Raw genomic sequence first — 70,825 nt, forward strand, 5'->3', positions numbered from 1 at the left:
CCACATTATTTATTATTTTATGTATTAAAATTATATCTCACCCTTTCTCCCAATGGAGCCCAATGCATCAACTCCAAATAAGCCACAAGGCAGAACATCTGTAAGAAATATTTGTGGCTATATACTTTCCTTGTCTAAAACAACCAGACTTTTAGAACCAGACTTAAACCAGACTTTTAGAAGACATCTGAAGGCAGCCCTCTTTAGGGAAGCTTTTAATGTTTAACAGACCACTGTATTTTAATACTCTGTTGGAAGCCGCCCAGAGTGGCTGGGGAAACCCAGCCAGATGGGCGGGGTATAAATAAGAAATTCTATTCTATTCTAAAACATACTTGAGACAGATACCTTAACCATTCAAACTGCTTTCATTACCCTCGGCCCTTAAGACAATTATGCCTCAGATTTGTTCTCATTTGTAAAAATGAGTTTTGAATGGAAGGAAGTCAGATTATCCTCAACCAAAGCCAGGGCCTTTTCAACACTGGCCCCGACCTGGTGGAAGAGAAGAAGAGGAGGAGTTTGGATTTGATATCCCGCTCTATCACTACCAGAAGGAGTCTCAAAGCAGCTAACATTCTCCTTTCCCTTCCTCCCCCACAACAAACACTCTGTGAGGTGAGTGGGGCTGAGAGACTTCAGAGAAGTGTGACTAGCCCAAGGTCACCCAGCAGCTGCATTTGGAGGAGCGGAGACGCGAACCCGGTTCCCCAGATTACGAACTCCCGCTCTTAACCACTACACCACGTTGGAACGCTCTGTCTCATGAGACCAGGGCCCTGCAGGATCTGATTTCTTTCCGCAGGGCCGGTAAGACAGAGTTGTTCCGCCTGGCATTTGGCTTGGAATTAACTTGATCCCCTCCCCCTCTTTCTTTTTCCTTTTTCCTTCTGTGATGGAACTCCTATTTGGGGACTTCCCTGGCTTTTTTCTGACCCACGTAGGACCAGTCTGGATAGCTAGCCTTGGTGAAGACTTGATGTTTTCATCCCCAAAAAAGTTTTTGAGTTTCTGCTGAAATGAAGCTACATTTTAATGTTGTATTTTAATCTTGTTTTTTAAGTTGTATTTCAATCGATCGTTTTATATCTGGTGTTAGCCGCTCTGAGCCCGGTCTTGGCTGGGGAGGGCAGGGTATAAATAATTTTTTTATTTATTTGTTTGTTTGTTTGTTTATTACTACTACTGTGGCTTGCCATTGTTTTATTGATTATAGTTTAGAAATTATTTATTGTAACTGCTGAGTGGATTTCTGTTTAACTTTTTTATGTTGATATTATTATTTTATATTATCCTAATGATTGTTGAATGTTACTTTTTTGATGTAGGTTGCTTATTTTAAAGTTTTGTTTTGTCATCACATTTTTGTATTGCATTAGATTGTTATAAGATGTGCGTTTTTTGTTTCTTCAGCTTGCAAACCGCCTTGAGTATTTTAAGATAGAAAGATGGTATACAAATACAAAATGATGGTGATGATGGCACAACTAGACCAATTCTCCATCAGTTTGTCCAACCACATTTAAAGTCACCTAACAGTGCAGTCCTAACCATGTGAGTCCTGTTTAATTCAGTAAACCTTGCATGTTTTCTTTTATGCACCCTGGATCAGTGTGGTGAGTTAGCTTTGCTGTGGGACCCAGAATTCTAATATACGGAGTGAACTCAAGGTCAGTGCCTAAATTTACAGACAAAATCCTTCCCAAGCTTAAGACAGCAGCTACTTCAAGTGTCTGCTTGTGATAGTATCTCAGGAGCCAAGGAAGCCAGTCAGACTGCTTTACATTTCATGATGTTTTTAATTGTCTTGCATTCTGCATTGCATTGTCCCTTGAGCACCAGAGAGAGGAGGCAGAGGACGCAAACCTTTTTGCTGTTTTCTCTTTGTTGTCCAGGTGACTCATCTCAGCAAGTCCTGGTTCACTGTGCAGAAAGAGAATTCCAAACTGGTCTCTTGTCTGTATCATAATGCTGATACACATTTCCAAAGGAAATTTTCTCATCTGAGGGAAATCCACACTGCAGTATCAACAAGGCACTTAACCATTCTCCAGCTGCTGTGAACAGGTGCTTTTACTGGACAAGTTCTAACAATCTGTACCCAACATGCCAGGGATTAAACCTCAAAGCCTCCGCTGTTAAAAAGGCTAATTGCAAAATTAGCTTTCACTGTCTGCTTTCCTTTCTGCAAATGCAAATTTTGAAACAGCTAAGAATGTAAAAGCCCTGGTGGATCAGGCTCAAGGACCACCATGTGCTCCATCCTATTCCCACAGCGGCCAACAAGATGCCCATGAGAAACCCCTCAAGCAGAACCCAAACGCAACAGTGATTCTTGTGCCCTTTAAATACTCTGGCATCCAATTCATTGTATTTGTAACAGACTGGTTTCGTGCCAAGTAGGCAGTCCATAGTTTTAGCACTTCAGGAGAGATCATGGGTTAACATCCCCTCCTCCTTGAACCTCACTACAAGATACAATGGACCTGCTTCCCGTATTTTCAACTAAGCACAGAATGTTATGGTAAGGGAGAAAAGTTGCTAGGTTTAGCTATGGTTTCCCTGAGCAAACTGCAAACTGTTGTTTATGATGCTTGCTTGTTAAAACTAACCATAGTTTGTCTATGTTCTGCTAACCACTAGGACAGATTACAGCAACAATTTAAACTTAAGGCTGCCTCTGAAGATGGTTCAGAAGCTTCAGCCGGTGCAGAATTCAGCAGCCAGGTTGCTCACCGGGGCAAGATGGTTTGAGCATATTTCTTCTTCTTCTTTTGAGCATATTACACCTATGCTGGCCCAACTGCACTGGCTAGCAATTAAGTTTCAGGGCCCAATTCAAAGTGTTGGCATTGACCTAAAAGGTAAAGGGACCCCTGACTATTAGGTCCAGTCGTGGCCGACTCTGGGGTTGCGGTGCTCATCTCGCTTTATTGGCCAAGGGAGCCGGCATACAGCTTCCGGGTCACGTGGCCAGCATGACTAAGCTGCTTCTGGCAAACCAGAGCAGCGCATGGAAACGCCGTTTACCTTCCCGCTGGAGCAGTACCTATTTATCTACTTGCAGTTTGACGTGCTTTCAAACTGCTAGGTTGGCAAGAGCAGGGACCGAGCAACGGGAGCTCACCCTGTCGCGGGGATTTGAACCACCAACCTTCTGATCGGCAAGTCCTGGGCTCTGTGGTTTAACCCACAGGGTCACCAGCCTTAAACAGCTCAGGACCACAAAACCTCAAGGACCGCCTCTCCCCATATGAACTGACCCAGACCCTGTGATCACCATCTGAGGCCCTTCTTCTTGTGCCTCCTCCACAAGAGGTCCAGTGGGTGGCAACAAGAGAACGGTCCTTTTCTACAGTTGCTAATTTGTATGCCTGGCACCTTTGTTACGTATCTTTAGACACCAGAGAAAAACATTCCTCTTCTCCCAGACACTTGGCTAATTAAAAAATCTACGGCCTTTTAAACTATGCGGGGGGGGGGAGGGTTTTGTTCTTGTGTTATGGTATGCATTTTTGTGTTTTTATATTGTAAACCAGCCTGTGATCTTTGGGTGAAGTGTGGTATAGAAATTCAACGCATAAAGAGTTATCCTCAGTTGGCAGATTGTATTACACAAATACCTTCATCTTTGAAGGGTGGGCAGCAGGGGCAGGAGGACAAATAGGAGAGGCAGTATACACAGGTGAGTCAGAAAGCTATGAAATGCAAAAGGTACAGATGGTTTGCAACAGGCCTTCTGTGCAAACATCAGGTGTAAATATGGTTGCCGTTTCTCATTGCTACAGCATTGTTCTGATCGTCCAACATGAAATGGTCAAATGCATGTAAGTGGCCTCTAGCTAATACTGTTTAAAGACCAAGAGATTTGACTGTTTTTCCCTTAGAGAAGACGCTTGTGTGCTCATCTCCCCGCTGGTTCCCAACAGCGTTGTACAGGGACTGGGAACCTGTGGCCCACGGGGGTCATTTTACTGGCCCCCAAGCCAGCCCTGAACCAAGCCACCCACTTGGCGAGTCCCCACGCACTGTGCTAAACCAGCACAGTGCGGCACGGGGACTCGTTTCCGCGGTGCCAGAAATTGTGCCTGTGCATGCGCAGATGCCGGAAATCGCATCTGCGCAGATGCAGTCGCCAGAAATCGCGTCTGCGCAGACACCGAAAATTGCGGTCACGTGCACTCATGCGCACCTGCGATCTGGCCCGCGGAGGGGGCTCCACGGCAGTAAACCGGCCCAGGCAAGGTAAGCCTTGCTGACCTCTGACATTGTATACGGCCACAGAGACTTGTGAAACCACTTCCTCTCCCCGCCTCCCCCCGCTCACTTTCCAAAGCCTTTCCCAAACCATCTGAATCACCCCTTCATTGTCGGACGACTCTCCTCTAGCCCACCTCCACTCATCAGCCAACCCCTGACTGCCTTCATATTTCATCCGCTGCAGACAAAGCCTCCCGCACCCTGGGCTGCCATCAGTTCAGTTCAGCACCGCTGGCACAAATAAGTTGCAGTGAACAAGGACAATCACATCAGGAGCAACCTACCGTGTCATCCATTTAGAAATATCTGAACTCCGTTTCTGTAGTGCAAGGAGGGTCACCCTAAAGCCAAGGTCAAAACCACAGGGCGCTTGGGCAGGTTTGCACCTGGTACACAAGCCCAAAGATGAAGACAGCCATTTTGCTTTTCAAAAAAGAATATTTTATTGACAAAGTTCCCCCCCCGTAGTCACCTGTACAGGAGAAACAGTTCAGTCTGTGTTCTAACAGCTCCCCGGTCCCAGTGGCACCGCTTTCCCCACCCAACACGGGTGCCTACTTTACCCTAGAACGAACTCCAGCAAATGCTACCCCCACACCCTGCAGATTCTCTCATCCGTTGTGCCAGGTCGACACGGCGTGGTCACAGTCCATAGGCAACACAGGACACAGGGAGAGTTCTACAATCAGCACATTAAGTGTTGAAACTTGCTTCTCGGGGGGCGGGGGGGGCTGGGCAGGAGGGGTCAGATAAGAGCTTGAAGCCTTCTGGGGGGCACCAAGGCCTTGAAGCAAAACAGCTTTATTGATATGTACTTAGGGCACTGCTGAAGTCCCACTGAGCCTCTAAGGCACAGAAAGGTTTGGATAATTTAAGAGGCACCTCTGCCTTAGAACTAAGGGGTCAGGACAGTGGAAGGTTTGCAGCCTTTTTCGGAAGGAGGAGCAGACACACCACATACTAGTGCTCCTAGCATTGAGTGAAAACAGAGCCAGGAACCGGTGGCAAGTGCTGCAAACAAAAAGAGATCAGAGGTGGAGCTCTTTGTTGCCACATAAAGTGTACAAAGTATTTTAAGGAGGTTCCTGGTAGGAGAACCAAACCGAGAGAGAGAGAAGGAGCCCTCCACGATAGCTCTCTTGTGCTGCGATCAGCATGTCCTTCCTTAATCTGATTAAATGGGTGGACTAAGAAAACAGAGGCATAAACCCAGAGGCAGAGAAGCAAGTTCCACGCACTCAGAAGAGAGAGAGAGCAAAAGCAGGCATGTGCACCGTCACGCACCGATGAAATGAACACAAGACCAGCACATCCGCATGCGATTACTATGGTAGGATGCAGAACTCCAGTGCTTCACCCCTTCCCTCCCACCCCCCTCAAAAAAGAATTCTTTGCGCTTTTGAGATATAAAAAAGGTTATAAACCAGTAAAGCAGGTGGTGATGTAAGGCTTGTGTTTCAGCTTCCGCATTCAAAGGTAGATTGCCCCTAAATGTCGATGCTAAAAGCTGGTATGTTCTGAAGTCCACTGCATTCCAAAAAAATAAAGGTTCTGAGATTCATTAAAGCTAGAGAATCAGTGTAGCAAAGGTAGGCAGTCGCTAAATAGAGGCTCTAAATATCTTCTATCACCCCCCCTCCCCTGCTTCCCGGAAGAAACCCCCCCAAACCTGGTTATATATCTTAAGTGGAAATTGCAGGCTTCTCAAGCTTTCCCGGTGCTTCCAATCGCAGAGAAAGCCACAATAGCAGAAAGCTGGCTAGCTATATGCAGAGGAGAAGATGGAGCAGGAATTGAGAGAAACTCCCTGTGCAGCTAGCGGCATCTGAGAACTATTCTTTCTACATGACATACAGAATTTTTTTGCCCGCACATTAGAGGGGGTAGGAGTGGGAGGAAAGAGTGCAGGACTCTGGTGCCAAAAAAAAAAGGGACTGTTTTGGGCCAGGGTTGCAGAATCCTCATTGCTGGCGCTCTTCCAAAAAAGGCAGCGCAGCAATGCGTTCCATCTAGAAACCTTTTTAGTGTAAAATATATAAGTGTACAAAACACTGTGTGTTCACTTTATTGGACCTGAAGAATCCAGCAGCAAAAGAACGTCTACATATATGATGTATGGATCTCTCTCGTCAGAGTGGGACCTGCGGCCCAGGAACCTTTTCCTTTCGTCTTGCATGTTGGGAAGAACAAGGGGCGAGGCTCTGGCAGTCATGCACCACGGATGTAGACTTAGAAAGGCGCGTTGTCTTGGGAGGGCTTGTCGCCAGATGCTGATGGGGAGTGGAGCTCATCGGTGCCGTTGTCTTTGCCGCCCACAACTTTGGACTGGACGAAAAAGAAGGAATGGGAACAGGTGAGAGCAGGAAGCAGTGGGCGGGGCTCGCATGAAGAACCCCATCTGCAGAGGTTCTGTGCAACAGCTTCCAGTTGCGCAAGGGAGCTTCCCCTCCCTTCTGCTTCCCCCGAAATCGGATTGGGGTGAGGTGTGCCCCCAGAACACAGCACGGGGAGAGGAGAGGGAGGACCATTGCAGCTGGCAAGTGGAACTGCTTGCATAATCAGAACATTTGTAATAGCGCATTGAATTCCACCCAGCATCTGAAGGAATGACCGTTAGCACACTTCCACCCACAGACAAGCCATCATGCCCTCTATCTAACCTTTGCTCTCTTAGTGGTCTGCCATGCCCTGTCTGTGACCTTTGTCCCCTTCGTTATACAGTGGTACCTCGGATTAAATACTTAATTCGTTCTGGAGGTCTGTTCTTAGCCTGAAACTGTTCTTAACCTGAAGCACCACTTTAGCTAATGGGACCTCCTGCTGCTGCTGCGCCGCCGGAGCACGATTTCTGTTCTCATCCTGAAACAAAGTTCTTAACCCGAGGTACTATTCTGGCTTAGCAGAGTCTGTAACCTGAAGCGTATGTAACCTGAAGCGTATGTAACCCAAGGTACCGCTGTACACTGTTTAAGGGGAAAATGACGCGGTGGAAACAGGTGCCAAAATAACTTTGTACCCCCCCTCAATCTTGGGATTGGAAGATGTGTAAAGGTCACAGTCCAAAATGCATCTGACTGGTTTTGCATATTGTGCTAATAAAAAAAGCCTCAGCAGAGCTAGCTGGCAGTTTGCTTATGCACAGCTCATCTGCATTACCAACTCGTGCCTCATGTCCTTCACTTCAAGCGTCGTTTGAACCCTTGCCCTCCCCACATTCTATCTTTCCTGTGCACAAACCTTTGTACAGAAGCCAGTTCCCAGTTCCCTCACACTAGAGTGCGATCAAGCAATATAAAAACAGGATGGGACTCAGCGGACAGGAGGACAGGTTCTTAATGACAAAGGTGGCTGCCCCCACCTACACCCCCTTTCTCATCCAAGGAGGCTTTTCATTCACTCGTATGGGTCTCTCTCCCTGGTTTTACAGTATGCAACCTCTCCCGTTGCACACACCCAGCCAGTTATGACAGCAGGCATCTTGCTCGTCTAGCAGAAACGCGCCGATCCTAAACACATCATGGCTTCATGGGAGGGAAATTACCTTTATGGTTCCAACACGGTCTTCAAAAGACTTGAAGGTTGCAGAATTTCTTAAGGGAAAAAGAGGAAGAAGCAAGTGAGAAAATAAAACTGCACAGGCATATTAGAAACTTGCATTCCGTTTTGAGGCAGGCAGCTAGCTTTGCAGGTGGCAAAGCATCTACAGACCCGACCCCCCCAAGCACTCATGGCCCCTGAAAAGGTTGGCTCAACCACAGCTGCTGCAAATTCCTGGTTCTGCTACCAACATTCGCCAACCTGTTTCAGATAAATTAATGTGCACCCAACTGCAGAGGAAGTCAATATCAAAAACTACTTGGCAGCTTTGAATTTAGGGTTCCAACCAGAGAACATCCTAAAGTAGCACACAGACACACACATACACAACGTCCCCTCCTCCCCAAAATTAAAAAGAGAAAAATCAAATATCAAGAGACCCGGGAACACACACAAAAACATTCAGTGGAATTAGTTCAAAAGTATCTCAGTTGCCTCCAGTCGTCTTCATTTAGCTCGGTTTGGAGAACAGGTTACCAAGATAAGCTGCCAAACTTTCATAACTGAAGAGTCCAGTTCCCAAAGTAGGCTGAGATTCAGCATGGTGTAACTGATAGAATATATTTGTTTATTACATTTATATACCACCTCTCTCTTCCAAGGATCTCAAGGTGGTGTACATGGTTCTCTACATTTCATTCCATCCTCACGACAACCCTGTGAGGTAGGTCAGGCTAAGAGATGATGACTGGTCCAAGGTCACCCAGTGAGCTTCATGGCTGAGTGGAGATTCAGACCCTGCTCTCCCAGGTCCCAGTCTAACACTCTGACCATTATGCCACATGGCTATGGGCCCGAGATACTTGCTTCGAATCCCCTGGCCGCAAAGCCCATGGGCAAGTCACAATCTCTCAGCCTATCCTACTTTCGAAGTAGGCTGAGGCACCAGCTATCAAAATAGACTTAGTCATGGTTGAGAAGATGTCCCCGTAGATGTGTTCTTGAGCCATAAGAAAGCTTTGTAATAGCCATTTCGAAAAACTAGAACTGTATAATACAATGTGAACCAGCCATCAAACACAGGAGCTTAAAAGTAGGTTCATCAGCCTTGATGTTAGCACTCACTCGGGTCTGGCGACTTCTGTTTCAGTGTATCTGAAGACGTGTGCATGCACACGAAAGCTCATACCAATAACAAACTTAGTTGGTCTCTAAGGTGCTACTGGAAGGATTTTTTTGTTTTTGTTTCGAGTGGACAGTGATTGATTCTGAAAAAGTAGTTTGCCAGGCCCACCAGTTGAAAGTGATCCATCACACAGAACCACATTTGTGGGTTGATTTTTTAAAAAAATTGTCTACATAAAGCTGATTTGGGGAACTGCCTTAGTTAATATCTATAGACTGAAGATACATTCCTATTAATATCCACTGACCAGCCACCCCACTGTTCTTTTGCAGCAGGCAAGAGAGAATGAAATATTTTAAAAGCAAAACAATCTAACTGGATCCTGAGGGTGGTAAGTGGCTGTTTGGGGATGGGGGGGGGGAGGAGAGGGGCTTTTCAGTGGTGATGCCAGGACTTCGCAACACCCTCCCCAGAGCACCTTTTCTTCAATGTATTTTAAGCACCAGTCAGATACCTTCGTTTTCTTGCTGTCATTTTTTGTCTCTGTGCCACAGGATTTGCAGCCGCTCACATTTTTATGGATTTGCACTTTTACCCGGTATTTTATATTTTGCAATGTTTGTAACTGCATGTTTGTTAGCCGCCGTGAAAACCTTGACGACGGGCAGGACATAAATATCCAAATTATTAACAATTCACAATACACAATCTTTTTCCCTCTGAGGGGTCACATTGCTGTGCCGCCACCCCCCCACATTTAGCAGAGACAGAGTCACCCGTAGGCAAATATGGACTTGCAAAAGAGACGGGGCTTTTGCTACTTTACCTCATAGCTGGCATACTTATCGAGTGACGAATGGAGTAGCTGCTACTCGGAAGCATTAAGGGGAAAGGAGGAACATATTAGAAGCAGTTAAAACCCTGGAAGCCGCCACACCCAGAAGCGCCCATCCACATAGTGCCATGACAAAACCGCAAAGCATTTTGGGAGACCTCCTTTGTGCAGAACTGTGTTTCGGGGGCGCAAATTGCATAGCTCCTCTGTTCCTTCCTCGATAGGCCACCACAGCTGAAAATGCAATCTTTTACAAGCAGGTTCTCCGAGGTTCTGAAACCCCCACCCACCCTAGAAAGAAACGCCCCCTCCAAAGTGTGCCAGAGGTCTATAACTAAAAGCAAAGGAACCTACAGCTCTGCCCAAATAGCCAGGCTGCCTGTCGACTAGTAAATAGATACAAAACGCCACTGCTGATCTCGATTCAAATCAGCCTGGGAAGAGGAGTATCTAAAGCTGGGGTCCCCCAATATGGTACCTTTGGGCACTAAAACTTCCAGGGAGAGGTCTTGGTGGGGTTCTTTGCTTCTTGGAGGGTGGTCTGCTTTTTGGGCTATGTAGGGGTTTAAAGATAAAGGGACCCCTGACCATTAGGTCAAGTCATGGACGACTCTGGGGTTGCAGCGCTCATTTCGCTTTATTGGCCGAGGGAGCTGGCGTACAGCTTCCGGGTCATGTGGCCAGCATGACTAAGCCGCTTCTGGCGAACCAGAGAAGCGCACGGAAACGCCGTTTACCTTCCCGCCGGAGCGGTACCTATTTATCTTTTTTTTTTAATGATATTTATTAAAGTTTCAGAAAAGGTTACAAAAATAAGAAAAAGAAAGAAAAAAGAAGGAAAAAAATACAAAATACAGAAAAATAAAAACAATTAAAAACAAATCAATCTTTCCATATCTTGTCTTTCATTTACTTGTTTCCCTGACCTCCTCACACCTCCCTTTTTTGTATTCCAGTTCAGTTAGTTAATTCAGCAAATCCTTTCCCTCTTTGTTTTTATCTTAATCCTTTATCTTAATATATTATAACTTTACATTCTCACCTGTTAACAATCCATTTTTACATACTCCTTTGCGGTACCTATTTATCTACTTGCACTTTGAGGTGCTTTCAAACTGCTAGGTTGGCAGGAGCTGGGACTGAGCAATGGGAGCTCACCCCATCGCGGGGATTCGAACCACCAACCTTCTGATCGGCAAGCCCTGGGCTCTGTGGTTTAACCCACAGCGCCACCTGCATCCCATATAGGGGTTTAGCCTGGGTCTTTTGGGGAGTGAAAGGCTCTGAGCACTGCCAGTTTTTCTCCTGCGAAATGGGTATTTTGTGGCACCCGCAGCTGTTTTTGATTCCCAAATGCGCTCCTGGGCTTAAATGGGTTGAGGACCCCAGACTCAAAAGCATCCACTGGTGTTGCTGCACCTTAGAGAGCAAGCGTGACGAACACACAGCCCTCCAGTCTACAACTCCAATTCAGACCTATCCAAATGGATGGGTTGTAGGATCTGTAGGCACCAGGTTCCCCTCTTCTGTTGAAGGGCAACATGAACAGGACATGTCACCACCCAGAGGAGCTTAAAGTCCAGCATCCCACATTACAGGAGCAGGCTGGATGTTGCACTGCAGCAATACTGCCTCTGGTCAAAAAGCCAATGCCGCTCACACAAGCACCAATTCATTTTAATTCAAGGGAAAGCCTTTTAATACTGTGCTCTGCCCAAGAGACGCATCTGGCCCGCAACCAAGCCCTGGAGTGGCCTCTGTTTAAAAAAAGGGGAGGGGGAGAGGCAGGGCAGCACACAATACTGTCGACACAGCAAAGTGGGAAGGAGGCATTCAGATGGCTTTTGCAGCACTAGGTTTCCGAACACCCCAACTTGCCTTCAGTCTAAAGCCATCGGTGGAAAAGGAGAGCAGCTAAAAGCTCCCGCCAAGCATGTAATGAACCCGCATAGTTGTGACACTTTGGTGTAAAAAAGCTGCCTTTGTCTGGGGAGGAGCAAAGGTCCGGTTTGCCCAGCACCGTCTATTGTAGGCCAACTGGCTGTTGTTCTCAAGTGTCTTATCCGGCCCCCATCTGAGCCAAGTTGTGGAACGAAGCCAAAGGAAAGCTGTTCAGGCTCTTCTGTTGTGTCAAACCAGTTCTTGCGTTTAACATGACCACCCCAAAAAGGCATTTGGGAGCATGTATGCATGAGAGATTAAGCAGCCAATAACCTCTCCTTTTTTAAGAGGGAAAACCAGAAGCTTTTGGCTTTGAGCTTATTGGAAAGATACTGGTAGCATCTATAAATGGCTCTGGAGGGCAGGAGTGTTATGTGGCCATTAGTGGTTCCCGATCCCTTTCCTTTCAACTGAAAGTGAGGCTCATGTGTATGCCTGGAAAACAACCTTGTTTAACCAGATTCCTTGCAGATATCCCTTTTGAACAGAGTCTTACCTAAAGGAATGTGAGAAGGGATGGGCCCTGGAGGAATCCAATGGCAGCAGGAAAGGAAAGCAGTGAAAGAGGCGATTAGTTGCAAATTCCCACACCAACCAGTACAACACAACACTTAAGAGATCCCAAAGGAACCCATCTAAAGACTAACAGATAGAGAGCAAGCAGTGATTTCAGGAGAGGTTAGGAACATAGGAAGCTGTCTTATACAGAGTCAGGCCATTGGTACACCAAGTCCAGCACTGTCTTCACAGACTGGCCGCAGCTCTCCAAGATTTCGGGTGGGGTACATTCCCAGCCCTACATGGAGATGCTCAGGATTGAACCTCGTAGCTAATGCATGCAAAGCAGATTACTTGCCACTCCAAGCTCCAGCCCTGCTATATTCCTGGCACTGGGCACTGACCATGTGAGCATTAAGCCACACTAAATTAACTTGCCGTTTATTATATCATTAAGCATGTGGCAAACCCTCATAGGTAAACAGATACACTTGTCAACTTTTTATCCAGAGGCACTGCTAACTGGTTAAACCTGACTCCTTTAATCCACCTGTATTTACTATGTGGCCAGTGGGTCAATTTTACCAGACCCACAGATCACACACCAGGGAGCTGCTCCCAGAAAAGAGAGAAAAAGCATCTCAGACGCAAGTGTGCCCGGGAGGAAAACAACCACAATGAACTACTGTGTAAATCCTGCCTGGAGAGTGAAAACCTTCACCTCCCTAAGAGGCTAGAGAGAAAGGGGGGGGGTTTCATTTTAACACGCTATGGAGAGTTCTGTATCTAGCCCTTCAGGGTAGAATCTACAACCAGATAACGATTTTCAACTTTGTAGAGGGGCTTTGCATTTTGAGGGCTGCATGCCCTCCAGCCACAAATGCATAACACAGTATCTGGGTTCAATTGACTTTTACTTAGTACACCACCAAAAATTAATCTCCAGCTTTGGCAATACAGTGGTACCTCGGGTTACCAACAGTCCTGCGTATGAACGCTTCGGGTTACGAACTCCACAAACTCGGAAGTAGGTGTCCTGGGATACGAACGCAATCCGCTTCCGGGGCTGCGGGAGGCCTTTGTAGGGAATGCGCACCTCTGGTTAAGAACGCTTCTGGTTAAGAACGGACTTCCGGAACAAATTAAGTTCGTAACCCAAGGTACCACTGTATGTAAAGGTAAAGGGACCCCTGACCATTAGGTCCAGTCGTGGCCGACTCTAGGGTTGCGGCGCTCATCTCGCTTTATTGGCCGAGGGAGCCGGCGTACAGCTTCTGGGTCATGTGGCCAGCATGACTAAGCCGCTTCTGGTGAACCAGAGCAGTGCACGGAAACGCCATTTACCTTCCCGCCAGAGTACCTATTTATCTACTTGCACTTTGACGTGCTTTCGAACTGCTAGGTTGGCAGGAGCAGGGACCGAGCAACGGGAGCTCACCCCGTCGCGGGGATTCGAACCGCCGACCTTCTGATTGGCAAGTCCTAGGCTCTATGGTTTAACCCACAGCGCCAACCGCGTCCCTACCACTGTATGTAAGGGCTGCTATATTTCTTTTTACACTTCCTTTCAAGCCAGGAATGTGTGTGTATTTTTGCTTAAGGCACGAAACAGATATTGGTAACAGCCGGGCTCTGTCTTTCATGACCGGGAACCAGCATTTGCTTCTTCATCCCAGAATCCTACAGGCAACCTGATACCCGAGTCCATCTGCATCTTCAGATTAGTGTCTACATGCAGACCTCAAGGCTTCAAAATGCAGAGTTATTACTATTATTGTTTCTTCATGTTTCCCCTCATTCTCCCAACCCCTAAGATTTTGTGCACAATTTTGAGAAATTTCAGTTGGCTTTAATAAGACACACTGCCCAAGTATGGATTTTGGAAGGGGCTGACACCATTGTACCAAGAGGTTCAAGGACACCCTAACGAAACAGAAGAGTTTAGATCAGGGGTAGGCAACCTAAGGTCTGGGGGCCGGATGCGGCCCAATTGCCTTCTCAATCCGGCCAGTGGACGGTCCGGGAATCAGCGTGTTTTTACATGAGTAGAATGTGTCCTTTTATTTAAAATGCATCTCTGGGTTATTTGTGGGGCATGGGAATTTGTTCATTTCCCCCCAAAATATATAGTCCGGCCGCCCCACAAGGTCTGAGGGACAATGGACCGGCCCACAGCTGAAAAAGATTGCTGATCCCTGGTTTAGATCCTTAACCGCTTCTCTTAAGTCATGTGAGTGGGATTTGGCAGCATGCTCAAAGCATCTTTTTCTGCCCCCAATTTCTCACAAGCTGTAGAGCAGCAAGGAGAAAATGCAAGCCAAGGTCCGGTAGCCAGAAATCGAGTGCAGCAGTGTCAGAGTTAAGAGGACTGAGAGTCCAAAGGACTCTGTTCCAAAGGAATATTGGGAGAACAGCTGTTATGAAATCTCGCATCCCAAAATGTCCAGTACGATTTGGCCCAATTTGCATTGTACATAAAAGTTTGATGATAGTGGCCCCTTGTTTTCAAGAGGGATCATGAAAACCATGCCATTTGCCAATGCTGCAAGGCCGTTAATTCCATTCATTAAAAAAAAAAATTAGCAGAGGCGTCTCTACTGGGGCTTTTCACAACAGTTAGCTAGCTAAGATGGGTTGGATCCAGAGGAAGTTATGTCACAGTTTGGTTCCATTTATTTCAGTGGAACTGAAATGTGACTAAACTTATCAAGTTGGACTCTGAGGAAGCTTAATCAGATTAGATACTATAGAAAATATACAGGCAATGCATCAAGGTTGAAGGCTTATCCAGCAGGTGTCTGCGAGGTTCAAGGAGATTATTGTTGCTTAGATATGACCAAGACCTTGTCCCTTCATCAATTACCTTTCCCCTTACTTGGAGCAGCCAAGGTGGAAAGTTTCATCCATGAACACACTTCAAAGCACACCAGCAAAACAAAGGAATGCAGTTTGCTTCTTAAGAGAATAGTATAAAAAGAGCAGAATCTCTAAGGCACATGACAAAGATGAATGAGGCTGAACAGAGAGGGAGAAACCTCTTCTGCCCAAAGGAAAGAGGTTCACTGCAAAACACCAGTTTCACTCCTTTTAGTCTCTGATCACATAAGTCAAGCTTTGTGGCACAAGTCTGCCTTTCATTTGAGGGAATTGGTTCGGTAAGGACTAGGAAAAGAGTCTCTATGGACATCAGGATGAGACCTTGCAGAAGGAGGCAGCTTCTCTCTCCCACTTGTTTGATTGCTGCTATCCGGGGCAGAGAAAATCACACGCAGCAGTACTTTATTGACATTTAACTAGACATTACCAGGGTGTGGGAAAGAGGAGACCACAAATTATCTGTCCTAACTAAGTTTCAACCACACCTTTGTTATGATGTGGATTGAAAGTTTGTTCTCTTTGAGGATAAACCACCAAAGTCTCCATTTATCACATTACGCTAAGCGGCTCAGAGCATTGCTCTGCTTTCTTCATTAGTCTAGCTACGAGTTCTATTCCTACTTTCTTTCAGATCCTGTGTGATTTGGCCACAATGACTCCGTACCATGATGACAAATATGTTACTTTTTAAAGGACCACTGCTTTGTGGTTCAAAGGTTTGACAACCTGCATGAACATTTAAATGCTTCTTTAAAACACACACACAGAGAGATCTAATCAATGTCTTTGCTATTCATACTGTAGATGCCACATTGCAATTTGTGAACTTCAGGAAGTCGACCATGCAAAACTAAAATAGCAAACTAGGTTCTTAATAACCTTGGATAGGGGGTGGAAAGGCATGGGTCTTGTTTGCAAGCTGTATTAGTTTCCAGGAAAATGTTATCAAGACCAACGCATTTATGAAATAATTCTCTGGGACATTTAAAGCAAGCATGTTGCTTTTGGTAAGAAAACGGTGCTATCTGCTAACTTGAAGAACAACACACACACAAATACACACATAACCACAATGTACTAGAGGTGACAATAGTCCTGAAAGTGCTATTATGTGATCAGAGTTTATATCAAGCGCTTACCACCCAGATATTCCCAGCCAGAGAGGGAATGGAGAATGTCTGAGAAGAATCAATGTTGCAGTGAATACAAGGGCTCAATTCTACGTTAAGTACTATTAACACATTAAGCAGTTGATGTATACAATATAGTGTAGCACAACACAGCTTGCATTTATAAAAATTCTCAAGAGTAAGGATTGAAGGGGAATCATTTGCTGTCCTGCATTTCACAAATAAGTGTGAACCTACCCTGTGAACCTTGGATAACTTCCTTCCATATTCTCTTGACCAAACTAAAGTGGCAACTTCACTTGCTGTAAGTTAATGCTAGTGGTGCATTAAATGGGGATACAGCATTTAAATAAGACTTTATGTGTCTTCATGGGGAAATGTAGCGTTAGGCTTCTAGTCGGCTTTTAGCCCTGTAGTCTAAAGACTACCACCAGTTCAGTTTAAGATGAAGGCTGAATGAGTTTCCAAACCAGAAACTGCATCCTTCAACAAACCCTAGACAACTATCACCTGATTGCAGGCTACCAAAGTTTGGAGCACATAGACAATTTGCAACGGAGCTGAACTCTAGTGAAAGTCTAAACATTTAGGGGATGTTTTAATCGTTTACTTATATGCCGCTTTTCCATAATGAGATTGCCCAAACTGGCTTACAAATATAGAGCCTTTGAAATACAAATATACAAAATATAGAACATGTCAGTAAATAAATAAAAAAGCCTAAACCAATTTGGCAAACAGAGAATAAATTCAATATTACACACACACACGAAAATTCTAGGCTTAAGTACATAAATACAACACTAAACAAGAATTAACCAGCAATGAAGTTTTTGGTACTGGTCTTGCTGCACTCCCAAGAGGGGAGGGGTAAGTCCACAACCCAAGTTCTCACTGAACCCATGAACAAACAGGATTAGACCATCTAATGGGTTAAATGGGTCGTCCCCCCAACTGACCATTTAAATAATCAAGCTTATAAAACATTAGGTGTGTGACAAGCAGAGAAATCTATGCCAAACAAATGTTATTAAGTTCTGGTCACAAGTTCTAAACTTAGTTGCTTATACTGCAGTAGTATTACACAAGCACATGTGTAGGCAAAGCACATTATAGAAATAAAAAAAAATCCTCTGTAGTTTTTCATCTCAGAAAAACAGTGAAGCAAAAAAGAAAAGAAATCAAAGAATTTATTTAAAAGATCAGTTTATGTTACATTATAGCGTCTGGCGGTGGGGAACCTGCTTCTAAAATCAGCATAAACTAACTGCAAATTCCTCAGAACTAAGGGGAACACTGCTTTTATCAGATATCAATAGGGCATTATTATTTTATTTTTTTAAGGAGAGGCCACCAAGGAAAGGCCATTCTTGGCTTCAGAGAAAATGTAAGTGAAATAGAAAGTCAAACATTCGGCACCTCTCGCCCCTGTAACTGGAACCAGTTAATAACACCAGGGCTGTTAGATACTGATTGCTACTGTTGCACTGGGAGCATGCTCAACTTCCTCTCCCTTTGAAGCAAATATAGCGCAAAAATTACCTCATGTCTCCAAGCTTCCGGCTGATCACAGAGCCCACGTTGGAAAGGGCAGCCGAAGTCTTCTGCCCTGCCTGCGAGAGAGTTTCCTGCGTCTTCTTGTAGCTAGGCAAGAAAAACAAGGCTTGTTAGCAGCTGAAGACAGCAATTAAGGAGGAAGGACGAGGCGGCGCTAGGGGAAAAGGCAGCTGGTGTCTGGCAAACAGGGCTCTTGTGGATAAGGGAGACAGGGTCTCCCTTCTGACCAGGGTCTCATTGTGCGCAAACATCACTTGAGGGTCGTCGATGGCTCTTCATTCCTAAACACCATGCAGCTGTGGTTAAAACAGGGCATACACAGCTGTAAGCGACACTGGCACACATCCTCAGAGGCATTTACTGAAACTAAAAGACTTCAATGAATAAGTGAGAATGGCTGGAAAGTTGTCCAGCTGGTTCCCAGTGCAATGATGGATTTAAAGCCTTTTTGCACAGAAGCAGCAAAGTTGTTTCTTTAACGTATGCCTTTACTACCAGTGCTGATTTTTAAAATAAAAAAATCTCATTGCAAAGGCTAGAAGAGTTTTCTCACTGCAAGTCGGTCAAATTGCATTTGGGGCATTCGTTCTCCTTACAACCCCATGCTTTTCCTTTGCACCCATATTAAAAAAGAGGATTTCTCATCTACCCAGGAATTACAAAGCGCCCCCCAACCCTGCAAAAAAAGCTTTCAGCTGGCGACAGCATTAGAAATTTAGAAGGAACAGTTAACAGTGACAAGTTAATTCAGAAAAGAATCAGCCTTGCTTCTGCTATGTAAGGAAAATGTTTCCCATCAGTTACCATTAACATTGCTATTTTAAAGCAGGGACAATAGCAACACACTCCAAAGAACCGAAGTACCCATTTCTGGGACAGTTTTCTGCCATCAATCCCAAGACTCAGATGGCACAGTCTTTATGTTTTAGTTCTAAACACAGTATTTCAGTCCCTACTGAGCAAGCCACTAACATCCCCAGAAAAAATCAGTGCATAGAGGGAACAGATTAAAGATAGGATTACAGCCAAGCACCTTTTAAACTCTTCCCCTGAGCGTTAAAGCTGGAATTCTGCATGCACTAACAAACTAAACTCAGTGGGACTTGTCCCTCATCAGACACGTACAAGATAAGACTATTCGCATTGCCATTAATTAGGATAGCATCTTTTGTATACAAACAGCCATCGCTGGTGGCGAGTATATTCCATATCCTAATGAGACTTATTATAGGCTTATTATACTTCTATGGACTTTCAAAGATTGACGGACGTGTGTTCATTTGACTTCAAATATATTAGAGTATTTACAAGTGTGCACATTTTGTTTTTGTTGTACTAAATTATGTATATTATGCAATAAGAACTGCAGTTCTATCTAGTATACTGGTCTTCGTGTTGCTTGTATTGTTTGTTATGTTAAGTTTGCAACACAGGGGTTTGTTGTTCTGTATGTGGTCCACGGAGAGGCAAGACTTGTCCTCCTCGCCCATGAACCCAGGCCTCCGGTTCCTTCCTTTGAAAAATTATTAATTATCTAATTATTAAACCTGCACTGCAGCCTTCTTCCTGAAGGTGCCCAGTTCTCATTGAGGCTGGCAATTCTTGTGTGGCACCTGGGCTACTTTAGATTTACAGATGGGTGCTCATTTTGAAGATTAATAGCTAAAAGTAGTGCTCCAGTAGGAACCCACCCGTTGAAAACAAACCTGCCAAGAAGGCTAGAGCCACCCCGATTTTCTATGTAGAGGGTCTGAGATGTGAGCCAAAGCTGCATCCGCAGAGGGCCACTCAAAAGTCAGGCGGGCCATCTCGCTCAAAGGGAGGCCTTGGTCCCAGCAAGAGTTCCTCGACAGCAGTGTTTCTCAAGCTTGGATTACAACTTCCATCATCCCCAACCACAGATCCTGCTAACTAGGGACGATGGGAGTTGTAGTGCAACGACAGCTGCGGACCCAAGCTTGAGAAACACTGCTCTGCAGATATTAAACTTCTTCCATCTGTCAACCTAGGCAAGGTGCGCTTTAGCAGGAACCCTCAGGCTTCTCAACCCTGTCTCGTGCAGAATAAGGGCATTAACAGAGGCAGAAACTTCTCTGCAGGGGAGCCAAATGGGTAAGATCTGTACTACAAATTCAGCATGCATCTTTTGAGTTGCACCTTATTAATGGAACTTGAAGGTCCTTTTCAATTAAACCAAACTGTATCTATCAAAGCAATGGACACACGGAACAGGAACAATGCGGAGGTTCAGCTTAAATGTGGGGGAAAAAAATCCCATCTGTTCAGGGACAGAATCTTGGTAACATGCTGAACTGGAGCCCACGATCTAGCAACCAGGCCATTTTACTTGCTTCCTTGCTTTAAAGTATTGGCAGCTTCATTAAACATGGCTGCGGCTATCCCAGGTGTTGGTCCTCAGTTGTTTAAAAGGGTACGTGAATGGCGTTTGTCTTCCTCAGCATTCTCCTGCCCTGCATTAGTTGTTAAGATACTGCAAGGGTCGGCTGGGGACGACTTAGCAAGACCAGCTGTCATGTAGCTGTACCTATTATTCACCCTGACACCAAAAGCACCCCCTGATTACAGTCCAGCAAGTTCCTAACCATTTGTCCCCCAAAACGTGGGGTATAATCATCTGAAGGGGTAGGCCAGCAGCATCCGGTCTCTGTATTACTCAAACGTCAGGGGTTTTTTTAACGCTAACCCTAAGCCCCAGCACTATTTCAAACACACTCTCTCTCTCTGGCTCAGACATGCAACACAGAAGCTCCTTAAGCACTGTACAAAAGCTGCTTCTACCCTAAGCATCCGAGAAGCCACATTTTGCTTCCTGTGCTGACAGGAAAGCTCGTGTATTTGCTTGTACCGCTCTGGAATAATACTTATTCAGCTGAGGCCTCCCAAAAACCCATCCTGCCTTTGTGCGTTCCCTGCAGCCGCAGCTGTCTTAGCAGAAGCTGACGTTTCCTAGAAATATAGGGAAGAGATCTCTTCAAGGATCTCTTCAGCCTCAGATCTGTGCTAGCTGGGGCTGATGGAAGCTACAGCATTAAATATTTGGAGGGCACTGGGTTGGGGAAGGCTGGTGCAGACCTCCACCCCTCTAGTCATTTGTCACCGAATTCAGTGAAGCATTGGTACTTAACAAAAGCCTGAAAAGGAAGGCTAGCACAGCATGACTTTAAAAAGGTAAAGGGACCCCTGACCATTAGGTCCAGTCATGGCTGACTCTGGGGTTACGGCGCTCATCTCGCTTTATTGGCCGAGGGACCCGGCATTCAGCTTCCGGGTCATGTGGCCAGCATGACTAAGCCACTTCTGGCGAATGAGAGCAGCGCACGGAAATGCCGTTTACCTTCCCACTGGAGCGGTACCTATTTATCTACTTGCACTTTTGGCGTGCTTTCGAACTGCTAGGTTGGCAGGAGCAGGGACTGAGCAATGGGAGCTCACCCTGTTGCGGGGATTCGAACCGCCGATCTTCTGATCGGCAAGCCCTAGGCTCTGTGGTTTAACCCACAGCACCACCCACGTCCTTATAGCATAACTAGAGGTGTTTAAAAATTCAGCTCCGGAAACTTTCCACCGAAGTTGACTTCCTGCTGCAGTTTTCAGGAAGCTGAAGTTTGCAAAACTTCCTGCTTTGCCAGGGGGTGTCCACTCAGATTAAACTCAGGACAAACTCTGATTAAACCCCACCAAAGTAAATTGCTTTCTGTTAACTCAAAGCAACTGCTGGGATATGTCAATGCACAGCAAGGTAACCATACACTTTCGTGGGAGAAAGCAGGTAGCACTTAATCTCAGTTTAATGAAGGTCAAGTTCCTCTCTCAGAATTTCCCCCTAATCAGCCTAAATTGTAACAGGGGAAAAGGGCAGGTAGCACTGAGAGGCAATGAGTTAAACAATAAAATACTCCAAAAGCAGACAAAAGTGTTGTGGGGAGGAAGGGTCAAGCTCCACAAACAAGTCACTAAGGCCAAGTACTATACAGTTGTACCTCCGAAGTTGAACGGAATCCGTTCCAGAAGTCCATTCGACTTCCAAAACGTTTGGAAACCAAGGCATGGCTTCTGATTGGCTGCAGGAAGCACCTGCACTCACTTCTGAGTTTGCGGCGTTCGGGAGCCAAAACGTTCAAGTCGCAAGGCGTTGAACTTCCGAGGTATGACTGTAAATCCAAAGGAGCTTCTCACAGAATAGGCCTTTCCCAGTTCCTTATTTCTGATGCAGTCCTATCCTCCCTGAAAAGCCACCCCAGAGGACTGGGAGATCCTTCAGAGTGGCATTCAATGAATGAAGTGCTGCAGCAGGACTGGAAATCAGTAACCCACCCACCCCTCACATGTGTGCAAGCAGAAATGCATTCCATTCTAGCCTCAGCTTCTCTGAATTCAAGTCAACAGGGACTCTTCCTCCCTCATCAGCTCCATTGAATTGAACAGGAAGCAATCAGAGTTACAGGGTTCTTCTATTACTTCCACTTATTTCAATGGGGATAAGATGCTCTCAATGGGGAGACACACACACATGCTTGCAGTTAGGAATTATGGAAGCTGGCTCTAATTTCCTTAAAAAGTGGCTCCTGGGGACATCAGAAGAAATATGCTGATTACGGTTAAGATCATATAAGGACTATAACCAGAGGTTTCCTAGACATAAGGTGAACCAAAGGAAATTGTTGCACTGCCCTCCTGTTGAAACTAGGATTGGGAATCTACGGTTCTCCAGAACCCCCATCTAAGGGTTACAAAATGCACCTGTCTTAAGCTCGCTTTAATTTATATGCAGTAATGCTTCGCACAGGAGCATTAGTGTGCTTGGTTGGGTTCACTGCAAGGCCCTGTGAGCATACTGAATACAAAAACTTTTTTTAAAAAATAAAACTCCATTCCCTTACCATCTAAATTCTGCACCAAGAAAAAATGCATTCTACGACTTGCAAAACTATGCCATTTGCAACCATTTCTCTCTTTGCAGTATACTGTGGGTTCTTTTTCCTCGTTTGCATGATTTATTCTGCCTTGCTAGTCATGGGTGGGGTACAGTCACTGAAACTCTCTGGCTGCTGAAATTTCAGAAATGCTGCCCACATACTTTCAAACTTTTTTTTACACCCCTAAGGGCTAGAATTCATGCATTTAGAAAAATTAATTAAAAGAAGAGAACCTCAGGATTCTGGTCCCACTATTACATTCTGGATTACATTTTGCACTCCCGCAGAACCGCAGTCCACAAGCAACAATCATCTGCAAGCTTAAACTGTGCATTAACCTGAACGAGGCCTATCAAAAGGAAGCGCAGAAGCAGGCGAAGGCGTTCACTGCCAAAGAGCAATGGGCAAACGTCAGGGTGGGAAGGATATCACAGATAAATTCATGAGATCATAGAGAAAGCTGCCACGCAGTAAGCTGCAGAGTCTAAGTCATCCTTCTCCCACTATCCCTAATTAGTCAGCAAAACAATCGGCGTTTAGAGAATGGAGACCAAGCAGGAAGGCAGTTAGTGCAGGGAAGGAACTGTTAGTTGCAGGATGCTATTGGAACAAGGGAACGTGCTTTAGGCTGAAGGTTAAGACACTCACGCTTCTGATTGGGTTAATTTCTCATTCCAGTCCTCCAGGGTGCTGCTGGCCGAAACATATCTATAAATACAACGGAAGTTAGAGAAGGGGCCAAAACCTTTCTTCCACAGCACTCCAAACCACAAGGGCTGTAACAAAGGCATCACTATTTCTTCAAGCTTTTGTATTTATTCCTGCCTAGTTTGTGTTATTTTGAGGTCAGATTCCTTCCTGTTCCCGGGGCGAACCATCGAAGACATGCAGTCTTAAATAAATAAAATGTTCAGATGTTGCAAAAATGGTCTCTCCAGCTCCTTCCTTTTCATGCTTGCGGAGGGCAGAGGGGAAGGCACCACCCTAGACTTAGCAGTCCTACTTTGCTGCCGTTAGATTAAAACAGAGCCCATCCCTGCAGGATCAGGCCCACGGCTCACCTAATCCAGAATCCTGTCCTCATAGCAGGCAGCCAGATGCCCTAATGAGAAACCAGCAAGGCAGGATTCAAGCACAAGAGTTTACGCTGGGTGTTCAGGGAAGTGCATCAAAACAGCAACCGTTCTTCTTCCTTCCTTTGGCAAAGGCAGACACGCCAGCGACCTCAAGGCTACTTTAACCAGCCTCTCCCTCTCCCACTATGGTTTGGTTGAGGTAGCTGCGTCTCAGAGAAATTGCCACACATACCTTTACGCGACTTAACATTTGCCAGGTGCTTTGTTTTAAAGTGCAATTAAGCTTAAAAGGCTGCAAGGCTGCTGCAGTGCAGAGTGGTGGAAGGCAGGTTTTAAACTGCCGTTTCAAACATTTATTTCTATGCCTCCCCTGCGGAAAAATCAATCTGAAAGGCGAGATTTGGGGGGAGGGGCGGAGAGAGAACGTGTCTCACTGTTGCCTATGGCTTGGGCTACCATGTGCAGTTAGATGCACTGCAGCATGTGGGAAAATAAAGAGTGAAGACATAATTGAGCGTCTTAAAACAAGGTCACACTAAGCCCAGGATTCTATAAATACAAGTGCTATAGCAGCCTATTAACACCCAGTCTTCAGAAACTGCTTTGAGGTTTTTTGTTGGGGGGAGGGGGTGTTTTACAACCAAGCAGTGTATAAATGAAATAAAATTAAGATTTGGCTTTTTGAATTTTTTTTCTGCACTAGGGAGGAAAGTGTCTGCTTAACAGTTAGCTGGCTGGCTATAATTACCTGGTCCAGTCCCAAATATAAAGAAAAATACAAGCCGAGACAAATAATTTGGGTCAAAAATAGTTCTAGCAGGCCAGGCTGCCAGCTTTAAGCTGAATTGTCAGGCTTGTAAAGTAAGTAAGCCTGAAAGAATCACTACTACCCTGACTTTTGCTCAAAGGGGCTGTCCAAGGAGCGACAGAGTGCCCTGTCCCAACTCCACCAGCTTATTTGGATTTCTGCACTAGGCACGGGGAGGGGAGAGAGATTCTCATACGCTAATTCAGGCAAGGATGGTCATGTGCCAGCATGCAGACCTACATATACAGGCATGCACGCAGTCGACCATATGGACACAGCTCCCTCCCACACCTCAGCAACACCACATCAGGCAGCCTCGGCCCAAATCTCAAGCCAGCCAGGAGGCTGCAACACAGCCATGTTCAAAGTTGCTCCATCCTGGCCTAGAACTAAACCCTGAATACATTTCTAGGCGTGCTTCCTCAGCAGCGAGCAGCACTGAACTCTGTGGGACCTTTGAGCAGAGATGCACAGAGTAACACTACAGGTCTATCAGCTTGAAGGTCTCCCACAGCCACATCCATCCTCCTTTGCTGCCTCTTGCACCTGGAAGGGCAAGATGCTGCTACTGGCGTCACCTCTCTCACCCCCCCCCCAATGAAGGAACAATGCCTTCTGTGGCCACCTCACATAGTGAAACCCAAGGCACCATTTCTCCTTTGCAAAGCAGCCTCCAGAAGAAGAGGTCCCCAGTGAAGAAGCAGTGAGCCAGGGTGAAGAACCCTTCTCTGCTGCCCGCAAGTGTTTGCAGGGGGAAAGCAATGGGCAAGAGTTGAGCATCCTTTCCCACTGCTGATCTCCCCCTTTCAACACCACTTTGTAGCCATGGAACATACGGCTATTCAACTAAGTTTAATTCGGAGTATAGTCACTGAAATCAATAGACATTAAAGGTAAAGAGACCCCTGACCATTAGGTCCACTCACGGACGACTCTGGGGTTGCGGTGCTCATCTCGCTTTATTGGCCGAGGGAGCCAGCATACAGCCTCCGGGTCATGTGGCCAGCATGACTAAGCTGCTTCGGCGAACAAGAGCAGCGCACGGAAACGCCGTTTACCTTCCTCCTGGAGCGGTACCTATTTATCAACTTGCACTTTGTGCTTTCGAACTGCTAGGTTGGCAGGAGCAGGGACCGAGCAACGGGAGTTCACCCCGTCGCAGGGATTCAGACCGCCCACCTTCCAATTGGCAATCTCAAGAGGCTCTGTGATTTAACCCACAGCGCCACCTTAGTCATTAATTTTAACGAGCCTACTCTGCATAAAACTTATACCACCCGATGGTTCCAGCCGAAAGCTAAAACCGAAAGTTACGAAACTGCAATTGCTAACACCCAGCCTTCACATTTCCCACTCTCCTTTGTCCATGGTCTGCATGTGAGCATCAGAATCTGAAATGGGAAAACCTCCCTTTTGCCATGTACAGGAGTGATGCTAAATTAACGTAGCCAATTCCCGGCTGGACTTCTGCAATGTTTCAATGTGGCCTGGTAACTGATTGGAATTTTCCTTTCTCTATGCAAGGAAACGTCACGGAAGCCAGCAAGATGAGCTTAATCTTGAACGGGGACAAGAAATGTTTATGGGCAAAAGAATGGAGTTTTGACGTTAATAAGCGAAAGGCCCAGAAGTTGCTCCTCCAACATCCCAAGCACACAGCCAGCTTCCTCTTGGCCCAAAGTGAAGGGGTAGAATGAGTCAGAGGAAAAGAGCAAGGAAGAGGGAGTTGGTGCTTGTAAGGCGGGAGAGGAACTCACAGGTCCGATCGGGTCAGTTTCTCATTCCACTCTCCAAGTTTCTCAGAGGTTTTCATATAACTAGAAACAAAAACCTGGGGGTCAATCACACTTTTGAAAGCTGGGGTCAAAATGGTTTCAAGAGAGGAGAAGAAAACCCAACATCCAAGAGGCAGGTGATGAAATATTGACCCAGCCTGAGAGATGGGTCTTGGAAACACTCCTGTCAGAGAAAAATGAAGCAGTGTGCGAGATTCACAGCATCCTGGGATGGGGAGCTAGAGTGTATTTGTAGCTTTGATACATGCATACAGTTCCTCAGATGCCTTTGGGAAGAGATTGTGATTTTGAATCATAAAATTAAAGGTGTTGCATGGCATGAACGGATTGGGGTGTACACTGCAAAGCTGCTACAGCTGTTCCTCAGGCAAGCAGAAGTCTTGGCAAGGAGGGTTTTTAAAACCAGTGGGTTCTACGTAAGTCAACATGGCAATTAGAAGGCCAGACTGTGATCCAAAGCACCAAGCCTAGATAGCTCACTTGGTTAGAGTGTGGCGCTGATAACGCCAAGGTTGCAGGTTCGATTCCCGTATGGGGCAGTTGCATATTCCTGCATTGCAGGAGGTTGGACTGGATGACCCTCAGGGTCCCTTCCAAGTCTTCAATTCTATGATTCCACTACCATCACAAACAAGCTGGGTGCTCAGTGGCCTAACGGGCACCCTCTATATGACGTAACTGGCAATGGGAGCTCCATGCAGGCATCCTTCAAGTCTCCTTCCCTGTAAAGCAAGTGTGAAGAAGTGGTTGTGACTGTTGGAGCCAGATCCTTATCTCCCCTACCCTTCATGGCTCAGATCTGAGAGGTGGGCATGGGGTCAGGTGAGGGGACGCTCTGACGTTCAAACAACTGTTGCGGCTTCAGAGCGCTGGGCAGGCCGCGCAAGGAGCCCTGTGTGGTGCTTTGGAGCGCTGCCGATCAGCTGAGCAGGGCCTCTTGGTCAGGAGCAAGGAGATTACAAAGAGCACCATGGCTCTTTGCCAACCCCTCCAAGCAGCCAATCCCAGCTGGCTTGCCCCACTGATCGGCGGTGGTGGCAAGCCTCGCTTGCCAATACACAACTGGGAGTTAAGGCTGCGCACTGGCAGCCCTGTCACGTGTGTTATCGGTTGTGGCTGTGGTTTGGGGATAAGTCTCCTAGACCAGAGGTCCCCCACTGCTATGGGAAAGGAAGATTTACTGCCTCAGGATCTCAAAGGATAAAAGCTCAAAGATAGGACTTCTCTTTTCTGTTGGAGCAAGCCCCAATAGAACACCACGTCTAATTCTGCAGGTTACGGTGGAAAAATCACCCTAGGCAACACCTACGCAGTGGAGACCTGGACATCATGCCAGCTCTTTGAGAGGTTTTGCTTCAGGCCATCCAAGGGGGTCAGGCCCAGCTTTCTCTTCAGCTCCCCACAGTGTCTCTCTTTGGCAGCCAATACCTGGCGCAGGGTGCCTATCTCCTCTTCCACCTGCAAAAAAAAGAGGAGAGGTATCTGGGTTAGAGACCCGAGTGTTGCAGGAGCAGGTACCTAACGATTCAGCATGGAAGGTGAGCCATGACGTCCTGGCCTCCAAGAGAAGAGGCAAGCAAGACATGGACCACAAAGCATTTTAAACGCATTAATCAACATAACTGCTTATTGCGCTAAACAGCTTAAGCTTTGTTCTGCAAATAGTGGGCTGTGGCCACAACTGGGTTGTAGCCTGTTGTAACGTGTGAGGCAGCAGTGGTGCTGCCAACATACAAATACTTCACAAAATTAAGAAGTAGGTCGGGCTAAAGGTAGCTCCCCAGAAGACTGAAGATTATTTATCTAGAGCACTGTTCCCCTGACTTGGGTCTCGGCTGTTTTGGAATTACAATTCCCATCATCCCTGACGACTGGTCCTGCTAGCTAGGGAAGATGGGACTTGTAGTCCAAAAACAGCTGTATACCCAAGTTTGGGAAACGCTGTTCTGGAGCAGAAATGGCCAGAAAGTAGGCCACAGTGGGCCGCCTAACAGCTGATGGTTTCTGGGATTCTTGCCAGAACACTGTACTAGCTGGACCTTGATCTGATTCTGCAAACACTCTTTGTGTACACAAGTGAAGAATTCAGGGCCACTTCCTACAGATTGGTTGTTCCTTAACTGCCTAAGTATTATGGGCATGTGATTTTACTTTTGTGAGTTTAGACCATGCAGTTTGATTTAAAAAAGTAGACTGCATAGAAGTGATATCAGCCCTTGTACAAAGAATATAATTGATTAGGGAGTTTCCCCAGCACATCAGCTTTAAGGGAGACCTGACACAGCAACATTCCTGATGGATGTGTTTGTATGAACACAGCTCTCTGTTTCCGCAGTCAAGTTTCACATGCAGGCCAATTTGTGGTATGAAGCCCAATCAGGAGGAAGAGAAAATATCAAAGTGTTGCAATGTGTGAACAGTGGACCTGACATATCAGTGATTTACTTCCGGTCCTCAAGGAAATCCACGGTCATTTATCTACAGAGGACTGTGTGTGTTGCAAAAGGTTCTTGGGCATGTTTCGGGACATACCATCTCAGCTTAGGTCTGGCCAGAGCCCTGCATGCTAGACTTTAACACTATCCCACAGAAGCTAAGTGCACGCCTAGAATGTGCCAAAGAAAAGGGTTTTTAAAAAGGAAAGTATTCAGCCACCTTTCTTTACTAAGCAACCACAGAGAAGAGTGACTAGTGGGGAGAAGAGTGACTAGTGGGGTGCCACAGGGTTCTGTCTTGGGCCCGGTCTTATTCAACATCTTTATCAACGACTTGGATGATGGACTCAAGGGCATCCTGATCAAATTTGCAGATGACACCAAACTGGGAGGGGTGGCTAACACCCCAGAGGACAGGATCACACTTCAAAATGACCTTGACAGATTAGAGAACTGGGCCAAAACAAACAAGATGAATTTTAACAGGGAGAAATGTAAAGTATTTGGGCAAAAAAAATGAGAGGCACAAATACAAGATGGGTGACACCTGGCTTGAGAGCAGTACATGTGAAAAGGATCTAGGAGTCTTGGTTGACCACAAACTTGACATGAGCCAACAGTGTGACGCGGCAGCTAAAAAAGCCAATGCAATTCTGGGCTGCATCAATAGGAGTATAGCATCTAGATCAAGGGAAGTAATAGTACCACTGTATTCTGCTCTGGTCAGACCTCACCTGGAGTACTGTGTCCAGTTCTGGGCACCACAGTTCAAGAAGGACACTGACAAACTGGAACGTGTCCAGAGGAGGGCAACCAAAATGGTCAAAGGCCTGGAAACGATGCCTTATGAGGAACGGCTAAGGGAGCTGGGCATGTTTAGCCTGGAGAAGAGGAGGTTAAGGGGTGATATGATAGCCATGTTCAAATATATAAAAGGATGTCACATAGAGGAGGGAGAAAGGTTGTTTTCTGCTGCTCCAGAGAAGCGGACACGGAGCAATGGTTCCAAACTACAAGAAAGAAGATTCCACCTAAACATTAGGAAGAACTTCCTGACAGTAAGAGCTGTTCGACAGTGGAATTTGCTGCCAAGGAGTGTGGTGGAGTCTCCTTCTTTGGAGGTCTTTAAGCAGAGGCTTGACAACCATATGTCAGGAGTGCTCTGATGGTGTTTCCTGCTTGGCAGGGGGTTGGACTCGATGGCCCTTGTGGTCTCTTCCAACTCTATGATTCTATGATTTCTATGATTTCTATGACTATTCGAATATTCTATATCCAAAGTTCCTAGAAAGATTCTAGGATTCTAGGATTCCTAAGGAGCAGGGTTTGAAAAACAGTTTTAGAAAACCATGCCCCAGTTTTAGAAAACCATGAGCAAGATCTGTATTACAGAGAAGACCTACTGCCAAAGAACAGTGCAGTGTTGGAACTGGAATGGGGAGAGTTTTACATCCCCAGAGAGATAGCCATGAAGCTCACTGGGTAATCTTGGGCTAGTGTGTCACCCTAACAACTCAGAGTTGTTCTGAGGATAAACGTTGTGGAGACCACATCTGCCACCCTCAGCTTCTCAGAGGAAGGGCAAGACAAAAATGTACTAAAGGGATATTTGAATTCCCAGGTAATGTAGCTGTTCGCATAGTAGTGCCATCAAATGCCACAATATTGTCTAAGACTCTAAAGCAGTGTTTCCTCAAACTTGGGTCTCCAGCTGCTATTGGACTACAGCTTCCATTATCCCTGACCACTGGTGCTAAGGATGATGGGAGTTGTAGTCCAACAACAGCTTGAGACCCAGTTTTGAGGGAAAACTGCTCTCAAGGAACATGTCTACAAAAGAGGGAACTACAAGGTTTACACCAGGCACTTTAGAAATTCTGTTCTGTGAGCTTTCTAAATCTGAGCTCTTTAGAGCTACAGAGGAAGAATTATCTGGGCTCCCTTGTACCACAGCAACAGAGCACAGCATGGAGAAAAGCAGAGTGTGAAGGCAGCCTCCTTTACCTTGACCAGCTCGGCCCTTAGCTCCTCTTCCTCCGCTTCTGTGAGCCCATTGTAGGCCGAGGCCCTTGCAGGAGGAGCAGCGGTGGCGGCAGCACTCGTGTTATCCACAGGAACATCTGTCATAGTATCCGACAACAGACCTTTGTTGGGAGAGTTAAGGTTGATATCTGTCATGGACAAGAAGCAAACCAGGGGGGAAAGGATAAGCAGCTAAAAGGCAGAGCATGTTAGTCTTGCAGGCGCCCCTCTATACAGCGAAGGAGAAGAGGGAAAAGAGGAACAGACTGTTCTAAATCAGGTCCTGCCCAAGAGACCCGCAGAAGCATATTTGCATTATCAAGAGCTCCAGAGAAGCAGCTTCTTACAAGCTGCATCCACAACAACAACTGTGCACCGTCTGCTGTCCCTGGAGACACGGCCTCTTCCCTTCCCCTCCGGCTGACATGTTCAGAAATGGCAATCTAGTGATTTTGTCATTCTCCTTGCAGGGAGAGCAGGTAACTCAAGGCTGCCTCGCACAGTAACCCAGCAACAAACCCAGGTTTGCCAGAGCATACATAGCGACTTGCCTTTTTATTATCAAGGCCATCTACCTTAGTATTGTCTACACTGACTGGCAGCAGCTCTCCAGTTTCAGAAAGGGGTCTCTGCCAGCCCTACCTGGAGACGCCAGGATTTGAACCTGGGACCTTCTGTGCCCAGGGCAGATCCATAAACTACAGTCCTTACCCTTCCATACCCTTGACAGGGAGCCAACGCTAGTACTGGCATTCTGAAGACCACATCTATACTGCACACATCCTCCTATTATTCTCATTCCCCCTGCAAAACGAAGGGGTGGGCCTATTAAGACCACAATGGGTTGCCTTGCTTCTTGTAATCTATATTGGAAGTGTGCCAAGGGATTTGGTGGCTGTGCTGCCTCAGGAGTGATATTATGCTGATAGTCTCTGGCTGAGGAGCTCCTCCAAGCCCAAAAGGGTGGGGTAAAGAGAAAGGTCTCTAGTCGCTTGCTGAACATGAGCTTGGGGCAGGGTAGAGGAAGTGTGATACAGACGAAGCAGAAAAGCCGAAATCCACACTCTGTTCCAAAGTTCACGGAGGAGAAGCTTGCTAAGTTGCTATCGCTACGCCGAGCTTACCTCACCGTTTTGCTGCAAGGCTACAAATCACCTTGCTGCTTGCTTAGCGGGATGGAAGTGCAACACATGAATAAATGAAGCTAATGCAATATGACCTTGCTGTCAAAGCCCTAACCATTTCCCACGAAGGCAAGCTTCAGGAGTTTTTCCAATTCTGCTGAATTACGTTACTCTTCGGCAATTGCGATGACAGCCTCTAGGGCAGGGGTGGGGCACCTGAGCTGGGGCCCTCCAGATCCGCTCCAGACTGCAAGGGGCAGATGAGAAGTTTGGGTCTAGGGTCACAGGCTCCCATCCCAGCTCTAGAAATTGCAATCTGCCCACTTTTCAGCATAAAAAGAAGTACTCTTGCTGTCTTTACCCCTCAAAAGCCCTGCAGATAAGACAGCAGATGCACTTTCAAAGACACAAAGGAGCAGGCAAAAGGTTAGGTTTAGCAAACAAAGCATCACTGCACACACGACTGTGTGTTACTGCTCACAGCAGACAGGAGTCGAGAGCCTACATAAGCACGTTAGAAATTAATGCAGCTGCTTGAAAAACAGAGGAGAATCGCACAGACCGTATGCTTTCATTCTTTGCTGGCAAGCATCAAAGCCAAACCTCTCAAGAAAAATGAAAGCAGGGAATCTACTGAAGCTCAAAGCTATAACTCTTTGATCTCAAGCTAACCCACTTAAAAGGATGGTGGGTAGCTCAGATTCTCAAGCTTCACATTCAGCCTCCTGGAATTCTACCGCAGGTCCTCCCCACCTAGCCCCCTGATCAAATCCTTGGGGCTCCCGACGTAAGGGGTAGAGCAAAATCAAAGACCAAGCTTAACATTTTGAGTCTCCTGACTCCCATGATCACTCAGCAATCTATATGCCCTGCCCACCTAAATTCAACCATCCAATCAAGGTTCAGATCATAGCTGTCAACTTTTCCCTTTTCTTGGGAGGAATCCTATTCGGAATAAAGGAATTTCCCTTAAAAAAAAAAAGGGAAACGTTGGCAGCTATGGTTCAAATCCCCATTCTGCCACGACCCCCACTGAGTGTGCTTGGGACAGCAGTTGCCTCTGAACTTGACCTACCTCACAGGCTTGTGGTGGGGATTAAAAGAGGAGAGGAGACCTGTGTAAGCTCTCTGATCCACCAACTTCTCCCCTCAGCTGGGCCTACACAGAAACAACTCTTGCATGTAAACACCTTCCTTTCTTAATAATCCCCTTCCCACTCACTCTCCATGTGGCGCACCCTAACCCAACCCACCTCAAAAGCAAACATTCCTGCTGCACTGGATTTAGATCCAGGCCTAGTTCTCAACTTTGAGGTGGCCTTATTTTTATTTAACGAATAATAATAATAATAATAATAATAATAATAATAATAATAAAATAGTAATAACAAAGCTGTGGGGTATATTTAGGGTAGCTGCTACTTAAGACAACTTCCCTGCCAGCTTAAAAGGAATACATAATTAATTACAAGAATCACTCTGATCAGCATAGGAAAAACACCAGCACCAGCTATGACCTTACAAACTCTCCAGCCAGCTGAAACTCCAGCATCTACTCTCAAAGGCCACTCCCCAAAAACAAACAGATGCTCAATCCCCATTTAAAAGCTTGCAAGGGAGGAGCTACTGGAATCAGGAAGGGTATCCCATAATCATGGGGCCGCCACTGAGAAGGCTCCCACATAACATGCCTGCACACCGAAACTCACGTTGTTTCACAATACAAACAAAAGGGGGGGGGGGGAGAATCATTTTTCCCCATTTCATAAAATTTATGCACTCCATGATCGTAAAACAAAACAAAACCTTCAAGTGGTTTTCAAAATCCCTGCACACAGAAATCTAATGTCAGAGATCTAGGCCAGAGTAAGCTGGCCTAGAAGCCTTCTTCACAATATACCACCTTTCCACATGCAGGAATCTGTCCACTTACACAGCCTAGAAACCGTCTCCCCAATACGCTGGCTTTCTTCAGACAGGGCTCTGCCTACATACATTACCTAGAAGCCACTTCCCGACATACTAGCTTTCTACATGCAGGAATCTCTTCACTTAGCCTAGAAGCCTTCTCCCCAATACGCTGGCTTTCTACATACAGGGCTTTGCCTATTTACACATGGGCTAAAATCCTACCCCTGTAAGTTACCTTTCTACATGCAGGAATCTCTTCGCTTATACAGTCTAGAAACCTTCCCCTCAACATACTAGCTTTCTCCATGCAGGGCTCTGTCCACTTACATGGCCCAGAAGCCTCATCCCTGACAGGCTAGCTTTCTACATGAAGGAATCTCTTCACTTAGCCTAGAAGCTTTGCCTACTTATATACGGGCTAAAATCCTACCCCTATAAGTTACCTTTCTACAGGCAGGAATCTGTCCACTTACACAGCCTAGAAACCATCTCCCCGATATGCTGGCTTTCTACATACAGGGCTCTGCCTACTTACATGGCCTAGAAGCCACATCCCTGATAGGCTAGCTTTCTACATGCAGGAATCTCTTCGCTTATACAGTCTAGAAACCTTCCCCTCGACATACTAGCTTTCTCCGTGCAGGGCTCTGTCCACTTCCATGGCCCAGAAGCCTCCTCCCCGACAGGCTAGCTTTCTACATGCAGGGATGCGCTCGCTTGCCAGGCCTCGCCCCACCTGCCGCCCCCCTTCAGCCCGAGGCGGTGCCGCCCTAGAGGAAGCCGAGAGCGGGCCGGAGGCAGGATGCGTCCCGCCCCGGGGCCTGGCCTCCTCCCGCCCCCGCGCGGCCTTCCCAGGGGGACGACGAGGCGGCGGCGGCGGAGGCGGCCCTCTCCCCGGCCTGCCTTGGCCTACCCTGGCTGGCGCTCTCCATCTCGCCCGGAGGCCGCTGCGCAGCTACGCGAGGGAAGGAGGCGGCGGCGGCGGCGGCAGCGGCAACAAACTCCTCGCTTGACGGCGCGGCGACGTCACACGCCTCCCGCTCTTCCGTCTCCGCACGCACACACACGCTCACTTCCGGCCTCCCCCGGAAGTCGCAGATAGTAACGTCATCACGAGGCGTTTGCGGCCTTAAAGAGGAAATTGCAAAGGGCCAAAGCTGCCGCCCTCACTTCCGGATCCCTTTTGGCGCTTCTGCATTGAGGAGAAATCCTCAATATAAATCGGGGTTAGACTCTCCATTTGCTTTCTCCACGTTGGCCGAGGTGTGCCGTTATCCTTCGGTCCCCCCCCTCCCCGCTTTGGGGAGAAAAGCGTGGCCGTTTCAAAGGAGGGCAGTCTGCCTCTAACCTATCTCGGAAGCATTTTTAAAGGCTGGCGTAGAAATCTGAAACAGAAATTGCATTTCTGTTCCTGGTTTTGCACTGAACCTTAAATGTCTTCGCCGTTCATTCCACGCGCTGTTACGACCTGCGATCGGGATCCGGAACTAGCCTGCGGGTTCGCTCCAGCCCGCAGCCCTTTGGTGTCGCTCTTTGGCTGCAGACCAAAGGGGTTCAATCGCAAAGTTGCGCTTGTGATTTCCGGGCAGTCTAGTCGACGGCGCTGCCCTGGACGTGGTTTCTGGGGTGGCAGAAGTTTGCGGTGCGCAACTGCAGTTACTTAGTAATTTATATATGTTGTTGTTTAGTCATGTCCGACTCTTCGTGACCCCTGGACCAGAGCACGCCAGGCCCTCCTGTCTTCCGCTGCCTCCCGCAGTTTGGTCAAACTCATGCTGGTAGCTTCGAGAACACCGTCCAACCATCTCGTCCTCTGTTGTCCCCTTCTCCTTGTGCCCTCACTGCAGATGGTGACAGCAGCCACGAAATTAAAAGACGCCTGCATCTTGGGAGAAAAGCAATGACAAACCTAGACAGCACCTTAAAAAGTAGAGACATCACCTTGCCGACAAAGGTCCGTATAGTTAAAGCTATGGTTTTCCCAGCAGTGATGTATGGAATTGAGAGCTGGACCATAAAGAATGCTGATCGCCAAAGTATCGATGCTTTTGAACTATGGTGCTGGAGGAGACTCTTGAGAGTCCCATGGACTGCAAGAAGATCAAACATATCCATTCTTAAGGAAATTAGCACTGGAAGGACAGATCGTGAAGCTGAGGCTCCAATACTTTGGCCACCTCATGAGAAGAGAAGACCCCCTGGAAAAGACCCTGATGTTGGGAAAGATGGAGGGCACAAGGAGAAGGGGACGACAGAGGACGAGATGGTTGGATAGTGTTCTCGAAGCTACCAGCATGAGTTTGACCAAACTGCGGGAGGCAGTGGAAGACAGGAGTGCCTGGCGTGCTCTGGTCCATGGGGTCACAAAGAGTCGGACACGACTAAACAACTAAACAACAACAAGCCTTGCTGAGTTTAATGGGACTCATAACTCCATTAAGCCTGGGACTGATGGAAGTTTTGGTTGACAATCATTTGTAGGGTACTAGGTTAGTAAAGGCTGCTCTGGTGGGTTTGATTAGTAGGGGAGTCTTCCCTTCTCCTCTCCTTCCTTCAGTCTGTTATGTCTCCCTTTGGACTGTAGGTGGAGGTATCAGCCCAGGTATCCCTTCTGCCCCAGGCTTGTTGCTTTCACATCTCTAAATCCATGCACCTTGGTTTAGCATCCTGGCAGAAAGATGTTCCGCAAGCGAGGGGCAAGTGGTGAGTCACTGGGAAAATAAGCTCTCATGTTACAGCTTAGCTGAGGCAATCTAGCTTAACCGCTTTTAAAGGACTTAGCCATTTCTGCTTTCAGGGACACCTGCATGTCGCATTATGCAGTGAAGAGGTCTTTATTCTCAGGAACTGGGCCTTTATTGTGGTGGCAAATACCCTTTGGGACTCCCCTTACAGATTAGACAGCCGCCTCTATTGTCTTTTCTACATGAATTGAATACTTTCTTCTCCAGTTATCCCACTTGTCTGCATCTGTTGTGGAACTATTTTTTTTTTGTTATATCTGCTTTCATATGTGGAATCGTTTTAAAATGTCCACATTGTTGCTATATATAGAATTGCTTTATAAATGGAACTTTTTTTTTACAGTTTTTGATGGTTATGATGCTTTATCTGTTTTATCACTATATATTTTATTGTTGTAACCCACCCTGGATCTTGTATAAAGGGTGAATAAGAAATCAATCAATAAATTACATAAACGTCACAAAGTATTGCCCTTCTGGGGTATGTCTTGGGCGGGGGTATTAAAATGGCAGCTGTCGGCAGCATGGAGGCTGTAAGAGCCCTTGCTGACATGACTTTCATGCTCCTACAAAATTCACCCACCAGCATCCCAAAGGCAAAATAAGGGAACTGGTTTCATACACCACCTTTCATTCAGTTCTGCTCTGTCCCCTTAAAAAACAAAAATACCCAGGCTGAACTTTCAGCCTTCCCGAAGTTTGGCCTGGTCTCAAGTTAAATCCTTGACATTTTCAGCATCCGCACCTTACGTTTAAAACACTTTAATACCTCTTTCAGAGTTCCTATGGGGATATACGCTCGGTATTTATCATTCCTTTTATAAAAAAAAATCTCCAAATGGGTCCGAACTTCAATGTCTAAAACTCCTGGTGGAGGACAAGGATCTAGAGATCACGCTAAGGGTGGCCAAATTCTGTGCGACTGCCATAAAACGCAGGTGCCCAAACGTCTTGAGCCGGCCCTGACGCGAGTGTTTTACACGTACGGCAGAGATGAGCTAAACCATGGGTAGGCAAACTAAGGCCCGGGGGCCGGATCCAGCCCAATCTCCTTCTAAATCCAGCCTGCAGACGGTCCAGGAATCAGCATGTTTGTACATCAGTAGAATGTGTGCTTTTATTTAAAATGCATCTCTGGGTTATTTGTAGGGCATAGGAATTCGTTCATTCCCCCCCCTTCAAAATATAGTCCAGCCCCCCACAAGGTCTGAGGGACAGTGGACCGGCCCCCTGCTGAAAGTTTGCTGACCCCTGAGCTAAGCCATGCATCATATTTGGGTTTCGTCCACCAAAGGAACGTGGCAGAGAAGAGATAGCTCAGTCAGAAGAGCACGGACCTCTTAATCTCAGAGTCGAGGGTTCGAGTCCCACGTTGGGCAAAAGAGCCCTGCATTGCAGGGGGTTGGACTAGATGACCCACGTGGTCCCTCCCCAGTGTGCAGTTCATAGCTGTCAACTTACAGATTTGAAAATAAGGGACCAGCAGCCTCGAAAATAAGGGACCAGCAGCCAAAATAAGGGATTTTAGTCAACCAGCTGAAATACGAATTAAAAGGGACCAGATAATTTGGGAGAGCGGCGCCGGTTTTTAGCCCTTCGTTTCCAGAGGTTGCTGCTCAAGACACCAGCTGATGAAACACTGCAATTAAATAACTACAAGCAGCAACCACTTTTCGCGCAAAACGAAGTCCAAGCTACGAAGATGCTGCTGCAGTTCTGTATCTTTTCTCTCGTGCTCCATCTGCAGCTCTCAGTTCCATCAGGCGGGGCGGGAGGAAGGGGGGGGGGAATAGCGCCCGAAGTAAACCCACAGATCAGACCATCTATGCTAGTCTACCACTACAAATCTATGGGAGAAGCACTTGCGGTCCTTCCCTTGTAGCCCTTGGAACACCTGCCCGCACCTCCGCCTCCTCCTCTTCCTCCTCTCTCTGAACTGCTTTCTCTATGGTTGCCCTCGCTCTCCTCTCAAGGCTCCTCATCAATTCATAGACCATGCCAGGCTGCCCATGCCAGGCTGCCCATCTCATCTGGTTCCTTCGGCGGCACAGCCGCAATACGGCCTAGCGGGAGCGGGCATGGTGGTGATGGGCAGAGGGGAGGCCCCAGACAGAGACACTCAGTTCGGCGGCCGCGAGGAGGATGGCGGCGGAAGGAGCTCCCAGGGGCCGAGGCTGGTGAGTGGAGGCTGGAGGGGGCGGGCCGGGCAGCCAAGCAACACAGTTGGAGCCTCCCTCCTCCCTGGCCAGCAGGGAGGGAGGGAGAGGAGCTGCTTCCTTTGAAACCCAGGAAATTTAAGGGACATCATCAATAAGGGACAGCAGCGGGACACGGCGCTGGGATAAGGGACTTTCCCGCCAAATAAGGGACAATTGACAACTATGGTGCAGTTCTAGGATTCTATGGCTGTCCATACTTACTGATCATGCTGGTGCTTTTGGAAAGAGAGAGAGACCGTCTGATAGTCCCTCCAAGGGACATAGGCCTGAGGGTCCATGTGTACCCTGCACCTGGGGGGAGAAACAGATAAGAGATTCTGGGCTGACAGCTTTAATTTGTGACGTCCCAGCAGTAAGCAAAAGAAATGGGTCCTCCTCCTTCAGACACCAGAACTGCCTGGCTGGCCCCATCTGCACTAGGCATTTAAAGCAGTATGATACCACTCTGCAGTCATGGGTTCCCTTGCCCCAAAGAATCCTGGGAGCTGTAGTTTGTTAGCCCGAGAGTAGGGCTGCCATGTCTTGAAGGGCAAAAAAGAGGGCAGCCCGAGCCGCTGCCAGCCTGAGCCAGGGAAAGAGGTGCATACCTTTCCCCCCAGCTCGGGCTGGCAGCAGCTGCGGTGTGCAGAGCAGCCCAAACCTGAGCCACCGCCAGCCCAAGCAGTGGCAGGACCCCAGTTCATATCTGATCTTCGCTGCAGCGGCTTCACTCTGCTGCGGCGCTTCTGGGGCACAGCACCCTCTTGAGAAAGAGCATGCCCCCCCCCAGCCCCCCCAAAATAAAAACCCCAGACATTTCCTTTAAAATGTAAACAAATGTAAAAATAAGGGAAATTTTAAAAAATAATAGAATACAGATTACTCAAATGTAAGAGAAATATGAAAACCGCAAAAAGAGATAGAGGGAAGTCAATTAACATAGAAGGGACTCAAACCAGTTTAACGGAACAGAATGAAAGTGACGGTAAAGGGAAAAAAGAAAAGATGAAATATGAAGGTAATGTCTTTCTAGGAACTTTGGATATAGAATGTTCAAATAGTGGTTTGTATATGTGCTGCCGAAGCGAGCACAAATAGTGGTTTGAACTCCTTAAATAATTTTTTGTATTTGACCATTTTTTCCCCTTTTCTTTTTTAATCTTTTTCTTTTTTCTTTTTCTTTTCATATTTTTGTTTATGTATTGTTTTCTTTTCAGTATATGTGGGTGTAAGGATTAATTTATTTTCTTGTTTTGTAAATTTTAAAAATGCAATAAATATATATTTTTTAATGTAAAAATCCTCCTGGATAGGCATGTTGGCCCCCCAAAAGAGGACATGTCCTTGTTTTCCTGGACATATAGCAACCCTAGCCGAGAATTGTTAGTGGACTCCTATTTGCTTCACAGAGCTACAATCTTTAGAGTTCCTTACCCAGAGGGATTGATTTTTAAACCACACTGAGAACCACAGCTCTGAGAGTGTTTAAAATGGTATGATACCGCTATAAATGTATAGTTGAGACAGGGACTCTTTCTGGTTTGTTTCCATTGCAGGTACATGAAGACACAACAGTTTGTCTTTGTGACGGTAGCAAATCTGTGTTCTCCCGGACACCTTCCCCCAAATCTCCTGATAAGGCTGTCTCACAGCTCTATGCTTTATCTGTAGTCTGACATCTCTTGCTGTTAAGCCACCATTTTGGGGGAATCACATCATCATGGAACAATGCACTCTGGTCCTTATGGTGAAGGACAGCTTAAAAAAGTTTTATAGTAGCGACGGATGCTTGAGGAATTCAGTATTTGTGGAGCCTCATAATAACTGATCTGATCCGCACAACTCAATCTAATAAGCAGTGAAAAATTCACAACGTAATCTTCTACTCAGAATTGAATTCAATGGGGCTTACTCCCAGGTAAAGGGGATTAGGATTGCAGCTTCAATTATGCACAGCCTTTTGTTCTTCCCAAATGTCCAGGCATTGTTCTCTGGTCAAAAAAAACTGCATGGAAATCCATCTTTTGAGAGGAAATCAAAATATTTTCAAAAAATATTTGCATTTTCATATTAATAATATTTTCTTTTTTAAAATTTCTGGTTAATGGGATTTATGGGAAACAAGTGCAAACAGAAATGTCAAGACTAGACTGATTGACCCATCCCTTATAGCAGCCTCTGACAACCTGGTGCCCTCCAGTTGTTTTGGACTACAAATCCCATCAGCGGCATCAGTAGAACAACATCTGGCAGTGGCAGCTGGTTCACTGCTTTATAGTGACCCCTACAACGGACCCACATTGCAGGTAGCAGCGTTGGCTGTTAGAAAGCACCCAAATGTAAACGATATGGTTAAACCCATTTTTCAGTCGAACTCAAAACGTTGCAAAATAGCAGGCATCCTTTTTTGACGTTGCTGTCGTACCTAAGAAATGCATTGCTCTGCTGTCATCAATGTTAGAGAGATCCGACTGGACTTGACTAGAAGTTGAGCATTTAGGGTCACTGGTCCCATGCTGTGGACCAATCAGGGCTGGAGTTAGCTTTGATGAGGCCCTAAGCTACTGAAGGTAATGGGGCCCTTTATATCTCCAGCTGTCCTTTGTCAACAACAAATTGCCACAGTTTTCTGTGTTGAATATATGCTATATGGTAATTTATGGACCTAATAGTTATCTAAAGCCATTTACACATAACAAAATATGTATTTTATCAAAGTTATTCTTGAACTGAAATACAATTAAGAAGAAGAGGGGCGCGGGTGGCGCTGTGGGTTAAACCACAGAGCCTAGGACTTGCCGATCAGAAGGTTGGCAGTTCGAATCCCCGCAACAGGGTGAGCTCCCGTTGCTCGGTCCCTGCTCCTGCCAACCTAGCAGTTCAAAAGCACGTCAAAGTGCAAGTAGATAAATAGGTACCGCTCCGGAGGGAAGGTAAACGGCGTTTCCATGCGCTACTCTGGTTCGCCAGAAGCGGCTTAGTCATGCTGGCCACATGACCCGGAAGCTGTATGCTGGCTCCCTTGGCCAGTAAAGTGAGATGAGCGCCGCAACCCCAGAGTCGGCCACGACTGGACCTAATGGTCAGAGGTCCCTTTACTTTTATATTAATAGTGAAATTTTGGAGGCGCCCTCAAGAAAGTTGGGCTCTAAGCTATAGCTTGTTTAGCTTATACAGTGGTACCTCGAGTTACAGACGTTTCAGGTTACAGACTCCGCTAATCCAGAAATATTACCTCGGGTTAAGAACTTTACTTCAGAATGAGAACAGAAATTGTGTGGCGGCAGCGGGAGGCCCCATTAGCTAAAGTGGTGCTTCAGGTTGAGAACAGTTTCAGGTTAAGAACGGACCTCTGGAACAAATTAAGTTCTTAGCCCGAGGCACCACTGTATGTAAATCCAGCACTGGGACCACTCATCCAGCAGAGATTTGCAGGCACTCTTTCCATTTTTCAGACATCTCTGGCAGATCCTTTGAATGCAGATAGGCCTTTGCAGCTGCTTTTTTCAATTAGTGATTTAATTATAACCTTACAATTATAATTATATACTGATTAATGGTGTTTTCTGTTTTATTGTACATATTGTCTTCTTCTTCTTTGGCAATCACTCGTAGCCGAGCAAGACTGTCTTCCATGAAACACGGTGAATACATACAATAAAATATTGCACACTGCCATGTTATGCTGTATGGATTGGTGGTATGTAAATACTTGTATAAATAAATGAATGTCTGTGAATCACAAAAATAAGAGTGAGCCCCAAAGGCTCTCCATTTGCAGAACTGTCCTCCCCCTGCATATCAGCCCCCACAGGGTGATATTCAGCTGAACTCTGCTCAGAGTAAGACCCAGTGAAATTAATGAACAAGTTAGGTCCATTTATTTCAGTAGGTCTACACAAAATAAACTTCTTCAAATTCCACCCCTAGATTTCAAGCACCCTTCCGCATCAAAATGCACAAGCTTCTAAAAGCACCAGTGTTTGCATGTCACAAAAAAATAAAGGGGGTGGTTAGAGGGAGACCTGGGTTCAAATCTCTATTCAAGCCACAAAGCTCACTGGTGACTTTGGGACAATCTCTCTCTCTTTTTCCTTAAGATGTGTTTATATTCTCATCTACCAAGCACGCCTTGCCTTTCCAGTTCGGGGTTTTCAATCCATGTTCACATACCGTTTTCCAAAATGCAGGTGTATCCTGTACTTTGCTATAAAATACTGCTGTTTGATGTGTTGCTTCTCAAACCAGCTTCGCACTAATCGGGATCCTTAAGCCCTTCCTAGATCACGTCCTGCCAAGGTGTGAGCAACTTTGTGTGGCGTAAAGACATCCCCACCGCTGTCAACACCCCCTGGTGTGTTCACTAGCAGGAATGAATCCGACACGAATGAAGCAGGGGTGATGTGAACATTTGCTCCCAATACAGTGGTACCTCGGGTTACATACGCTTCAGGTTACAGACTCCGATAACCCAGAAATAGTGCTTCAGGTTAAGAACTTTGCTTCAGGATGAGAACAGAAATCGTGCTCCGGAGGCGTGGCAGCAGCAGGAGGCCCCATTAGCTAAAGTGGTGCTTCAGATTAAGAACAGTTTCAGGTTAAGTACGGACCTCCGGAACGAATTAAGTACTTAACCCGAGGTACCACTGTATATTCTAATTTTAGGACAAGTTCCAAAATCCCTGCTGTTTGTTCTTTATTGCAGCTCCTCCACACACCAGGGCCGGCTCTATCATTGGATGGAGCGAAGGGGCTGCCTTGGGTGGCAAAAATTGAGGGACAGAGAGTTGTGTGAAGACTGTATGTGCCCTGGGTGGGTTACCTTCTGCTCCCTGACCTAGCCTGCTTCCCTCAGCTGTGGCAGAGAGAACGCTGAGTTTTTCTCCAGGTTTTGGCCTCCCTTTGGAAGCAAACCAGGCCCTTGACCATCCCATCGCAGCAGGGTAATAAAGCAAACAACCGTGGATGAGGCCAAACAAAGCTTATGACCTCCACCCTAAGCCCACCCTCAAAAGTACTACAGTGGTACCTCGGGTTACAGACGCTTCAGGTTACGGACTCCGCTAACCCAGAAATAGTACCTCGGGTTAAGAACTTTGCTTCAGCATGAGAACAGAAATCGTGCTCTGGCGGTGCAGCGGCAGCAGGAGGCCCCATTAGCTAAAGTGGTGCTTCAGATTAAGAACAGTTTCAGGTTAAGAACGGACCTCCAGAACGAATTAAGTTCTTAACCCAAGGTACCACTGTATTAGCAAGGAAGAGCTGTCCGTGGGCAACTCTGCATTTCACAACGGTGTGCTTTTGATTCCCACATTGCATGGGGTTGACTAGAAGACTCTAGGACCCTCGTACCTACAGGACCTCCCACAGAGGACCTTATGGTCTTCAAACAAAAACACCTTGCAGGTCCCGGGCCACAGAGAGGTTAGGCTGGCCTCGACCAGAGCCAGGGCTTTTTCGGCTGTGGCTCCGATCTGGTGGAACGCTCTGTCACAAGAGACTAGGGCCCGGCGGGACTTGACATCCTTCCGCAGGGCCTGCAAGACTGTTCCACCAGGCCTTTGGCCAAGGCACAGTCTGACCCCCTCCTTCGGTGATTCTTCACAGAACTCTAGCCCAATGGTTGCCATTAATTTGATTTGAACTGATTTTATAATGAATTGATTTTAGAATGTATTATTTTACTCTGAGCCCGGCTTTGGCTGGTGAGGGCGGGATATAAATAATTTATTATTATTATTATTATTATTATTATTATTATTATTATTATTATTTGGGTCTTTTCCATCTCTATGGTTCTATGTCCATCTCTTTTCTCTCTCCCTCTCCTCCCCCCACAACTCAAAAGGAACTGACAGAGCATAGCGTTGTTGTCGGGGAAGGATAAATCTGGGGGCACCCAATTAACTTTCCCAAGCCTGTCTCTTTCTCATTCTTTCTTTATGCGTCTTTCTCTCTCCTCCTGATCCCTCTCCCCATCTCCTGCTACAACTTCCAGGGCATCTGAAAGTCATCCGGCTTGAGGAGAGACCAGTGCGTGGCATCCACATTCCTCATGTGCTTCTTGGCCAGGAACAGGGCCATCAGCTGCTTCCCTCGGCGGGCGAGGTGCTTCCCCACCCTCCAAGGGAAAGAGGGGCTCCCATCCTCCAGGCTGTCTTTGTACTTCTGCAGCTCCTTGACACACCACTCGTCATTTATCCTGTACCGCTTGTAAACAGATTCCTCCTGTTTGGGGTTGGCAGCCCTGAGCCAGACCTGGACAGCTTCCAACCCGTCCTGGGACATGATTTCGGGGTAGCGATGTTCCAGGAGCTGCACTAGCAGCTCGTTGGCTCGGTTGCACCTGAGGTTGGTGATCTGGTCCTCCAGGCCGAACGGGCAGGTGGTGATGACCTCGTCTTTGGTCCTGCGGATCAGCAAGACGGGTCCCTGGTAGCGGCACAGCTGCTCCCCCACGTTGAGGTTGAAGTGCTCCTTCACCGTCCGAACCACCAGCTTCTTCCAGCTCTTGGGCATGATGTTGAGGGCCAAGGGGAGCAGGTCGTCGAAAGTGGCATCCAGCACCAAGGCTCCCAGAGACGGGTACGTCATGGCAGCCCACGTGGCCGAGTAGCCCCCTAAGGACCACCCGTACACAACAATGTCTTGTATGTTGAAGCCCAGGCGGCAGGTGGCATACCGGATCACGACGTCCACCGCGTTGGCGTCGTTCTCCGGGTAGGGCTGGCCGGTGCTCCCGGCAAAACCAGGGTGGTTCCACCCCAGCACGGAATACCCGGTCCTCAAGGGGGTGAAGAGGCAGCCCCACTGGTAGAAGCTGACGTTCCCCTCGCAGCAAACCACCAGCCGGTTCCCCCGCTGCTCCCCTTGTCCTTTCACCTTGTCCCTCCGGTCCACAAACATGGTGTCAATCTTGTTCCCGTCGCGAGCTACCAGCTTGGCCCGCTTCCCGTTGTAATCCCTCAAGAGGCGAGCTTGGCCCTTGGCCAGGACGGGCAACAGTGCTTGGTTCAGGAGGAAGACAGAGCCGGGGTAGATCAGCCAGCGGCCCAAAGAGTGTGCCATGATATAGCTGGCCAACTGGCCGGGCATTTGCTTGAAGTGGCGGAGGAAGTTCCAGCGCGAGACCCGGTCTCTGCTAGGGCCTTTTATCAAGGCCGATGCCAGCGGACATGCTCTCGCCGCTGCTTTGACCAGGATCGGGCAGCCACTGTGGCCTCTGTTGCTGCCACCGTGGCTGGGGGAGCTGCCGTTGACGCCAGCCTCGTCCCACCGGAAGTCAACAGGCCAGTTGCTGAACTCAAAGTCGTAGCTGGCCGTAAAATAGGTTTTGAATATGTGGGCCAGAGCCTTTGGAAAACAGAAGACGCACATGGAGAGAGATAATGGTTATCTTCTAGGAGAGGCATAAATTACATAAAAAGAGGTGTGGGCAAGGAAGGTTGCCCCACGGCAGATATTTCTGACGTCTCCAGAGCTTTCCCGTTGACGGATAGATTACTTCATAGGTACATGATGCGGGCTTTGGAACTGATTGGAGCTCACCCCTTTGGCCATGGTGAAGTGGTCATTGGCGCCTGCCCATCAGGGGCCTCAGTATCTCTAGTCCACAGGGAAGTGTCACAATCAGTGAGGTCGTGCCTCCTTTGTGAACATTGCAGCAGAGGCCAGCACTCAGAAGTAGCCAAACCAACCAGTCCTGGTGCCCCCAGATGAACGCTGAAAAGAGGACTGGCTGTGGTCCTTCCACACTTTTACTGCCCACACCTCCCTCGCTTTTAGCAGATGGCTTGGTCAGTGAATCACATCAACTCATTTGCCACGTTCTCCCCCAATCTTCAGGTAGTCAGTCCACCCTCCCCAAACCCTCCGTGGATATTTCGGCAACCGGAAGTTCATTCCCACCTTCTTTTGGAGCAAGGAGGAGGAATCAGGCTGTACGTGTGCGGATGTGCTTTATTTTAATTCTCTCCCCCCCCCCCCAAAAAAACCTCGTATGATCAAGCTTTAAAACACTGCAGGGATGCTCTGCAAGAGGAGATGGGGGTGGGGTTTGTGACATCATAAAACAGCGGCCAATCCGGGCTGTGAACAGCCAGGGTTCTGGTGCAAATTATAAGAACTTGGCTATTCTTGCCTTGGGCTGGAGAAGGCAAGGAAGAAACATGTTGGGTTTACATCCAGACAACAGCAATTAGGTTGTTTGCTTGTTTAATGCACATTCTTATGCACTGTCATTCACTTCTGTAAGGTTACTGTATGCCCACAGTGAAACACAATCCCAGCCCCTCATGCCAAAATATCATTTATTTACCATATTTTTCGCTCTATAAGACGCACTTTTTCCCTCCTAAAAAGTAAGGGGAAATGTGTGCGCGTCTTATGGAGTGAATGCAGGCTGCACAGCTATCCCAAAAGCCAGAACAGCAAGAGGGATCGCTGAGCAGCGATCCCTCTTGCTGTTCTGGCTTCTGGGATTCAGAATATTTTTTTCTTGTTTTCCTCCTCCAAAAACTAGGTGCATCTTATGGTCTGGTGTGTCTTATAGAGTGAAAAATACGGTATTTATTTCATAATAATGTATACACCATTTGATTGTAAAGCCTCAAAAGTGATTTACAGTGGTACCTCTGGTTACAAACTTAATTCGTTCCATGGGTCCGTTCTTAACCTGAAACCGTTCTTAACCTGAGGTACCACTTTAGCTAATGGGGCCTCCCGCTGCCACCGCTGCGCGATTTCTGTTCTCATCCTGGGGCAAAGTTCTTAACCCGAGGTACTATTTCTGGGTTAGCGGAGTCTGTAACCTGAAGTGTTTGTAACCCAGGGTGTTTATAACCTGAGGTACCGCAGTACAAACAAGACAAAACAATAAAACATCAATAAGAAAAGCTAGCCACTGTGATTTTAAATGTTCAAAGAGTTAAAATAACAATAGACTAAAAACAGATGAATACTCGCATCAACTAAACTTTTGTCGAAATAAGACTGTTTTAAAGATGCTTTGGGATTTAATGATAGTTGTAGAGCATGAGACTCTTAATCTCAGCTTCGAGAGTTCGAGCCCCATGTTGGGCAAAAGATTACTGCACTACAAGGGGGTTGGGCTAGATCATAGCTGTCAACGTTTCCCTTTTTTTAAGGGAACTTCCCTTATTCCGAATAGGATTCCTCACAAGAAAAGGGAAAAGTTGACATCTATGGGCTAGAAGATCCTTGTGTCCCCTCACAGTTCTATGATTCCAGTCTGGCAAAAACACCTGAGGTTATTGACATCTGTGGCATGACCTGGGGACATTTCCAGCCACATAGAGAGACCTGGAGGGGCTGGATTTGGCCCCTTTACCTGAGGTTCCCCACTGTAGTTTTCATTGAAGAGAGAGAGAGAGCGACTGAATGACCAACCTTGCTTTCTGAAAACCTGCATGTTCACATTCATCAGGTGGGCGTCAGGTGAAATCGCAGTTGTCTGCCTTGAGTCCATGAGACAGGGCGAGCTATGAAGAATAAATAATAATAATAATAAAATTTTATTTATACCCTGTGCTTCCCGGTTCAGAAAACCGGGCTCAGGGCAGCTAACAACAAATTTAAAACAATTGATGCAACAAAAAACAGCATAAAATAGAGTATAAAACGTGGATAACAATAAATTCAGAATTAAAAAAATCAATTTAGGGGGGAAATCCATCCAATAAACATTAGATGATCACCAGGGCTACCTGGCTAAGTTAGTCCTATTTGGGCCAGCGAGGAGACCAGGGGAGAATTAGCTGTGGGATCCCAGAGCGGGTAATCTTCATAAAAAGGGGAGGGAAGGAAGGGGAATAAAAGATCAGGCTAAGTTAAAATTGAAAGCCAGGCAGAATAGCTCTGTCTTACAGGCCCTGCGGAAAGAGGTTAAATCCTGCAGGGCCCTGTATGCAATTATAATGATATTAACACATACTGGCAGTTTTATAAGGGATGACTCTCTCTACATGAACTTGGGGCTGTAGCCAACTAAATTCTACTCAGAGTAGACCCTTTGCAACTGCTTGTCCGGGTGGAGGAAAGAAATGTGTATGTGTGGAAGTGAGCCTATCACAGAAAGGCAAATTTTACAGTTGTTGCTCTGCCCACCACTTGGAAGTGGCCCTCAGGAAGCTGTTCATAAGTGGCCCTCACCTCCCTTCAAGGCTGAGTGTGGCCCTCAGGTGCAAATCTTCACCTCTCCCTCCTACCCAGACTAAAGCTGGTCACACATTTGTATCTTGTTTCTCTTCAATACCCTTCTTCTTCCTTCTCCTACCTCCCCTTTGCCAAATGTTAGACTGCAAGCTCCTTGGGGCAGAGACTTCTCTCTCCTTGCCTGTAGCTCTATAAATTGCCATAAACATCACTTATATAAAAAGGTAAGAAAGCCTGAACTCTATTTTTTTTTCCCCTCTGTCTCAAGAAACTCTTAGCAAAATAGACATATGTGCCTAGCTCAATTATCTTTCCCCCTATTATTTTCGACAGAGACGTGTCTGATGTTTCAAGGCCAAAATCTTTTTCTTCTGCTGGCCTCGGATTCTGCTGCCAGCCGCCACTCAGTTGCCCCCGAACACCTGTCCCAGTTGTGACTAAGAGATAAATAATTGGAAAGAGGGGGAGCACAGCACTCAATAAGCCCTAAAGAGGGAGGGAAAGTTGTATCAAATAAAACGTTTTTGAAAACGTGTCATTAAATGAATGACACTGTTAGGAAAGTATTGTGTTAAGTGGCGCTCATGAAGCAAACACCTAGCGGCCAGCTTCAAGCACAAACTTTCTCTGTGGAACCCACTACTAGTAACAGTTTAAGGAAAAAATAGAGGATTTCCCACAGACTTCTGGCTGGCCTCTGTGAGAACAGGGTGTCAGACTAGATGGGCTATTTGCTCTGATCCAGCAAGGCTCATCGTAATGTTGTTAGAAGGATAAGATACCTTATGTGTATCCCAAAGGTAGAAATGCAGAGGAAGGAGGGAGGGAGAAGATTAGATTTCCCATTATCAGCCTGCCTGACCCTCGTGACATCACAGTTCAGTCCCAGTGATGTCATTGCCGTGGAACACTTAAGTGTGATGACATTATGCATTGCCTTTCTGTGGGTCCTGTAAGCAAAGAAGCACATGAGGAGCTGCAAGCATCAGGCATTTTAATGGTCCATCAAGGTTAGGGATGGGGAGCCTGTGGCCCTTCAGATATTGCTGGACTACAACTCCCATCATCTCTACTTGCCACACTGGCTGGAGCTGATGGATATGGGAGTCCAGCGATATCTGGAGGGCCACAGGATATCTGGAGGGCTCAATTGAGGTTCACATTGTTGGCATTTCCTCAGAGTTCTTGCAGAGGTCTTTTCCAGCTCTGCTACCTGAGCTGATCATCCTGCAAGACTCTGGGATCGGTTCTGGGCCATTCTGTAAACAATGTGCATGTCATCCCATTGGGTTAAGTCTCCTGCCCTAGGGGTGCATGAGGAAGTCGATTTCGGTGGGTTTCGGTGTGAACTGGCCTCATCTGCACCTCCTGGACTAATGCATGGATCAAGACATATTATCCAGCTATTTGGGAGCATGTCCCTATTAAGTATAATAGTTTAATAGACAATGAAATGAGAATATCTAAATGTGTATTGATGAAAAGGTTTAACGTGGGGGCTATATTAAAGCCAAGGAGAGCACTCTGAGCTCTCCCTGAGTTGATAATTATCTAACTGTTTGCTGTTCTCTGGTAGCGAACATGTGAGTGTTGTAACCTTAGATCATGCGATGATGGTATTGAGTTGCAAATCTTTTGTCTCAAGGCTCTGGGAAGTAAGGACATGTAAAAGACCCTCTCTGACTGAGAGAGAAAAAACAACTCCAAGCTAAAAATGGAATCATGTCATATTTTGTAAGTTGCTAAGCCTGTGCTGGACAGCACAAGACATTGCATGGACATTTTGGATGTATCATTTGATGTTTCTGTTTTATTCTGAAGAGTTCTGCTAGTAAAAATTTGAATATTTATGTGTCTGGACAATGATTTCTTCCAAAAGGAGTCAGTTCTTATCCATCCAGTCACTTCAAACTGCATAACACTAATATCTGCAACAGTCACATCAAAAACCCCTCACCTAAAGCCAGGTGTGATCCTTCCTGGGTCTGGGTCTGCTCCTGCCTCTTGATGCATCTCTGTGGACTTGGAGACAAAGTCCAGCTTTCCTGCTCCCCTGACGGCTCACTCTGTGAGATAGAGCTTCTCCACCACATCATCTGACAGAGAAATGGCCTTTCTGGCCTTTGAAGACCCAGACTCCTTACTCTGAACCAAGCCAGAGGAGAACCGGATCGTGAAACTTCCAGAGGGAGAATCTCAGTGGAGGGTCCAGCTTGAGCAGGACAGTTGAGACCCAGGGTCTCTTCCGTCCCCTTGTTGTCCTCATGGAGATCTTGGGCAGAGCTATGGCATGGCCTCCTTGGAAATCCTACTTCAGGCCAATTTTGCTTTCCAAAATCCAGTGGATGGGAACCCCCTTAGAGATGGCAGGGAGAATATCCTGGCTCTGGAAATCTCTCCACAGAAAGGCTCAACTGGTGCTGAGCCAGATGTCTTTCTAGGACCAGGTGATATTCTCTTTATTTGCCTGGGGACTTTTATGCTGGTCAGAAATCCTGCTGTGTCTTTCCTGTGGTGACCCCCCAATTGTGGAATGCTTTCTCCAGAGAGGCTGGCTTGGCGCCAACACTGCATGTCTTTAGACACCAGGCAAAAACATTCCTCTTTAACCAGGCCTATGGCTATTAAATAATCTCCTCCCCCCCCCCCCGGATTTTTATTAAATCTTCCAAATTATTACATAACTCTGTCTTTACACGTTTTCTTCTTGACTTCCTGTCCCTCCTTCCCTGATTGATATGCCCCCTTAATAGCTGCATTAAAACACATCTACATTTATTTTCTAAACCCCCAAAATCCATTTTCTACATTCTTCCATTGTTCATATCTGCTATTAAATATTATATGGCTTGTGATCATGTGGCAGGACAGACTGTTATTAAGATGATGATTTTACTATTAGGCTATCTGTCAGTATGCTTCTTACTATGTTTTTATTGTGTTTTTGTCGTTGATGTTTTGCAATGTGTTTCTAGTGTTGTACACCACCCTGAAATCTTTTGATAAAAGGTGGTGTATAAATTGAATTAATTAATAAGTTAATTATTAATAATACGTATTTGTAAAACATACTTTGCTGTTTTAAGTCATGCTGTTTGCCACATTTAGAAGCTTGGTCAATTAGAAGCAGGCTAATTCTAAAAATAAATAATAAATACATCTCCATGGTGGGCGTGGGAGCAAATGTTACAGTCATACCTCAAGTTGCAAACGCTGCGGGTTGCGCATTTTTGGGTTACGGACCGCACTGAACCCGGAAGTACCGGAACGGGTTACTTCCGGGTTTTGGTGCTCGCGCATGCGCAGAAGCGCTGAATCACACTTTGTGCATGCGCAGAAGCGCCAAATTCCACTTTGCGCATGCGCAGAAGCTCCGGATTGCATCACACGCGTGCACAGACGCGGAGCTGTGGGTTGTGAACGTGCCTCCCGCACGGATCACGTTCACAACCCGAGGTATGACTGTATTTTTATTCATCTATTTTTACATTTATACCCCACCTTTCCTCCAAGAATCTCAAGCGAGCACACATAGTTCTCCTCCACCCCATTTTATCTTCACAGCAACCCTGTGAGGTAGGCTAAGCTGTGGGTGTGCAACTGGCCCAAGGTCAGCAAGTGAGTTTCCTGGCTGAGTGAGGATTTGAACCCAGGTCTCCCAGGTTTCAGTCCAACACTCTAACCACTATGCCACACTGCTGGCACATAGACAGAGAAATGCTCGCGCTATGCTGGTGGAACAGCCAAGATACCCAGTGTCAAAGCAACAGACACGCCCACAGAGAGCCTGGAAGCCAATGCCCACCAATCAGGGCGTGTGCTGCGAGCCACGCCCACACAGAGAATCAGCCAATGAATTTGTGACAATGAGGACACGCCCCCCATTGCATCAAAAAACATGCAACATGTGAGAGGTCACCAGAGCATCAGCGCCACTGGCCCAGCCAGTGATTACCCTGCTACTGTCAGTCTTGGCTCTTCACCCCTAATAATAATAATAATAATAATAATAATAATAATAATAATAATAATTTTATTTATATCCCGCCCTCCCCAGCTGAAGCTGGGCTCAGAGCGGCTAACAACAGTAAAAAGAACACAGTTTACATAAAATCATAATCAATTAATTGGAATACATTCTAAAATCAATTCATTCTAAAATCAGTTCAGAGTCAATTAATGGCAACCATCGGGCTAGAGTTCTATGAGGATTACAGAAGGAGGGGGTCAGACTGTCCCTATAGGCTGGGAGTTCGAATCCCCCTGGAATAAGAGTTCAAGACCCGCCTGGGAGGGAAAGACCCTTTTGCTGAGAAACCAAGGGGTGGCGCGAGAACACTCAACCAGGGCAACCCCAGGCATGCACAGAGAGCAGCTGCTTCCACTGCCTCAATGCCTAGGAAACAGGGCTGGGATGCAGGAAATCAAGTCCTACCACGGCGGATGGAGGGGAACATATCCCCACTTCCCTTTTGCATGCTGATCCCCACCCCACCATATCAGAGGGAGACAAAGGAACCAGCCATGCGGTAGGGACAATTGCCTCTCTCCCTGCTCCAGCCCCAGTGGTGGCTGGTGGCCATTGGGATTGGTAAGGAAAAGCAATGACAAACCTAGACAGCATCTTAAAAAGTCTGGCCCTTACAATGATGAAGGACAGTTTTAAAAAGTTTTATAGTAGCGACGGGCGCTTGAGGAATTCGGTATTTGTGGAGCCCCATAATAGCTGGTCTGATCTGCACAATCCAATCTAATAAGCAGTGAAAAATTCACAATGCAATCTTCTACGCAGAATTGAATTTAGTGGGGTTTACTCCCAGGTAAAGGGAATTAGGATTCCAGCTTCAATTATGCACCGCCTTTTGTTCTTCCCAAATGTTCTGGCATTGTTCTCTGGTCAAAAAAACTGCATGGAAATCCATCTTTTGAGAGGAAACGTTTTCAAAAAATATTTGCATTTTCATATTACCGTATTTTTCGTCCCATAGGACGCTCCGTCCCATAGGACGCACCTAGTTTTTTGGGGGGGAAATAAAGGAAACATTTTTTTCCTTTATTTCCCCCCCAAAAGCTGGTCGGGGAAACCGAACCAGGTCGAGGAACAGCAGGATGGCGGCGCTGCGCCTCCCTGCTGTCCCCCGAGCTTGTGGGGCTGGCCGATGTCTGCCCGGCGCGCGGGGCGCTCTGCTTCAGGGTGCCCTGCGCGCCGGGCGGCAGGCTGCTATCCGCAGCGTGGGGAGCCCTGCGGGGAACTGCCTAGGCTGCGGATGTGTTCCCAAAGCGCCGATCGCTCCGCTTTCAGGGCGCCCGACGCTCCTGGAAGCAGGCTACTATCCGCAGCCTAGACATCCCTGCGGGACCTCCCGCAGGGCTGCCTAGGCTGTGGATGTGTTCCCGAAGCGCCAGGCGCTCTGCTTTCAGGGGGCCCGATGCTCCGGGAAGCAGGCTACTATCCACAGCCTAGACAGCCCTGCGGGAACTTCCGCAGGGCTGCCTAGGCTGCGGATGTCTTCCTGAAGCCTGTAGAGAGAGAGGCGTCAGTGCGCACCGACCCCTCACACTCTCCATGCTTCAGCGAAAGCCTGCATTTGTCCCATAGGACGCACCCAGATTTCCCCTTCATTTTTGGAGGGGGAAAAGTGCGTCCTATAGGGCAAAAAATACGGTAATATTTTCTTTTTTAAAATTTCTGGTTAATGGGATTTATGGAAAACAAGTGCAAACAGAAATGTCAAGACTAGACTGATTGGCCCATCCCTTATAGCAGCCTCTGACAACCTGGTGCCCTCCAGTTGTTTTGGACTACAAATCCCATCAGCGCCATCAGCAGAACAACATGCAGGTACAACAGGCTCAGAGCTTTATAGTGACCCCTGCAACGGACCAACATTGGAGGTAGCAGTGTTGGCTGTTAGAAAGCACCCAAATGTAAACGATATGGTTAAACCCATTTTTCGGTCGAACTCAAAACGTTGCAAAATAGCAGGCATCCTTTTTTGACGTTGCAGTCGTTCCTAAGAAATGCATTGCTCTGCTGTCCTCAATGTTAGAGAGATCTGACTGGACTAGACTAGACATTGAGCATTTAGGGTCACTGGTCCCATGCTGTGGACTAATCAGGGCCGGATTTAGGTTTGATGAGGCCCTCAGCTACTGAAGGTAATGGGGCCCTTTATATGTCCAGCTGTCCTTTGTCAACAAAAAATTGCCATTGTTTTTTGTGTTGAATATATGCTGTGTGGTAATTTATGGACCTAATAGTTATCTAAAGCCATTGGCACATAACAAAATATGTATTTTATCAAAGTAATTGTTGAACTCAAATACAATTAAGAAGAAGTATATTAATTTCGTGACAGCAGTCACGAAATTAAAAGACGCCTGCTCCTTGGGAGAAAGGCGATGGCAAACCTAGACAACATCTTAAAAATCAGAGAGATCACCTTGCCAACAAAGGTCCGTATAGTTAAAGCCATGGTTTTCCCAGTAGTGATGTATGGAAGTGAGAGCTGGACCATAAAGAAGGCTGATCGCCGAAGAATTGATGCTTTTGAATTATGGTGCTGGAGGAGACTCTTGAGAGTCCCATGGACTGCAAGAAGATCAAATGCATCCATTCTTAAGGAAATCAGCCCTGAGTGCTCACTGGAAGGACAGATCGTGAAGCTGAGGCTCCAATACTTTGGCCACCTCATGGGAAGAGAAGACTCCCTGGAAAAGACCCTGATGTTGGGGAAGATGGAGGGCACAAGGAGAAGGGGACGACAGAGGACGAGATGGTGAGACAGTGTTCTCAAAGCTACGAACATGAGTTTGACCAAACTGCGGGAGGCAGTGGAAGACAGGAGGGCCTGGCGTGCTCTGGTCCAGGGGGTCACGAAGAGGCGGACACGACTAAACGACTAAACAACAGGCAGGGAGGCTAACAGTTGGTGGCACTCATTCTATCTTTTTCCCCATCCATCCTCCTTCCTGCAGCGTCTTGCAAAGGCAGCCCTGAGATTAAGGAGGAACAGGAAGCTGAGAGCCTACCTTACTTGTTGTTGCAAGTAAGAAGGCAGGCTGAGTTCACCCCAATCGAGACATCTCCACTGGCCCAGCCCCCAATCATCGATCCCAGGAACGTGCAGCTCATATTTTCCATGCCAGAAGGAGCACCTGGTTCAAATCCAGGCACAATGGGACACTGGGGGAAGGAGGAGGGGCTCCCACTCTCGGGACACTCTCGGCCAATTAGGAGCAGCGCTGCATTGACCAATAGCCTATCCCCTCACCCAGGCAGCCCATGTGATCAATCCACCCTCTCTGTTTTTCCAGATAGGTTGGCTCTACTGGTAGCAGAGGCTCAGGCCATATGTCACACTCTCTGCTTACCCTTCCTTCTACTGCTATACCTGCCTATGGAGCCACAGCTTAGGGTCAAAGCTCCTAAGTGATGCAGGAGGTCGCTTGTTGAACCTTCATCATCTCCAGGCAGAGCTAGGGGAAAGTCCAGTCTGAAATTCTGGAGAACCACTGCTGGTCTGTGTGGGCAAGGGGTTGAGGAAATCTGTGGGGGCCATCCCGATTTTGCCGGACTCCCATCATCTGTAGCCAGCATAGCCAATGGTCAGAAATGATGGGAGGAGATGCCCCACTATTAGTCTAAAGGTAAAGGTAAAGGACCCCTGACAGTTAACGACTCTGGGGTTGCGCTGCTCATCTCGCTTTCTTGGCTGAGGGAGCCGGCGTACAGCTTCCAGGTCATGTGGGCAGCATGACTAAGCCGCTTCTGGCAAACCAGAGCAGCGCATGGAAATGCCGTTTACCTTCCCGCCAGAGTGGTACCTATTTATCTACTTGCACTTTGACGTTATTTCAAACTGCTAGGTTGGCAGGAGCAGGGACCGAGCAACAGGAGCTCACCCCGTCGTGGGGATTCGAACCGCCGACCTTCTGATCGGCAAGGCCAAGGCTCTGTGGTTTAACCCACAGCGCCACCCACATCCCTAGATGGCCATACAACCCCTGTTTAAAAACCTCAGGTGAAGGAGAGTTGGCCACCTTCCGAGTCAGTCCATTCAACAAGCAGCTCTTACTGTCAGAAAGTTCTTCCTAATATTTAGCTGGACTCTCCTTTCTTGTCATTTGAATCCAGTGGTTTGGGTCCTGCCCTCTGGAACAGCAGAAGGTAGAATCTGAACCAAAAGACCTCACCACCGCCTGCACAAACAAACCGCAATGATGAATGCTAGTTTTTATTTCTCTCTCTTTCTCTACAGTCAAGCCACCACCTCCCCAGCCGAGCTAGAGCTTCCAGGGCATCTGAAATTCGTTTGGTGGCAAAGTTCTTCCATGGGTGGTCTCCACGTTCTTCAGGTGCTTCTTGGCCAAAAACAAGGCCATCTGCTTCTTCTTCGCGGGGGGAAGGTTCTTCCCGACGTTCCACGGGAAGGTGCAGTTTGAGCCAAGGCTGGCTTTGTAGCCGCGGAGCGTTTGAAGGCACCAGTCCTCATCCACTTTGTAGAAGAAGCTGTAGATGAGGTCGTCCATCTGAGGGCAGTCGGCAGCCAGCCAGCTGCGCACCACTTCCTCCTCCTCGGATATAAGGTCGGGGTAACGGCACCTCAAGAGCTGCAGGAGCAGCTCGTTGGCTCGGTTGGTCTTGATGACAGGCAGCTTGCTCTCCGAGTGGAAGTGGGTGCTGGTGATTTCGTCCAACGTCCTCCTGACGAGCAGCACTGGGCCGGGGTACTGACACAGCATCTCCGCCACGTTGAGGTTGAAGTGCTCCGTCACGGTCTTGACCACCAGCTTCTTCCAGCTCTTTGCCATCACCTTCATGGCCAAAGGGAGCAAGCTGTCAAAGGAGGCGTCCAATACCAACCCGCCTAGCTCCGGATAAGTCTTCGCAGCCCAGGTGGCTGTGTAGCTCCCTAAGGAGTAGCCGTAGATGGCAATGTCCGGCAGGGCAAAACCCAGCCGGCGTATGGCATATTGGATGACCACATCCATAGCGTTGACGTCATTCGCCGGATAGGGTTTGCCCGTGCTCCTGCCGAAACCGGGGTGGTTCCACCCCAGGACAGAGTACCCGGCCTTCAGTGGGGTGAAAAAGCATCCGACCTCATAGAAACTGCCATTCCCTTCGCAGCAGATCACCAGCTGCATCCCTCGTTTCTCTGGACTTTTCCTCTTCCTCCTGTCCACAAACATAGTGTCGATTTCGTTCCCATCGCGAGCAATCAGTTTGGCCCGTTTCCCATGGAAATCCTCAATGAGGCGAGTTCGAGCATTCACTAGTATATTGGGCGGGACTTTGTTCAAGAGGCAAACGGAACCCGGGTAGAGCAGCCAGCGGCCGATGGAGTGAGCAATGGCATACCTGGCGAACTTGCTGGAGCAATGCTTGAAGGAGTGGAAGACGCTGGATCTGGAGCTCTCCGCCACGGCGCCCTCCTGGGGGACTGTAAGCATCCCTTGGGGCTTCTGGTTGTTGATGGTGATGCTGCTGCTGCTGTGTCCATTGGCGACGGTGCTGGTCCCGGCCTCATCCCAGCGATATTCCACTGGGCACTTCTTGAACACACAGCTGTCTTTGATCATCAAGTAGGTTTTCATTTTGTAACACATGTTGGAGCTCTTTAGTGAGGGGAACGTCCACAGGATCAAACGACGGCGCCTTTCAGCAAGCTGGGTCAAATTAAAGGAAGGGGAGCATGAAGAAGAGAAGGCCAAAGAGATATTTATAGAGCCAGGCTGGAAGTTAGCAACTTTTGATTCGGGTTCAGCCCAGAAGTGGATGTGGAGCAGCACTAGAATGTCTTGAGATGGCTGCTGCCCACCTGCCCTTGGCTGATGTTGGGAGGGTCATATCCTGCAAAGAGCAACCAGGCACTTCCTCCAAGAGCCCCTACAGGCCAGTCACTCAAAGCAAAGGTAATAATAAGCCATGTCAGCCCCCTTTGTGAGCAATTACTCCTCTGAGGACTTGGCTGGGAGGCCCATCAGCTGCCAGGGGGGTCTGGAGGTGGACATTGCAAATTCTTCTCTGGGGCGGTGGAGCAAGAGCACAGAGTCTGTCCACTTAGTCTGTCCACAAAGTCTGTCCCATCAATCCCAGCCTCGTCCGTCGGTCCCATGGAACAAAAGGCTTTCTTGCGGGCCAGAGTGCCCCTATATCTCAGGGACCGGGAAGTGGGCCTCATCAAAGGTTAGACACCTTCTTCCATCAGTAACATTATTAACACTTGTTTAATTCATTACCCATCCTCCACTCTAAGGTACCAGGTCAGGCAACAAGCTAAGAAGGTAAGAAGAGCCTGTTGGATCAGACCAATGGCCCACCTGTTCTCACAGTGGCCAGACAGAGGCCTGTGGGAAAGCAGCAATCAGGATTCGAACACAGGAGCCTGTGGTTTCCAGCAACTGGTACTCAGTTTGCATTGGGGGGGGGGGGAGTTCCCGGTGGAAATTCCAGCTTGAGAGGAACCATTGTCATCTAGGCATCTGCGGGGGTTTAAATTCCTCCTAAAGGTTTAAACTCCCCCTCTGTGCTTGCTGTGAACTATCAGCCCAAGTGATGCAAAACGAAATTTTTTAAAGCTGCACAATAGATGCGTTTTATGCCGCGTGCAGTTTGGTGCTCAAGTTGAAAGGGAAGTGTGACCAGCCAGTGGGAGAAGCCGTCTCTCTTTTTGCTCGCCAAACTCCCCCCACCCACAGCACTGACCACAGAGACATTGCTTTCCTCTTCATCACAAACGCAGCTCTCAGAATGATGTGTAATCTCAGCCCACAGTCTTGAAAAACCCTACAGTATCCCCCATGCACCAGGAGGCAGACGGCGTTGCGGGGACCAGACGGCATTTCCTCGATTCCTCTTTCCTAGGAAGAGGGAAGAGGGGGCAGCATGGTTGCAAAAGCCCCCGCTGGAGACAGATGACTGTTGGAGAACTGGAGGCGGCGACGGCGGAGGGGTTCCTGCCTGTGGCACTCTTTGAGGAAGGAGGAAAGAGCAGCGATGATGCTCTTTTCAATCCCCAGAGAGCTAGCAGGGGGTGTTGAAAGAAAGGGCGGAGCCTGGTTTTGGTACAAATCCGTCATCCCGTTTTCATCACTGGGAGAACAAGTCTCTGAGTGCAGTTTGAACAAAAGTGAAAATAGGACACACACACACACACAGCACAGGAAACAAACTCTGTCTCTAATCAGCTTCTCAGTTACTTCTGTGTTAATAACTTTACATACACTGTACACAGACATGTACTTTGATCTGCAGTTTTATCTTGCAATGTATGCTTTTATTCGTTCTGCATGTTTTATAAACTTGCTTTTCACAATGATTTTTGAAAAATTGATGCCTCTTTTATATTCTTCATAAACGTTTTCTTTACAGTGAAGCAGTATGCAAATATTATTAAATAAACCATTGTGGGCACTTGGCGTCAAACACCAACAGTGGGAGCACATTGGAACCAGAGTGAATCGTACCATTGCTCTTTATCACATTTGTATCCCACCTTTCCTTCAAGGAACTCAAAGGGACACACATCATTCTCCTCCTCCTCATTTTATCCTCACAACAACCCTGTGAGGTAGGTTAGGTTGAGAGTAAATGACTGGCCCTAGGTCATCCAGGGGGATTTGAACCCAGGTCTCCCAGGTCCCAAGGGACACGGGTGTGCGCTGTGGGTTAAACCACAGAGCCTAGGACTTGCCGATCAGAAGGTTGGCAGTTCGAATCCCCGCGACGGGGTGAGCTCCCGTTGCTCGGTCCCTGCTCCTGCCCACCTAGCAGTTCGAAAGCACATCAGAGTGCAAGTAGATAAATAGGTACCGCTCCGGCGGGAAGGTAAACGGCGTTTCCATGCGCTGCTCTGGTTCACCAGAAGCGGCTTAGTCATGCTGGCCACATGACCCGGAAGCTGCACGCCGACTCCCTCGGCCAGTAAAGCGAGATGAGCACCACAACCCCAGAGTCGGTCACAACTGGACCTAATGGTCAGGGGTCCCTTTACCTTTACCTTACTCCCAGGTCCCAGTCTGACACTCTAACCCGTGGGTAGGCAAACTAAGGTCCAGGGGCCGGATCAGGCCCAATCACCTTCTCAATCCGGCCCGTGGACGGTCCGGGAATCAGCATGTTTTTACATGAGTAGAATGTGTCCTTTCATTTAAAATGCATCTCTGGGTTATTTGTGGGGCATAGGAATTTGTTCATATTCTTTTCTCCAAAATATAGTCCAGCCCCCCACAAGGTCTGAGGGATAGTGGCTCCCTGCTGAAAAAGTTTGCTAATCCCTGCTCTAACCACTATGGCACTCACAGTGGCGTAGCGTGGGTTGTCAGCACCCGGGGCAAGGCAAGTAATTTGCGCCCCCTAACCCGTGGATTTGCGCCCCCTAACCCGTGGATTTGCGCCCCCTAACCCTAACCCCCAGATGTTGCGCCCGGTGCGACCGGGCCCCCCTGCACCCCCCACGCTACGCCACTGGCCACACAGCCTTAGTGCCTCATCAGCTGCCATTCCACCTGGCTGCATGAGAAGGAGAGTAGCGGCCTTAGCTCCTGGACATCCTTATCTTCCTCCTCCCTCTCTGGCCCTTTCCCCAATTCTATTATATGAGTAAGCCATTAACGTATTTTAAAAAACTGTGAACTGCATTGAATTGGTAAATTGGTAGAAAAGTGACCTATAAATGTAATTAATACTTTTTTAAAAAAGAGAGAGAACATGCAGCTGTTGCCTTCAACTGGGGGGGGCGGGGCAGGGAAGGAGGGAATAATCCTGCCTTTACTGAAAAGCGTCTAGCAACTGCCCCAATTTCCAGATTTTTTACATGCAAAATATTCTGGCAACTGGCCTGGGGGTCGAAAACAGGCCATACTGGTGTTGTTGCCATTTCCGCATAGTTGCAGGTTGGCGTTAGAGAGGGGGGTTCCCCGTGTCTTTAAGAGATCGAAGGCTGCTTGCATCACATACCCCCCCCCAAAGGTCCCTATTCTCCAGGGACAGTCCTGGAATTATGAAACCCATCCCAGCTTTTGATTTGATCCTGAAAGGTCCCTATTTCCCTTGCCAGCGCTACCAGCACGGAGCTAACGGAAGAGGATGAGCTGGGTGTCGGGAAAGGGCAAAAACTTATTTTTCTTGTTGTGTATCGGTTGTTGTTTTTTTAACTCCCAGGGAAGCAGAGCGGTGCTTGTGGGATATTGTGCCCCAGCGTCTAAATAACATGACCATTGTTGGTTTCGTGCCTGGGCTGCTTTCAGATCAGATAACCTGTTCATTAAGCTTTCTTGCCGATCTGTTTGCACATTTTTCACCTTCTCACCCCTTGCTTTTTCCTGTAAGACCTATTGCAGTCGTTAAGAGTCGTCAACAGGCTCATCACAGCTATCTGCCAATCACCCATTCCCACCACCCTTCTGAGTAATACCCCTCCCCACCTTCTCACTATATAGAAGGATCTGGCAACTTCTGTTTCAGTGTATCTGAAGAAGTGTGCATGCACACGAAAGCTCATACCAAGAACTAACTTAGTTGGTCTTTAAGGTGCTACTGGAAGGAAAAAAAATTTTTTTGTTTGCACAGAGTTTCTTAAAGTTCAGGTGACATTGACGAGTCATTTCTTTCTTTCTTTATTCCTTATCAAGAAAAGTCTGTGGGGTTTTTTCCGAGGGGGGAGGAAGTGTTTTTTGGGAGGGGTGTTTTTAAGACTCAGGTGAAACTGTGAAGCTCCCTTGTTATTTTTGCTGTTGTTAGAGGCTACATGTTGTTTAAGTAATCTTGCAATGTTTTTAGTGCCAAAATGTGCGGTTTTTTTGTTTGCTCTTGTTTTGCTCTTGTTATAAAACTGCTTTAGAAGTGTTTGTTGGAAATGTATTCCTGTTTTCTTTTTTTTTGTAAGCCGTTTTGAGCTTTTCTTTTTTTTTTTTTTTGCATGGAATAGCTGCATACAGATAAAATGAATGGATGAATACTCCGCAGAAGATCATTTCTAATTGCACAGCCTGGATTACCCAGTATGCAACTGAATTCCACCCCAAAATGTATTTATCTGTTACATCCATATCCCACCTTCCTTCCAAGAAACTCAAGGTGGTGTGCAATAGTTCTCTCACAGTTCTAAAGTGGTATGATATTGTTTTAAATGAAGAGTGTGGATGGGACCATAACTTTTAAAAATGTAACTTTAAGAATTTGTGCTTTCTTTTTCCCATCCCCCACCCTGATCTTTTTCACTTGCATATTGAATCTTTTTATATCATAAGCCTGGGGACAGGGATCACCTAAGAATTGGTTTTTGTGAAGGCATTCTGAAAGCCACCCCAACCCCCCCTTTTTTTTTGCTAAAGACATGGCCACTGGTCCCATCACCTCCTGGCAAATAGAAGGAGAAGAAATGGAGGCAGTGAGAGATTTTACTTTCTTGGGCTCCATGATCACTGCAAATGGGGACAGCAGTCACGAAATTAAAAGACGCCTACTTCTTGGGAGAAAATCAACGACAAACCTAGACAGCATCTTAAAAAGTAGAGACATCACCTTGCCGACAAAGATCCGTATAGTTAAAGCTATGGTTTTCCCAGTAGTGATGTATGGAAGTGAGAGCTGGACCATAAAGAAGGCTGATCGCCAAAGAATTGATGCTTTTGAATTGTGGTGCTGGAGGAGACTCTTGAGAGTCCCATGGACTGCAAGAAGATCAAACCTCTCCATTCTGAAGGAAATCAGCCCTGAGTGCTCACTGGAAGGACAGATCGTGAAGCTGAGGCTCCAATACTTTGGCCACTTCATGAGAAGAGAAGACTCCCTGGAAAAGACCCTGATGTTGGGAAAGATTGAGGGCACAATGAGAAGGGGACGACAGAGGACGAGATGGTTGGACAGTGTTCTCAAAGCGACCAGCATGAGTTTGACCAAACTGCAGGAGGCAGTGGAAGACAGGAGTGCCTGGCGTGCTCTAGTCCATGGGGTCACGAAGAGTCGGACACGACTAAACGACTACACAACAACGTTTTTAATGATTTTAAGCAAATGAGTAAATAAATAATAGTGTCTATTCCAGACATAATATGTGCTTCATGAATGATGCAAAAGGAGTCCCCAACAAAGGAGTGTTATTTAATACTGAGGAGTTGCTCAGTCGGTACAGCGTGAGACTCCTAATCTGAGGGTCATCGGTTTGAGCCCCACTTAGGTGGGGGGAATTCCTGCATTGCAGGGGGCTGGACTAGATGACCCTCGTGGTCCTTTCTAGCTCTAGAATTCTGTGATTCTGTGAACTCTTACAACAGGTGTAAGGGAACCTGTGGCTTTCCAGGTATGTGGTCTAAACCACTGAGCCTCTTGGGCTTGCAGATCAGAAGGTTGGTGGTTTAAATCCCCGCAACGGGGTGAGCTGCCATTGCTCTGTCCCAGCTCCTGCCAAACTAGCAGTTCAAAAGTATGTCAGTACAAGCAGATAAAGAGGTACCACTGCAGTGGGAAGGTAAATGGTGTTTCCGTGCGCTCTGGTTTCCATCACAGTGTCCCATTGTGCCAGAAGAGGTTTAGTCATTCTGGCCACATGACCCAGAAAGCTATCTGTTGACAAACGCCGGCTCCCTCGGCCTGAAAGCGAGATGAGCGCCACAACCCCAAAGTCGCCTTTGACTGGACTTAACTGTCCAGGGGTCCAGAGCCAGTGTGGTGTAGTGGGCAAGAGCAGTAGTCTCGTAATCTGGTGAACCAGGTTCACGTCTCAGCTCCTCCACATGCAGCTGCTGGGTGATCTTGGGCCAGTCACACTTCTCTGAAGTCTCTCAGCCTCACTCACCTCACAGAGTGTTTGTTGTGGGGGAGGAAGGGAAAGGAGATTGTTGGCCGCTTTGAGACTCCTTCAGGTAGTGATAAAGCAGGATATCAAATCCAAACTCTTCTTCTTCTACCTTTTTTTTAACCTTTATAGGTCCTATCACCTTGGTGGTGCTGGATGGGGGAAAATGGGAGTCTAGCAAAATCGATTGGTTGACTGACTGACTGACTGTGTTTATATCTCACCTTTTTCTCCAATGAGCAGAAGGTGGCACGCCTTGTCCTCCCCCTCCTCATTTAATCCCCACAACAACCCTGTGAGGTAGGTTAGGTTAGGCTGAGAGGCAGCGACTGGCCCAAGGTCACCCAGTGAGCTTCGTGGCTAAGTGGGGATATGAACCCAGGTCTTTCAGGTCCCATTCCAACACTCAAACCATTACACCACGATAGCAGCAGTCGGCAAAGGCGTCCAGGCTGCTGACCAGGTCAGGCGGCGAAAAATTTGCTGCTGCTCTAACTCCGGCCGTAAAACATCCCTGTTTTGGAATCAGCAAAAATTCCCCTGGAGCTGAACAAAGTCCTTGGGCTGATCTCCTCTGCAAGGATGGATGGGGGGGGGGCGTGCAGAGAGGAACAGGCTGGAGGAAATGGGATCAAAGGCTACACAAGTGAAAGGTCACATCCATCACCGAGAGGGGAGGAAGAGGGCAACTGAGGCAGCAGAGGAGGGTCCAGGGTGACTCTCTGGAGAAAGGAGGGGAGGTCAGGATGTCCCGAAGGAAAACAAAACCTCTCCGTTGAAATATGGCTGGATTGTGAGGAGTGGCAAGGAGGGACAGGGTCGTTTTATTTGAGAGGGTTTTTTTTTGGGGGGGTGGCTGCAGGGTATGCTGGGATTCGAGATGCGCACAGAAATTTGAAATCCCAGCAGAGCACAGCTCATCCTGGTCTATTTCCCTTTCATAGCTGTCAATTTACAGATTTGAAAATAAGGGACCAGCAGCCTCGAAAATAAGGGATCAGCAGCCAAAATAAGGGATTTTCCGGGCACAGGTATGTTCAACTTCTGAGCCCATCCGAGCCAAAGGCAGAAAGCCCAGCCAGCAGCCAAACGAAGCCTCATCAATAAGGGACAGCAGTGGGACATGACGCTGGGACAAGGGACTGTCCCGCCAAATAAGGGACGCTTGACAGCTATGTTCCCTTTGCGACAGAGAGCACACGAGCACTGGGAACACACCGGAATAAGCAGTAACACATACACAGCCTGTATATGTTCTGCAACAGATGTTATGGCTGCTGTCTGGGGTGTGTCTTCTTTTTTAAAAAATCGTTTTTATTTGATTTTACAAATATAAATTTATAATGAAACCAAATACATATCCATATACAGTAGAGAGATTTCTCTGAATCTCGAGACTTCCCCTCCATGGCTCCTAATGTCAACTTTTCAACCGCATATTATGTCACAGTCTATATTTTATATCTATCCATATTATCCATAGTAATTGCAACATTACAAGTGAGATTAAAATGCTGCTAATGTTTTCATCTGCTTACAGTGGTCTCCTAAGTAAATTATAAATTTCCTCCATTCTTTCTTGAAATTTTTGTCTTCTTGGTCCCTGAGCTTTCCGGTCAGTTTTGTCATTTCTGCATAGCCCAACTGCTTGATTTGCCATTTCTCTCTGGTAGGGACTTGTGTTCTTTCCATCTCTGGGCTAGTAACATCCAAGCAGCTGTAGTCACACACATAAAAAGTCTTTTCTGCTCCTTTGGAATATCGGTACCTATAATTCCTAATAGAAAAGCTTCTGTTGTTTTAACAAAAGTTATTTTAAACTTTTTTTTTCATTTCATTATATATCATCTCCCAGAAAGCTTTTATTACCTTGCACGGCCACCACATATGATAAAAGGTACCTTCTTTTTCTTTACATTTCCAACAGATGTTTGTACTTGTTCTATACATTTTTGCTAACTTAGTAAAGGTAAAGGGACCCCTGACCATTAGGTCCAGTCGTGGCCGACTCTGGGATTGCAGCGCTCATCTCGCTTTATTGGCCGAGGGAGCCAGCATACAGCTTCCGGGTCATGTGGCCAGCACACACATAAAAAGTCTTTTCTGTTCCTTTGGGATGTCGATACCTACAATTCCTAATAAAAAGGCTTCTGTTTTTTCACAAAAGTTATTTTAAACATTTTTTCCAGTTCATTATATATCACTTCCCAGAAAGCTTTTATAACTTTACATGACCACCACATATGATAAAAGGGGTGTGTCTTGTGGGGGAGTGACCTGGGGAGAAATGGCCTTGTGGGTCATATTGGGACTCCGCCTGGGCCTAAGGCACGATACTTGGGGCAATGGCAACTCTTTGCAGTGGAGGAAAACACAATGGTTCTAGGCTAATAATAATAATAATAATAATAATAATAATAATAATAATAATTTATTTATACCCCGCCCATCTGGCTGGGTTTCCCTAGCCACTCTGGGCAGCTTCCAACAAAATACAGTGGTACCTCGTGTTACATACGCTTCAGGTTACATATGCTTCAGGTTACAGACTCCGCTAACCCAGAAATAGTGCTTCAGGTTAAGAACTTAAGAAATCGTGCTCCGGCGGCGTGGCGGCAGCAGGAGGCCCCATTAGCTAAAGTGGTGCTTCAGGTTAAGAACAGTTTCAGGTTAAGTACAGACCTCTGGAACGAATTAAGTACTTAACCTGAGGTACCACTGTATTAAAATACAGTAATGCATCAAACATTAAAGGCTTCCCTAAAGAGGGCTGCCTTCAGATGTCTTCTAAAAGTCTGGTAGTTGTTTATCTCTTTGACATCTGGTGGGAGGGCGTTCCACAGGGCGGGTGCCACTACCGAGAAGGCCCTCTGCCTGGCTCCCTGTATGGCAAAAATGAAATTCCTTGATGAAAGTATCACATCCCCTTCCCTCCAACTCTACAGTTCTGTGTTTCTATGATCCACTTGCCTCTCTTTTGCAAAGTCCTTGAGGTAGAGGTCCGTCTTTCCGCCACCTTACTTTGTCCCTCTGCAAAGTAAACTGAAGGACATTAATACCCACCACGGATGAGTCAGGGCAGGCCAGCAGGCTAGGTCTTAACCCCACTTGGCTTCCTTCACCCGGATCCGCCTGAGGCCATCTGCTTGCTTGGGGAAGGGGGGGGGAAATCTCCCACCCTGAAGGCTAATCTTCTTTAATCTCTGTCAGTTGGATCTGTGCCTTTGTTCCACCAGTCAGCGGGAGACCAGCACGTTGGCTTAGTGAGAGAGAGGCAGGCAGCCCTGTGGTTCCTGGGCAGAACACGTGTCTGCCTTCCGTGGGGCAACCCCTTGGCATAATAACACTGTGCTACATCCACAAATGTTTCTGTTTTCATTTTAGGCAGGGTGGCGGCTGTATAACACCAACTCAAACCAAATCATCCAGAACAGGGTAAGACCAAGGACATTGCTTTCAAAGCATCCAGTCAGGCTGGCATAGAGTCCCACAATCTGGTGTCCAGGGCAGCTGTCTATCAGCTCCATCTGGTACGCAGGATGAGACCCTCCCTGTCCGCAGACTGTCTCGCCAGAGTGGTGCATGCTCTAGTTATCTCCCACTTGGACTACTGCAATGCACTCTATGTGGGGCTACCTTTGAAGGTGACTCGGAAACTGCAATTAATGCAGAATGTGGCAGCTAGACTGGTGACTGGGAGCAGCTGCTGAGACCATATAACACCGGTCCTGAAAGACCTATATTGGCTCCCGGTACGTTTCCAAACACAATTCAAAGTGTTGGTGCTGACCTTTAAAGCCCTAAACGGCCTCAGTCCAGTATATCTGAAGGAGTGTCTCCCCCCTCCCATCGTTCTGCCTGGAGGCTGAGGTCCAGCGTTGAGGGCCTCACTGCCAGAAGTGAGGTTTCAGGGAACCAGGCAGAGGGCCTTCTCGGTCGTGGCGCCCACCCTGTAGAACGCCCTCCCACCAGATGCCAATGAAATAAACAACTCTCTGACTTTTAGAAGACATCTGAAAGCAGCCCTGTTTAGGGAAGTTTTTAATGTTTGATGTTTTATTGTGTTTTTAATATTCTGTTGGGAGCCACCTAGAGTGGCTGGGGAAACCCAGCCAGATGGGCGGGGTATTAATAATAATAATAATAATAATAATAATAATAATAATAATTATTATTATTATTATTATTATTATTATTATTATTATGCCCTCCAGATGGTTTGGACAATCGCACCCATCAGCCTCCGCTAGCATGGACGTGGGGTCTAGAGCATGGGTAGGCAAACTAAGGCCTGGGGGCCGGATCTGGCCCAATCCCCTTCTCAATCCGGCCCGCGGACGGTCCGGGAATCAGCGTGTTTTCACATGAGGAGAATGTGTCCTTTATTTAAAATGCATCTCTGGGCTATTTGTGGGGCATAGGAATTCGTTCATTTTTTTCCCCAAAATATATTTCGGCCCCCCACAAGGTCTGAGGGACAGTGGACCGTGTTACGAAAAAGGAGCAATGGTGTTGAGTGCTCCAGATGGCTGGAAAGCCAAACAGGATGTTGATGTTTTGGGACTGTACCGTGGGAACAAAGGGACAGTCTATTCTGTGCACTGAGCACCGGATGTTAGCTCAGAGTGTCATCTGACCTGTACTGGAAGTACATGGGAGGAGTTATTCTCTCTCTGCTGTTGATGTTAAGAGAGTGCAGACACGTTTTCTCTGTACTGCTGGAAAGACAGAAATAAAGGCATGTAAATACATTTCTGTCTGTCTCTCTCCCCTCCCTGGGAATGAGGGGGGAGGAGTGGTGTGTTCTTCTCACGTTTGAGGAGAATCGCCGATAGAGATCTCGCCTTGTCTTGCCGGGAGTCGCTGACGGGGAGATCAACAAGGAATCCAAGCCGGGCACCTGGAGAGTGGCCAATTCCTCTGACTGAAGGCTTGAATTCCGACAGACCGGCCCCCTGCTGGAAAAGTTTGCTGACGCCTGGTCTAGAATCTCCATCCCCTGGTCTGCCAGGGGCTGCTCTCTGCATTTCAGAGTGCCAGGCTGCTCAGAAGGCATGCCTAAGAGATCCTTTTATTGTGGCATTTCAGCATCAGACCCGTTACAGGAGCGTTTATGTGCTGTTAAGAGTCCACCAAGTTGCTTAAACAACCAACCAAGTTCAGTCAAGAGGACTGAGGCCTCATCTTCTCTCTTTTGGCTGACCAACTGCCCTTTGCTGAAGCAAAGAGAGAGGGGGATGAGGGTCTTTTTTAAAGGACCCTCCATCCTTGGAGGTTTTTAAGCCGAGGTTGGATGGCCATCTGCCGTGGATACTTCCACTGAGATTCCTGCATTGCCAGGGGTTGGGCTGGAGGACCTTCAGGGTCCCTTCCAACTTTACAAATCTATGATCCTACGAGTGGCAATTGTGGCACCAGCTTGCCCAACAGCTTGCTGGTGTTTATATGACCACTGGGCCTGTTTCCCCAGCATGCCTTGCTGCTGACCCTTTGCTCTTCCCACCTCCCACCCCCTCCATGCAGATTGGCTGGCAGATGTCCCTCAGGGCTGCTGCAGCCATGGCACAATCTCCTAATCGTGCCCTCCTAGGAGGAATGCAGATCGGGCCTTGCAAGGTTTTGAAGGGGATTTGACACCCTCCAAAATGGATTCATGCTGTCAGGTGGATTTGCAATTAACCCAACCATCCTCTCTCCCCCCCCCCACTCACCCCAAATGCCCGCTTTGTTTCTCGCCAAAGGCGGGCAGAGACAAAGGCATGTAGATTGCATTTCCCCAATACAGCCTGCCATTCTGGGGGCTCCCTGCACCCACAGTAATCTGAGCTTGATGAGAGAGACACTTGCATTGGGCTGTGTTAATTGTGACCTTTTCTTGCCAAGACCATCTCTCCGCCGGCAGCTGAGCCTCCGAATCCAAACAGCCAGGGCTTATTAACATGACTTCTAATCCCCTAACGACCCCCTGACTGTTCAGATATATGGACGGCGCCTTCCCCCTTGCCAGATGAACCCCCTACTTCCATCTCACCCACCC

General features: G+C 47.3%; 3 protein-coding genes across 17 annotated transcripts; all 3 read right to left on the reverse strand.

The window, feature by feature from the left end:
• Window positions 1–4,678: 4,678 nt before the first annotated feature.
• On the reverse strand, window positions 4,679–51,026 carry TPD52L2 (TPD52 like 2). Of its 15 annotated transcripts, XM_083618999.1 has the most exons (13): window positions 50,943–51,026; window positions 49,768–49,935; window positions 48,221–48,312; window positions 39,035–39,124; window positions 30,818–30,984; window positions 27,688–27,836; window positions 26,340–26,399; window positions 23,347–23,406; window positions 17,747–17,848; window positions 12,196–12,222; window positions 9,750–9,791; window positions 7,802–7,850; window positions 4,679–6,585 (listed from the first exon to the last, which is right to left on the reverse strand). In XM_083618999.1, exons 1-13 carry the CDS (start codon window positions 50,996–50,998, stop codon window positions 6,490–6,492), a joined length of 1,158 nt encoding a protein of 385 aa, XP_083475125.1. In that variant the 5' UTR covers window positions 50,999–51,026; the 3' UTR covers window positions 4,679–6,489. The 15 variants fall into 15 exon arrangements, with proteins under 15 accessions (XP_083475125.1, XP_083475132.1, XP_083475133.1 ...); XM_083619006.1 differs by lacking the exon at window positions 26,340–26,399; XM_083619007.1 differs by lacking the exons at window positions 23,347–23,406; window positions 26,340–26,399.
• Window positions 44,736–46,807, reverse strand: ABHD16B (abhydrolase domain containing 16B). Its single transcript, XM_083620227.1, has one exon. It carries the CDS (start codon window positions 46,187–46,189, stop codon window positions 44,798–44,800), a length of 1,392 nt encoding a protein of 463 aa, XP_083476353.1. The 5' UTR covers window positions 46,190–46,807; the 3' UTR covers window positions 44,736–44,797.
• A 6,178-nt stretch (window positions 51,027–57,204) lies between the features above and the next one.
• LOC310764613 (ABHD16B-like) lies at window positions 57,205–58,878 on the reverse strand. The gene has a single exon (XM_083618907.1). The coding sequence runs from the start codon at window positions 58,595–58,597 to the stop codon at window positions 57,272–57,274; it is 1,326 nt and encodes a 441-aa protein (XP_083475033.1). The 5' UTR covers window positions 58,598–58,878; the 3' UTR covers window positions 57,205–57,271.
• Window positions 58,879–70,825: the final 11,947 nt, after the last annotated feature.

Source organism: Podarcis filfolensis (genome assembly GCF_964270895.1).
Source record: "Podarcis filfolensis genome assembly, chromosome: 6".
Lineage (NCBI taxonomy): Eukaryota > Metazoa > Chordata > Lepidosauria > Squamata > Lacertidae > Podarcis > Podarcis filfolensis.

What these genes read in the sequence shown, in the direction of transcription:
- TPD52L2 (XM_083618999.1), bottom strand. Translation starts at nt 50,998, where the DNA reads ATGCATCAAGAGGCAGGAGCAGACCCAGACCCAGGAAGGATCACACCT. An exon ending in AAACTGACCCGATCGGACCT is followed by an intron (nt 23,407 to 26,339) that starts GTGAGTTCCTCT and finishes TTGTATTTATAG; the next exon opens with ATATGTTTCGGCCAGCAGCA. An exon ending in ACCGTGTTGGAACCATAAAG is followed by an intron (nt 6,586 to 7,801) that starts GTAATTTCCCTC and finishes TTTTTCGTCCAG; the next exon opens with TCCAAAGTTGTGGGCGGCAA.
- LOC310764613 (XM_083618907.1), bottom strand. Translation starts at nt 58,597, where the DNA reads ATGTGTTACAAAATGAAAACCTACTTGATGATCAAAGACAGCTGTGTG.
- ABHD16B (XM_083620227.1), bottom strand. Translation starts at nt 46,189, where the DNA reads ATGTGCGTCTTCTGTTTTCCAAAGGCTCTGGCCCACATATTCAAAACC.